We start from the raw sequence: 72089 nt of genomic DNA, 5'->3' as shown, positions 1-72089 counted from the left end.
AAGAAGGATCTCTTTCTCTCTGCTGAAATAATGGACTGCAATATTGTTCTAAAACCATTGAGTGCCTGGCACACCTTCACTATAGTTTCAGAGAAACCCCAGTGCAGAAAAGGGCCATTCGGCCCATCGAGTGTGCACTGACCCTCTGATAGAGCACCCTACCTAGGCCCACACTCCCACTCTATCCCCATAACCCCACCTTGGACACTAAGGTGCAATTTAGCATGGCCAATCCACCGAACATGTACATCTATGGACTGTGGGAGGAGCCCGGAGCACCCGGAGGAACCACATGCAGACACGGGGAGAACGTGCAAACTCCACACCATCACCCAAGGTCAGAATTGAACCTGGGTCCCTGGCACTGTGAGGCAGCAGTGCTAACCACTGTGCCACCTATATAGTTGAAATTACCTTGAATCTGCAAAGAACATAGACAGCCTTGCCAGAGAAAACATTCTCAAGTTTAGAACGAAGAAGCGTCGAAGTGAAAGCTTGAACTCCTGAAAGACTTCACTGAAAACTATCAAAGAGCATCAGACATCTTTAATTATACTTTTTACTTCATCATCATTTTTTATTCCCCTTCCACCATCTCTGGTGGAGGATGGGGTATGTCGGGGGTGCTGGCAGGAGGGGAAGTGGGAGGTTTGGGTAAGGGGTGCTAGGTAGTAAGTTGCAATTTTTGTCAGTTTAATTATATTACTGTTAAATAATAAAAAGATTATTTGTGTGTTAAATTTACAAACCTGGTGACTGTAGTTTATTGAACTCAACCAAATAAAATAAAATCTACTTTCACTTGTGTTGCGACTCTGGGTGAAGTGGGGCTTGAATTGACCATGCACTAGCCCAGGGCGTTGTGACACAATGAGCACCGTTGAAGCCACTAAGGATTTGGTTCATGGCCTTTTGTAAAAGGACGATTGCAAATACTATTTCGAACACTAGGGGCTTGTACCCAAACAGTCCTTTGTGTGTTACAGTCGTTAGAAGATGTTGCGACTCAGTTGCTACCTTCGTCTGGAGATTTGGTTGCGACAAATCTATCTAACTGTACTATTGTCCACCCGACAATCCAGCAGATAGGCCCTCCAGTAAAAGGGATTCTGATTGGCATGCGACATTGAGTTTATCGTCATTTTAAAATCACCACAGATTCTTACTGAGCCACCTGACTTGATAACTGAGACAATTGGGGTTGCCGTCATCGTCACACTCTCGATCACTCTCAGCGGGATTCTCCGACACCCCGCCGGGTCGGAGAATCCTCGGGGAGGCGGCGCGAATCCCGCCCCGCCGCCCTGACGCCGGCTGCCGTTTTCGCCAGTGCAAGTTTTCATGCGGGGGTGGGGTTCACGCCACGCCGGTCGGGGGCCGTTGGCAGCGGCACCCCGGCAATTCTCCGGGCCCTGATGGGCCGAGCGCCCATCCGTTTCTGGCCAGTCCCGCCGGCATGGATTAGGCATGGTCCCACACAGCGGGACCTGGCAGGTAAGTCGGCTGGACGGTCCTCGGGGGAGGGGCAGGGGGATCCGACCCCGGGGTGGGGCCCCCACGGTGGCCTGGCCCGCGATCGGGGCCCACCGATCTGTGGGCGGGCCTGTGCCGTGGGGCACTCCTTCCTTCCGCACCGGCCCGCATGAGCCAGAATACACCGGCCAGTCTGCGCATGCATGGAACTACGCCGGCGGTTCAGCACATGCGCAAGATCACACTGGCCCTTCGGCACATGCGCTAACTTGCGCAGTCCCTTCAGTGCCGGCTGGCACGGCGCCAACCCTTCCGCCATCCACCTAGCCCCTGGAAGTGTGGAGAATTATGCACGTTCAGGGGGCTGTTGGTGCTGGAGTGGTTCATGCCGGTTTTCCAGCCGGCATGGGGACTTAGTCCCCGGAAAGGAGAATCCCACCCATATATCTTTGGTCAATTTGCCATGTTCCACTTCAACTTTTGGTTTGATAGCAGGTGGCACAGTTCTTACCTTTAAACATTTCAGGATGCTATCAAGTTTTATCTTAAGATGTGTTCCCTAACGTATTTTCAAATACCTTCTTATACTTTTCATACTTCTGTAATGTGTTCTTTCCATCAACCAATTGGTTCACAGCTTTCCAATTTAGTTTGACTTTGTTCAGCCCCGCTCTTGAAAAAATTGCAGGAAAATTTCCTTTATCACAAGCAAGGTAATTTTTCAGATTGGCCATACACTTCATAGAATCATAGAATTTGCAGTGCAGAAGGACGCCATTCAGCCCATCAAGTCTACGCCCTTGGAAAGAGCACCCACTTAAGCCCACACCTCCACCTTATCCCCCGAACACAGCAACCCCACCTAACCTTTTTGGACACTAAGGGCAATTTAGCATGGCCAATCCACCTAACCTACGTCACTTTGGATTGTGGGAGGAAATTGGAGCATTTGGAGGAAACCCATGCTGACACGGGGAGAATGTGCAGACTCTATGCAGACAGTGACCCAAGCCTGGAATCAAACCTGGGACCATGCAGCTGTGAAGCAACAGTGCTAACCACTGTGCTAATGTTTCACCTACAACTTGCACCATGATATAACCCTGCACTGGAACAACCTCTTCCATGTAATGTCTCAAGATGATATAAAATGGTTTTAATGGTTCGTTCTTGAGCCTTTATTGATATAATTTTAGAGATAAGGGGCGGGATTCTCCCGCACTTGACGCAATGGCCCAATGCCAGCTCCAAGAGCGGCATGAATCACACCGGCGTCGGGCCGCCCGGAAGTTGCGGAATCCTCCGCACTGCCGGGGGTTAGGATGGCGCTGGAGGGGTTGGTGGCGTGCCAACCAGTGCCGAAGGGCCGCCGCGGGCCGGCGTGAGTTGGCGCATGCGCAGGACTGCTGGCGTGTTTCCTGCGCAGGGGGTTTCCTCTCCGCGCCGGCCATGGCGGAGCCTTACAGAGGCCGGCGCAGAGGGAAAGAGTGCCCCCACGGCACGGGCCCGCCCGCAGATTGGTGGGCCGCGATTGCGGGCCAGGCCACCGTGGGGGCCCCACCCGGGGGCCGGATCCCCCCCACACCTCCCCCCACCGAGGACAGGACGGGATGGACCATGTCTATTTTATGCCAGCAGGACTGGCCGAAAACGGGTGGCCGCTCGGCCCATCGGGGCCTGGAGAATTGTCGGGGGGAGGGCCGCTGCCAACAACCACCGACTGTCATGGCGTGATCCTCTCCCCGCCCAAAAACCGCCGCCGGAGAATTCGTCAGCCAGCGTCGGAGCAGGGGGGAGGGATTCACGCCCCCCCCCCAGTGATTCTCCGACCCGGCAGGGGGTTGGAGAATCATGCCCAAGAGATGCAGCCGCTCTCGTATCTACTTCGATATTAGTTGTTTTAGTTGTAATTGGCGCGATCCAATGGCCACGCTGCGCCCGAAAAGCAGCTCGCAGCTATGAGTGCTGGGAAACACGTAGCTAAATGTGCTCGCTGTGGGACTTTGTTCCCATAGTTGAATTGTGTCCATTTGTCTTCCTGGGAATTTTCCTTGTTTTCAGTGATACTTTGGACCTTTTTTAGTGGATTTAGGTGTCTTCTTGCATTTACTCATCCTTGAGGTTTGAGGATTTTGCCTGGCTCAGTATGCGTTTGTCCTGTGACCTTTCTTGCCACACTTAAGACATTTGTTTTCTTGACACCAACATTTCTGAGATGAATGACCTACCCGGGCACACCTATGGCATGCTTGGATATTGAGAGATCTTCTTTTATCAGAATTCATCTTGTTTATTTTGGTGCCAGCTCCAATTTGGAAAGCTTCTTTTGCTGCCGATTCCATGGATACTTCTATTTCACCAGCAAGTTTGAGTGTTAGAGAACTTTCTGTCAGCAACCATCTCTGGATTGTCTCATTTCTCAATCCGCACACAAGTCTGTCTGGTAGCATGTCCACAAGAACTGATCTAAACTCACAATTCTCGGCTAGTCTATGTAGTGCAGCCACAAATTGTTGAATATTTTCACCCTCTTCTTGACTATGTCGATGAAATCTGAATTTCTCTGCTCTGCTTAAGAATTTGGGTGAGAAGTGTTCTTCAAGGGTCTTTGTTAATTTCCCGTATGTTATTGCACCAGGCTTTGCAGGATGGATAAGACTTTGTAACAGGGTAAAGGTTTTCCATCCTAGTACACTGAAGAAAGTTGATACTTTGATTTCATCTGGTGCCCTGTTTGCAGAAAGTAGTATTGGAATCTCTCCTCATAAGAACTCCTTGATTCCACATTCTATAAAAATAATCTTTATTATTATTATAGAATGCGGAAATGCGAATGATTCATTGAAAGGTTCCACAGTGTCACCTTTTCCCAGCATTGCATTTACCAGTTCTTAAATTATACTTTCTTTAACTTTTCCTCCCCTCTAATGTCTCTAATGCCTCTAATACCATGGGCAGCACAGTAGCATAGTGGTTTGCACTGTGGCTTCACAGCACCAGGGTCCCAGATTCAATTCCCTGCTGGGTCACTGTCTGTGCAGAGTCTGCACATTCTCCCCATGTCTACGTGGGTTTCCTCCGGGTGCTCCAGTTTTCTCCCACAGTCCAAAGACGTGAAGATTAGGTAGATTGGCCATGCTAAATTGCCATTAGTGTCCAGAGGGGTTATTGGGTTAGGAGGACAGGGTGGAAGTGAGGGCTTAAGTGGGTCGGTGCAGACTCAATGGGCTGAATGGCCTCCTTCTGCACTGTATGTTCTATGTTCTATCCCTTCCAACTTAATTTGCATAATTTATTTTGTTGTTTCTTTGAAAGGTTTATTTTCTTGGCTTGACTGTGGTTTTAAAAGTTTGTTTTCCTTTTTTTTGCAAACACCAATCTGTTTTAAAATCAGAAGATTTCTGCTGAAATTCTGCTGAATCTTGGTTAATATAGTATTATTTTTCCTTTCTGAGCCGTTGCTTTTTCAAAAAGCAGGTTTCTCACAGAGTTTGAGGATCCGACACTGCAGCCCATCACAGGCGATGGCACGCAACTGGAAAAGACACCCCAGCTTCGATAAGCAACTTGTTTTTTTACAGCCTACCCTTTATTTCTTTACTTTGTTTTCTGGGAGGTTTTGAGCCCACCGATTGTTTTGATCGACTAATATTACCGTCAATCCGCTGGCTGAAAAAATGCCTTTGTTCTCTGTGAGTCTGTGGCAACCCCACTTGCTTTTATAACGTGCATAGAAACTTTATGGGCCTAGTAAATTCATATTTGTCATTGAGCAACAAGCTTGCTTCTTACTGCATTAATAAGACTTCCCTGCACTGCTTGCTGCGTTCCTGTTTCGTCAACCCATGGATCAGGATGGCATCCATGTGGCAGTGTCGTTGTCAATATTTTTCCCGCTTCTGGACTGTGGTAGAAAGATTCAACAACGCTCGTTAAGAGAACAAAACAAAGCTTTATTTGCGAATTACAACTGCAGGTAGAATTGGCTGAAACTTGGAGTCGGAGAGCAGTCAAATACAAACTGCTGGATCCTTCCCAAGTCTGTGCTGTTACAGAGAAAAAGGACAATATTTATTTATTATATGAATCGAGATTACGTGAATACAGCTTGGTCAGGAATTCGATCAGAAGTAAAAACATAAGCAATATCATAAAACTGGCGTCACCTTGCTGACCATTCAGGACTCGGGGTCTCATATCATTATCTTTTGATTGCATGTTTAAGAAACGGAGCAGACCTGTTTAAGTATCGTAAGAGACTAGTTCTGGCCTATCTTGTCGTATTGAGACTGCTTTGGGTTATGACGAGTTAGTTTAATCAGAGTTTACAGAGTCAGGCAGTTTTTGGAACAACTTGACCTTTCCTGATCTTATTCAGGCTTTAGGTTATGTGAGCTCGGCTTTTCTTACATTGTACCAAAAGTTGACCGGTTTTCCCAGAATGCCATTAGTTACTTCATACAATATCACAGCAGTACAACTTCCAAGCCCTGCGGTTTATCGGACATTGTCCGTTGAAATATTTCAAGCGCTGACATGATGCCAAACAGCAGGTAGTGAAAGCAATACTGCCCAAAGGGCAGAATGAAAGAAATTTGGAGTGTTGACTCCTGATCCAAAAGTAGCTGCCAGAATCCACCTTTGGCATCAGGTTTGGTGAAGATTGTGCTTTTTAAAAGTTTATCCCGGTTCTCATCTACTGTTGCCATTGGATGCATTCTATTTCTGCTACCTTGTTGAGGTAAGTTAGATCAATGTAGATTGGAATGGGACCATCAGGTTTTGAGATTGGTACTATAAGAGGTCACTACCTGGTTGGTTTAGTGATGTGTGAAATAGCCTCTTGTTGCAGTATCACCTAAATGACACTCCTGACTGCTTTCCAAAGTCGGTGTGGTACCTCCCTTGTGTAATGAGATAAATGAGTTCAGTATCTGTCTTGAGTACAACGGGACACAGCTATACCTTTAAAAAGTGTGGGAATCCCCATCAAATTCAAGCCCAGGGTACAGTGACTGAGGAGAGTGTGAAAAGGGAGGTGGTCAATGCAGGATTCAGGGTGTTTACCTAATTGCGCGCACTATACGAAACACGGTAAATGAGCTTGTTGCGCACATTGAAATTGGCCGGAACGATGTTGTGGGCATCACAGAGACGTGGCTGCAAGGGGATCAGGGCTGGGATCTAAATGTCCAAGGATATGTGTTCTATCGAAAGGACAGACAGGTGGACAGAGGGGGTGGTGTTGCATTGTTAGTAAGGAATGAAGTTAAATCAATAGCAAGGAGCGATATAGGATCAGAAGGCATAGAATCTCTGTGGGTAGAGTTGAGGAATCGCAATGATAAAAAGACCCTGATGGGAGTAATGTACAGGCCACCTAGCAGTAGTCAGGATGTGGGACAGAAAATAAATCAGGAGATAGAAAAAGCATGTAAAAAAGGTAATATTATAATAATGATGAGGGACTTCAATATGCAGGTGGACTGGAAAAATCAGGTTGGTTGTGGATCCCAAGGAAAGGAATTTGTGGAATGTCTAAGAGATAATTTTTTTGGAGCATCTTGCGACAGAACCTACTCGGGAACAGGCAATTCTAGATTTGGTGATGTGTAATGAAGCAGACTTGATTAGGGAACTTCAGGTGAAGGAACCCTTAGGGAGCAGTGACCACAATATGATAGAATTTACCCTGCAGTTTGAGAAGGAGAAGTTGCAATCAGATGTAACAGTATTACAATTAAATAAGGGTAGCTACAAAGACATGAGGGAGGAGCTGGCCAGAGTTGATTGGAAAAGGAGCCTAGCAGGGAAGACAGTGGAACAGCAATGGCAGGAGTTTTTGGGGGTTATTAGGGAAGCACAACAGAAATCCAACCCAAGGTGGAGGAAACATGATCAGGGGAGGACAAGGGATCCACGGCTGATGAGGGATGTCAAGGACAACATAAAAGCTAAAGAAAAAGCCCACAAAGTGGCGAGGATTAGTCGGAAGCCAGAGGATTGGGAAACCTTTAAAAGCAATCAGAAGACAACTAAAAAAATCAATAAGGGGGGAGAAGATGAATTATTTTTTTAAAAAGTTTTTAAAAAAATTTAGATTACCCAATTGTTTTTTCCAATTAAGGGGCAATTTAGCGTGGCCAATCCACCTACTCTGCACATTTTTGGGATGTGGGGGCGAAACCCACGCAGACACGGGGGGAATGTGCAAACTCCACACGGACAGTGACCCAGAGCCAGGATCGAACCTGGGACCTCAACGCCGTGAGGCGGTTGTGCTAACCACTAGGCCACCGTGCTGCCCGAGAAGATGAAGTATGAGTACAAGCTACCTTGTAATATAAAAGAAGATAGGAAGAGTTTTTTAAAACATATAAAAGAAATGAGTGAGAGGCAAAAATAGACATTGGACCACTGGAAAATGTGACTGGAGAAGTAATAATAAGAAACAAAGAAATGGCAGACGAACTGAATAGTTACTTTGCATCGGTCTTCACGGTGGAAGACACCAGTGGGATGCCAGAGCTCCAGGAGAACCAGGGGGAAGAGGTGAGTGCAGTGACCATTACTAACGAAAAGGTTCTGGGGAAACTGAAAGGTCTGAAGGTGGATAAGTCACCTGCACCGGATGCACTACACCCCAGGATCCTAAAAAAGATAGCTGAGGAAATGATGGAGGCATTGGTGATGACCTTTCAGGAATCACGGGAGGCAGGAAAGGTCCCAGAGGACTGGAAAGTGGCTAATGTAACACCACTGTTAAGAAGGGAGGGAGACAGAAGAAGGGAAATTATAGGCTGGTTAGCCTGACTTCGGTTATTGATAAGATTTTAGAGTCTGTTATTAAAGATGAGATCGTGAAGTACTTGGAAGTGCAGGGTAAAATAGGACTGAGTCAACACGGCTTTGTCAAAGGGAGGTCATGTCTGAAAAATCTGTTAGAGTTCTCTGAGGAGGTAACAAGGAAGTTAAACAAAGGAAGTTAAATCACTGGATGTGATTGATTTAGATTTCCAGAAGGCCTTTGACAAGGTGCCGCATAGGAGACTGTTAAATAAGTTAAAAGCCCATGGTGTTAAGGGTAAGATCCTGGCATGGATAGAGGATTGGCTGACTGGCAGAAGTCAGAGAGTGGGGATAAAGGGGTCTTTTTCAGGATGGCAGCCGGTAACTAGTGGTGTGCCTCAGGGGTCTGTGCTGGGACCACAACTTTTCACAATATACATTAATGATCTGGAAGAAGGAACTGAAGGCACTGTTGCTAGGTTTGCAGATGATATAAAGATCTGTAGAAGGACAGGTAGTATTGAGGATGCAAGGGGGCTGCAGAAGGATTTGGACAAGCTAGGAGAGTGGGCAATGAAGTGGCAAATGAAATACAATGTGGAAAAGTGTGTGGTTGTGCATTTTGGAAGGAGGAATTTAGGCATTGACTATTTTCTAAATGGGGGAAAGCTTAGGAAATCAGAAGCACAAAGGGACATGGGAGTCCTTGTTCACAAATCTCTTAAGGTTAATGTGCAGGTTCAGTCGCAGTTAAGAAGGCAAATGCAATGTTAGAATTCATGTTTAGGGGGCTAGAATACAAGACCAGGGATGTACTTCTGAGGCTGTATAAGGCTCTGGTCAGACCCCATTTGGAGTATTGTGAGCAGTTTTGGGCCCCGTATCTAAGCAAGGACGTGCTGGCCTTGGAAAGGGTCCGGAGGAGGTTCACAAGAATGATCCCTGGAATGAAGAACTTGTCGCATGAGGAACGGTTGAGGACTCTGGGTCTGTACTTGTTGGAGTTTAGAAGGATGAAGGGGGATCTTATTGAAACTTACAGGATACTGCGATGCCTGGATAGAATGGATGTGGAGTGGAAGTTTCCATTTGTAGGAGAAACTAGTACCAGGTGACACCATCCCAGACTAAAGGGATGGTCCATTAAAACAGAGATGAGGAGGAATTTCTTCAACCAGAGGGTGGTGAATCTGTGGAACTGTGGAGGCCAAATCAATGAGTGTCTTCAAGACAGAGATAGATAGGTTCTTGATTAATAAGGGGATCAGGGGTTATGGGGAGAAGGCAGGATGATAAAATATCAGCCATGATTGAATGGCGGAGCAGACTCACTGGGCCGAGTGGCCTAATTCTGCTCCTATGGTCTTATGGGTGGAATCTTACCATATTTTTTCCACCTGTCAGTCTCAGGCTGATTGGCGTGTAGCTTGCCAGTTGCACACACCAGCTTTCAGTCCAGGTCTTGAGCCTCTTTAAAGAACAAAAATGTGCACCCCGATCAGAACTGAAACTGAATGGCCGCCAACCCCCACCACGGAGATATTTGGGGCTCTCCCCTGTCACTGGACAATCATCAGGACCCCCCTCAGACAATCATTGGGGTATCCCCCTTCCCATCACCTTCGCTGCAGTGTCAGCAGCCACTCCCCACCCTTCAGTGTTGCTCCTCTTGTGCCTACAAGAACCCCCTCACAGCCGGCTCTACTCTTCCACCACACATTAATGGAAGCCCCCCCTGCCATGGGGCTCCCACGAGGGCCCTCCCCGACATTTCCCCCTGGCATGGGTTGGCACTTCCAGCTTGGCACTACCAAGTGACAACCTGTGTCAGTGCATGCCAGTGGGCACTGCCTAGGTATGTGCCTCTCCCCGCCCTTCCCGGGGCTATGCTTACCATCGGACTTTCAGAGGGATCCCCTCGATTGAATCTCAAATTTAAAATGCTGTTGTAAACCTCGGTCACATTGGCAACTAATGAATATTTAGTGAGGGGTAGATGAGTGCTGGATGGTTGCGCACTCTCTGTGCCACATCAACTTTGCCTCTGTACGTTTCTGACTAAATCTTCAGACATGTTCAGTGCCTTCCTGATTAATCTTCGCCATTTTAGTCGGTCCCAAGCCAGGGACTCCTGTGAGTCAACGGGATGTTTCGTCTCTTCAAGGATGCTTTGAGGACATTGCTGAAGTGTCCTCCTGGAAGTCTCCTGCTGTAATCGAGTTCTGAGCAGAACAGTCGCTTTGGGGGGCCTGGTGTCAGGTTCACAAATAGCAGGTCCCGTTCAGCGGAGCTGGTTTTGAGTGGTCAGCAGTGCTTGTACGCAGGGAACTTTCTCTGTTCTGACCACTGATGCCACAGAGTTACAACTGAACCATGATTCAAAAGGAGCATTGTTTGTCCAGCTCAAAGGATCACAAGATTAATAGATTTAAGGCACCCTTAACTTAAATACAAGAGATGGGATTTTCTACCCTCCTGGTACGTTTTCTGGTGGCAAAGGCGACTCGCCATTGGCCGCCAGTTAGATCTTCCAGTCCCTCCGATGTTCACAGTATTTTGCGTGGCTCACTCATCCTCCCCCTGGGGAACCCATTGGAGGGTGGGTGGGGGCGCGGTTGCCTTTGGCATGACTGGAAGCTCCCGCTGGCGAGAAGGGTCAGCCCAGATGGCCGGACTTCGCTAATCATTAAGATTCTCTGTTCCTGCACCCACAGTCATGGATTTTCCAATGGCGTGGGGTCGCTTCAGTAGGAAATCCCACTGACAAACAATGGGAGTCTCTATTCCCGCCACCAGCGAATGGCACGTTGCGGAGAATCATGCAGCTGGGGGACCAAAAACTCCAGCTCAATATTTATCTCCGCAGACTGAAGGAAAGTCAATAATTTGTTGGAATGGACCACAGCAAACGATTCAGTCCTTTGACTGGCAGGCAAGGATACTGTGGAAAGGTCAGTAGCTGTGTTCATGCTTCAGCTCCAAGAGGCGAGGACAGTATATAGATCTTCTGCACCAACTCTTCTGTCGGGAAATAAGCAGGACATTCGCAAAGCAGGATGTCATACTTTGAAACTTTTTAAAATCAGCCTTCCAGACTCACTGGAGTTGGGAGCCTTGCAAAGCCACTTTCTTCCAAACAACTTGCACAGCTGCATTTAAGAGTGGGTGGGGGCAGGCCTGGCGAAGAGTGTTGCCCTATTGCCCTGAACAGAGTCCCTTTCATTTGCCATACTTTCCTGAACAGGATATCCAAGATGCTGTCAGTCTGGGGAATGTTCCTCCATCCAGCCGATAGTTCCTCACTCGCCATTGACAGTCAGACAGTTTCTGTCCTTTCAAGGCTATCACCCTCCCTTTGAATGTAACCAGCCGGTAATGAGAAGCCAAACTGCTTGCAAAACGACCTCTCTGAACATGCTTTCCTTGTGTTAGATGCGTATAGCCCAGTTAGTGGCTAGGACATTTAGCAGAAAACACATCCTTGTGTATTATTCAAATGAACCTTGAAAACCTAAATTAAATTGATGCATTGTACCCATACCCCCTCGCATTAATACAAAAGGTTGGCCAATCTAGAAATGTTATTATTTTTATTATGTTAAAAATCTTGTTTTGAGTTAAGCAGGAAAAGATATCTTATGTATAACTGAACCGAGGTTTGGTACATTTTTGTGAGGCTTCAGAGTTATCTCTCAATCTGTACAGTTGAAAAGCTGTGATTCATTATGTTTATTTCAGTCAATCGAAAAGTGTGATGCCAGAGTGTGACATGAAGTTGTGATGTTAGCAGCTGTTGGAGGAAGTGTGAAGGCAGAGTGTTAGGGAATATGATCTGACATCAAAACACTTTTTGTACAATAGATGGAAGTATATTAGATAGGTCGATAATAACTTGTTTCTATGCACAATGGAATCCATGAATTAGAATTTTTAAAAACTCCACATCCGTTTACTTTCACTAATGCCCCATATATATTCTGCCATTATCATAATCCATGCTGTTTTGCATTATTTTAAAACTGACTGTTATCCCCAACTGTGAATGACATAAAATTAAATGTGAGGCCTCAGTATAACTCCAACATTGGAAAACAGCAAAACGCTGACTTGGAATTTAAAAATCTAAATCTTGACTCATCAGCAAAGCTCTAAGTTGACAACTGTCAGCGATGTTTCAAATACATTTCAGTGTGATCTAAACTTTACAAACCATACAGCTTCATTGACAATTTAGACAGTCTATCAAACCACAGGGATGAGAATTGCTTGATATTGTGCTCACAGGTGTCTCCACAGAAAATGATAACAGTCTTGCTGTGCAGTGAAGATTTTATTTTGGAATAAGATGCTAATCACTTAAGAAATAATACCATCTTAAATAAGTAATCTTGACAGCCGTGAAACAGCCAAAATAAATATTGAGCTCGGAAGAAGTCATACCCACTCAAAACGTTAACTCTTCTGTTTTTCTCTCTTCACAGATGCTGCCAGACCTGCTGCGTTTTCCCAGCATTTTCTGTTTTTATTTAAAATAAATATTTTGTGCTATCATAAACAAAAAAACCCAGAATACTAATCTGCAAAAAGCAGATTCAGTTTATTCTCATTAAAACTGATCATTCCCTTCTTATTAATGCTTATGGTTTGAATGCACCTCCGTGCTGATTCCCACATTTCTCATGGGAAGTGAACCATTAATTTACCTACGTTGTATTTCACATAGCATTCTGGGAGCAACTTAAATTACTGTAAGAATTATGTTTCAGTGTTTTAAGTTGAACGCCTTTGGCAGACTGTGTTATGAAAACTTAATATGATTTTGATTCTATTTATTTCTAAAACTTTTTCCACAGGACAGTATACCTACTCACTGAATATTTAAATAAACCATTAGAAAATTACCTCAATGTTCCTAACACTGAGTCAGAGGATATACGAAAGTCTGAAATGTGGGGTGGAATCTTGTGCCCTCCCCTGTGGTGAGTTTGATGATGGGGCCATTTAATCACATGGAAAAATAGCAGGTGGTGGACCCTACCTTCTGTGCATCTCCATCCCCATTAATACCATGGTGGGAGGACCCATGGTTAGCCTTCTCGCCCTGCCACCAATTGAGTCACTAAGTGTCCAATGAATGCCCATTTGATGGTCTCAACCCACTGCTGCTGGCATTAACCCAATGGGGAGCAGGGCGCTCATCATGTAATACGCAAGACAAGCAAACCTTGACATGTTTTCTAGCTAGCTCAGGGCCGGGATGGTGAGGTTCCTTGTCTAGAGGCCTTCAGTGCTAAAATGGAAAATTATTTTCAGTCAGCGTTCTCACAGCATACCAAAGAGATTTGTTGACAGATAAGTTATTTTGCGTGCAACAATAATAAGCGAAATAATTTTTCTTGTTTCTGGTTCAATAGAAGCAAGGAAAACTTTTTTATTTAGTTGACAGTCAAAATGACGAGGCTGCAAATTAGTGCTAATCATATAAGTCATTATCAAGGAATTGTTTTACTTTTGTGGTGCAGTACTGTTCATTATAAGCCCTTATATTGTTGTTCACTTTATAGTGCAAAGATACAGAGGAAATTTTACAAAATTATTGGTTAAGTGTGAACGATCTGGGTTGAGACATGCCTAACAGCTTCCTTTGGCAGGAATTAATTGACATGAGTAACAAAGGCACCCGCTCAATAAAACAAATTTGCTGACTTTGGCATTCCACTTCAGTTTTAAACCTTGCTGCACAAGCCTCCATTTGAGCAAAGTGCAGTCAAACAACAAATTTTGATGTTTTATGTAAATTTGGGTCACTAATCTTGCTTAGGGAAGGGGACCTGTCACGCTCCCTGGCCTGGTCCGTGTGTGTCCCAGGCAATAAATATTACTATTGCCCACAACCAAAGAAAAATAAAGAAGTCCGCTGTGGAAATTCAGCCATTTGGTGCTTACCTGGCTACGGAAACTCACTCGTGTGGGAGAGTCTTTTCAGCTCAGTCTTCATAAAAAATGTGAGGGGTGCCGGCAGTCAAAAGGTCACGGCTGCTGCGTTTTTGAAACAAACAAGAACGATTATCGGTACTTCATATGCTTCTCAGTACCTCGTGGCTCTGGTGACAAGTTTAGTCAATCTGGTGAATGTAACAGGTGTGCATAATTTGCCTTATTCCTGTTAACCAGCTTCTGAGGGAAGATTATGGGAACAACTTTTTAATGGAGCACCAACATTTAACAATTTCTCTGATAGGTGTTATCAACTTCTCGCCATTTTACATTGTTTAGTGGAAAGGAAGCCCTGTCGCCAGGTGAGGCTACAAAATCTCATTCACCCAATGTTAGCTGAGTTACTCTTCTCAAACCCTTTCATTCACATATTTAGTGTGCCTGCTGTTAGCTGATAAAAAATCAGTATTTAGCAAAGCTATTGACCAGGTTAGGATGCAAAATGCGACCTGGAGAGGGAGTCCATGGTGTTGTAGATTGAGTGTTTTTGGAGAAGCATGTTCAGTATTTCATAGAATTTACAGGGCAGAAGGAGGCCATTCGGCCCATCGAGTCTGTACCGGCTCTTGGAAAGAGCACCCTACCCAAGCCCACACCTCCAATCTATCCCCATAACCCAGTAACCCCACCCAACACTAAGGGCAATTTTGGACACTAAGGGCAATTTAGCATGGCCAATCCACCTAACCTGCACATCTTTGGTGCAATTGACAGTAGTAAAATCAGTATACAATTACGATGATTATTCCTCAGGTTGCATTCATATTAAGGCGCAAGTACAGCCTTTCAGCTTGGAGGAATAATACAAGTCTTTAAAAAATTAACCCATAGGTTAGGACAATACAGACTTGCTGTGAGTTTTCTTGTGGGGCGTAATGTTGAAAATGTAACCCAAGATATTATTAGGACAGAAACATTGCACCAGATCAATTAGAATTCCATCGTATAACAACAAAGTAATGCAGATGCTGGAAATCCTGGAAAAATTCAGCAGGTCTGGCAGCATCTGTGGAGAGAAAAACAGAGTTGGTTTCGAGTCTGTATGATTATGTGCTCTGAAGAAGAGTCCTACGGAATCAAAAGGTTAATTCTTCTTCTCTCCCCGTAGATGCTGCCAGACCTGTTGAGGTTTTGCGGCATTTCCCGTTTTTACTTTGGAGCTCAGTTGCTAATTGATGCCTGAAGAATCCGCGGCTGGAATTTTCCGCTCCCTCCTGCATGACGGATGGGAGCAGGAAATATCATGGGAGCGAGGAAATTAGAATCCTGGAGGAGGAAAAAGAGGTTGAGATAGTCTGCCCCAGTCTAAATGGCGGTGTGCATTTCCCACTGCACCATATCGGCAATGCTTTTAAACAAATTTGAATGTCATGGACACTCATTATAAAGGATATTCGCCAGAATCATGCCCCCAGCCCCACACCCCACCCACATTGCATCAACCAGCATCGAACACCACTGCCATATTTCATATTCACATATAAGTGGCATGCACCTGGCCACCCGCATTTCCGTCTGTGTGCCTAAATTGCATTGCACAGCAAATGCGGAACCTCATGCTCCGCACCAGACTTCACAGGCAGAACCACTACACTTTCAGGGGACTTTCAGAGGTAAGGTTCAAAGTACAGATGGTGCTAAAGCAGTGCTGGGTTGTAATGTGCTGTAGGGCAAGAGCTCAAATTGATATGGGAGGGAGAGACCGGATTGAGGCAAAGGAAGGTGCTGCAGGGCAGGGGCTCAACATGGGGGATTGGAGGGCAGGGGAATTCTGGGAATGGTTGCATTCAGACACATACTAGGTGGGTGTGCGGAGGGGAAATATCCACTGGGCCACAATGGGCAGATAGTCTCCCACAGGAGGGTAGAACTGAATTGTGGTCAGAATGAGAGGATCACTGAATGAAGAAGTGCCTCAGTTTAGATTGCTGAGCTTGCAAAGACTGTACTTGTCCCAGTCCAGGGAGGGAGAGGACATGTCACTCCAATGTTAATCATGCCCTGCATATTGTGTACAGGCTGTGGTCACAGCATCGTGTCTGTCAGTCTTGGGGGGCGGGGGCTCTGGTCTCACATTGGGCCAAAGATGGCGAACTCACAATCAGGGGAGGCATCTGCAGCCTTTCAGTGGGCTGCAGGGGAAGAGATCATAGCACATGCCAGATCAGGCAGGCACGCTCATGAGCTCGGTATAGCCACCAGATTCCATGAGAATGGTTACAATTAGTTCTAATTTTCCTCTTGGACAAGTGTCTTCCATCATGGGTCAACGTTAACACCAACATTGATGGTGAATATGTCACTGTGAAACATGCCTCAAGATGGGAATGGGTAAGGTCCACATGGGACAAAGACACATCCATCAAATGATTCAAAAGGTCATGAAGGAATATCCTCACCATCACAATGGGATCAAGGGTGCTCGGGGAGGACCAAGAGTTATTGGAGGGAGGGAAACATGAACATTATGTTGCTCCAGGGTAGTGGGAGGAATTCCCACAGTCACATAAGGAGGGTCAAAGATGGTTGGGTAATAAAACCACAGAACTACCATCCAGAAAACTGAAGCGATGGCGCAGTAAAGAATAAAACCGGACAATAACTGATGGGGAAGGCTCTGAGGACTTCAAGGAGGAGTGCTGTCCTGCACTGGGGACCAATGAAAGGGGCACCTAATGGAACTGTGTATTAAAAAATGATGAGAAATGCATAGCTGAGAAATGTTAGGAGCCTTCCAATGAGACTTCAGGGAATCAGGAGAATTAAGCAATAAAGCTCATTGATGCTGGACTACTCTTGAATTCTGCCACTGATCAATCTCCTTGTAATGCCCTTTGTTCCAAGTGTGGAAATTCCCGTGGGGCATAATGAGGTCAAGGATTGAAAAGCTACACATCCCTGATAAAAGCAGGAGCTCAGAATCTTGGTGCTGCCACGTTCACATATGGAAACCCTCAGCCGCCCCTTAAATTATCTCACTTCTCCATGTTTTCAAAAGAGTGTAATTTTATCAGCGACACACATACGTGCCTGGCGAAAGCAATTTCATTGCAGTCAGTCATGTGAAGGAGGGAGATGACGGGAAGCAAAGTGAGATTCTTGAAATTTAAAAAAAAATTTAGAGTACTGTGATGAATGGTATTAGTAAGTGCTGTAACGGTACCTTACCTTTAACACATTGGCCCTTTAAGACCGGGCTTGGAACCCTGGGGGACTCCGCCTCTGGCTCCACCCCCAGGAAACGGTATATAAGATGAGGCTCACTCGGCAGCATGTGGTGAGCACACTTCTCGGCTGCTGTTCAGTTCTCTGATGATTAAAGCCTTTGAATTACCAATCTTCTCTCCTGTGTCGTAATTGAGGGTATCTCAAGTACCCAATTCATTTTTTCCAATTAAGGGGAAATTTAGCGTGGCCAATCCACCTACCCTGCACATCTTTGGGTTGTGGGGGCGAAACCCAAGCAAACATGGGGAGAATGTGCAAACTCCTCATGGACAGTGACCCAGAGCCGGGGTCGAACCTGGTACCTCAGTGCCGTCAGGCATCAGGGTTACCCCACTGTGCCACTGTGCTGCCCTTGAGATTCTTGAAATTGACATTGTGCTGGCTAGCGTTTCAGTGGCAAATAGGTGCCAACAATGGTACCAAGTCATTGAACCCACAGTGACTTACTTAGTCATCGATAGAAATAGGGGGTGGGTGTCTCCGTTCTGCCACACCAGATTTCTGGTTCAGCGCGCTGTCGGGATTCTCCATTTCGCTGGCTGGTCAATGGGGTTTACCGTTGTGGGGCAGCACCACGCCGTCGGGAATCCCCCAGGTTGCTGGCAAAATGGAGCATCCGGACGATGGAGAATTCAGCCCAGGACTTTTGGAGGCTGTTGCTCATTCATGTCTTCTTCTCAATGCTCCTGCTGAGAGGAGACTTTCAGGAAGATGGAGGCTGCATTTATTGCAACCTGCATAATCGCATACAGGCAGGAGAGAAGGTGGAGAAGATTACAATGCCCGTACCAGGCTCGCAAAGGGAGGTCTTCACCCTGATGAGCAAGGGACATCAGGGCTCCTTCTGGGCACAGAGGATGAGGCTTACAGAACATTGTGCTTATGTGGCTCCCAAGGTTAAATGTCTACAGAGCACGTCAGTCTTTGGAGATGAGTGATAGACAGTGTCACCGATGTCTGTCCATGTTCAAGGATCTGGTGGCTCACTCCTGCCACATTCTCCAGCAATAACTACAGAGAGCGAGAGGATATCCACTGCCAATGGCTCTGAAAGTAACTGGCACTCTGTTTCAAGGGCTCCACTGGGAATCTCTGTGGAATTTCCCAAGTTTCCATGCACACGTTTTGCCAAGGCCTACAATTCCTTGCACTTTACTAAATATGAAGCCAGCCAGGACACCAGAGCTTTGCGCTTTGCTGCTATTTCTAGATTCCCATAGGTTCAAAGTACTATCAACTGCACTCATTTGGCTAAAAAGCTTCCTGGCAACAGGCACTCCAATATATCAACAGGAACGGTTTCCATTCACTCAATGCAACTGGTGTGCAATTACAGACACAGAAAACAAATCATGCTGGCTTGTGTGAGATACCTGGGAAGCTGCCACAACTCTTACATCTTGAGTGGATCGCAGGTCCCACACATTTTCACAGGCTCAAAGGTGAGCTCATCAGTGACAAAGGATACCCACAAAGGACACCACTGATGATGCCCTTGTGGTGACCATAAAATCCATACAAATGATAGAGCATTGGCATCTTGCGATCTTGATGCCTGGACAGATTTGACGGAGCACTTCAGTACACTCCCCAGAGGGTCTCATGGATCATCGCAGCTTGCTGCACCCTCCACAACCTGGCACTGCAAAGGGAAGAGGAATTTCCTGACGCCGACATGGAGAAGCTGCACGTCCTCTCCAATGAGGAGGACATGAAAAGGCAACGAGGGCAGTGAAGTCGAGGTAGCTGAGGCTGTAGGGGAAGAGGCCATAGCACAGACCAGATCAGGCACGCACGAGGCATTAATAGCCACCAGATTCCATGAGGAGAGTGACAAGTAGTTCTAACTTCCTCTTGGACAAGTACCCTCCATCATGGGCCAACATTAACAACAACATTGTTATCCCTCTCATTTCAACCATCCCCATCAATGTGAGAGTCAGTAATGACACATGAGGCTCACCATTGTCCTGATCCTTTGAAGGATGAAGAACCCTTGGGAGCATGTGTCATTGCTGAGATGAGGTGCTAAATGGAGGAAGCTATCCTGGCATCACACATTCGAAGCAGCTGCCTCTTCAAGCATCTCTCCAGGATCCCAGTCGCATCGGTAGCCTACAAGAGACAGTAGCTGTTCTAAAATCCTCAGTGGATTCATTGCTGCACAACTTCAGTCTGGCAAACTCCTTAATCTCCAGCAATGGAGTAAAGCATTCTGTGTAACCTTGATGGTGATACGGATAGCTTTTGATAAGGTAGCTGAAGATGTTTCACAGGTGTTAATCCATTTTGAGATTACTCAATCCTCTGCATCACCTTCATCTCATCACACTAGGGGCTTTCACAGTAACTTCATTGCAATGTAAGCCTACTTGTGACAATAAGGATTATTATTATTCTAATATCTGGCACTCTCAGTTTGGGATGTGAGATGGATTTGATCCTGGCCACGGGTCACTGTCCATGTGGAGTTTGTACATTCTCCCTGTGTCTGCATGGGTTTCACCCCCTCGACCCAAAGACAGGCAGGGTAGTTGAATTGGCGATATTAAATTGCGCCTTAATTGGACAAAAAAGAATTGGTTACTCTTAAAAAAATGTTTGGGATATGGGCCTTATTTTGGCCGGGCCTTTGAATGGATGTGGGGCACCGCCGGCTAACCACGTTCACACACTTGACTGCCAGATATCAAAATACCTGACACCCACAGCTGAGGATCTGGGTTTGATCCCAACCTGGGTCGCTGTCTGTAGTGTTTGCATTCTCCCTGTGTTTGTGTGGGTCTCACCCCCACAACCCAAAAGATGCGCAGGCCAGGTGGATTGGCCATGCTAAATTGCCCCTTAATTGGAAAAAGAAATTGGATACTCTAAATTTATTTGAAAAAAACATCTACACAGTCTCCACCAATGGCCAGCTCTGACACTTGTGAATTTGAAGATACAAATGCACCAGGGAACTGTCAAGGTGACACTTTGTTGATAATAAAGAGCATGCATCAGTTTCATTATATCCTTGCTGCCTGCCTATTTGCTGCCTCCAATATTATCTTCTCACCAAGATAACATATGCACATTGACAGCATGCTCAAAGGCTCAATTCACAGCAACACATCACCTTTTGGATTTATCATCACTGACATTGGCGCCAATTTGGCGACAAATCACAATTCTCAGTCACCTCGAGAAAGACGTCAATGCGTTTTACTCCGCACGTGCAACAGACATCGTTTGCATATCATTAGCGGGCCCGACTCGCTATTCTCCGGGCCCTCCGCGATGCTCTTCCTCCGATGAGCCGAGTACCCGGCGGTGTGGTTCACTGGTGCTTTTAAAAATAGTGAAACCAGCGTGGCAGCTACTAAGGGAGAGGGGGTATGGAAGGTGTCCAACATCGCCATAGTTTGCTGACAGCTGTGTCGCTGGCCGGGGGATTTCTGCCAGGACCGGGGAGAGTAGTGTGGGTTGGCCAGAAGGTGGGCTGTGGGGTTGGGGTGGACGGACATAGATCACCATTGTAGCAGCCGACAAGGCAGCCATGCGGCTGCACACACTGCTAATAGCCCACTTTGAACCTAGTGCCATGGGCTGTACAGGTGTCCCCCCAGGGCACCCCCGTGGGTTCCCTCTGGCCCCAGCCTACCCATCAGCTGTATAGGCGACTCCAGCACAACCAGTGCCATCATTTTGGCTTGGATAAGGATAAGTGTGTGTGTGGGGAATGCAATGTGTATGTGTGGCTGTAGCTTGTCAGCCTCCGAGTGTCAACCACGGACCCGGCGAATCCTGCACTATTTTCCATTGGAATCGATTGTGTTCCACACGGCACCGGTACTAGCCCCTTAATGGTTGTGGAATCAGTCCTACTACGGTTTTTCTGTCGTAAAAGTCCACAGATTGTACATTGGCGTCAACACTTAGTCTCAGAAATGGAGAATTGCACCCCATGAGTCCCAGCCTGGGAGAATGAAGATACCTAAGAGGAACCTACAGCTGCTGAGGATGCACCATCAAAGGTGACAAATGTTGCCGGAACGACTGAACATATCAGCGCATTCATTGATCCTGTTATTGAGGTTGATGAGTCAACACAGCTGAGCCTGAGCAGAGAATGGCAGCAGGGACAAATGTAGAGCCTGCATTTTGGACGGCACCATCCTTTCCAATCTCTTCTGAGCAGGACGGGAATGCAGAACCTTGAGGCCCAGCAATGAAAATGCCAGAGATATGCTGCAACTGTGTAAGCTGTTGGCCACACTGCCCGCAGTGGAAGAGAAGATGGTGGAGTTGAATTCTCAAATATGTTGGGTGATGTGACAGGGTTTTATAACTCTGCCATCCACAATGTAATATGTGGTGAGCTGCATAGAAATTGTAGCTGGGCTCTCACATGGATAATTGTGACCAGCTTCTGGGACCTGTCTGGAGAATCAGACAGCAGATCGTCTGACTCTGGTGCAAATTTCTCCACTGGATTCAACAATCTGGCAGGGAGTCTATAAAGGGGCTTCCAAATAATCACTGATCTCCTGCACTGTACTCTACTGCAGACAGGTAGAACAGATGTCGCACAGCCTTAACCGAGGTAGCTCAGTGGTTGACACTTTGCTTCACAGCGCCAGCGGCCCAGGTTCGATTCCCGGCTTGGGTCACTGTCTGTACAGAGTCTGCACATTCTCCCCCTGTCTGCGTGGGTTTCCTCCGGGTGCTCCGGTTTCCTCCCAAAAGTCCCAATGATGTTCCTGTTAGATGAATTGGAAATTCTGAATTCTCCCTCTGTGTACCCGAATTGGGGGCCGGAATGTGGCGACGAGGGGGTTTTCACAGTAACTTCATTGCACTGTTAATGTAAACCCACTTGTGACAATAATAAAGATTATTATAAGGGAGGGAGGATGGCAGAATGGGGAGCACAATTGAAGATTTCTCTGAGAACATTTGCACATCTGATCCATTGGCATTCCATCAACCAATACCCAAATGTCCTACCTCCATATGATGCAAAGAAACCTAGGTCCCTTAGCTTCCCTGCCCTACTGTTACCCATTAGTTACATCAGGCACAACCTTGAGCCGGCATTCGCCGTCCACGGGATCAGCAGTGCAGGGGGAAAATATAATGAGGTTCGAGAAATGCAATTCTCGCCAAAAGATTGCGTTCCCCATTTTCCTTGCCCCTTGCAGGCGACGTCACAAGATACTGCACTGTTTAGCTCACTGGGCTTGTTTAGCTCACTGGGCTAAATCGCTGGCTTTTAAAGCAGACCAAGCAGGCCAGCAGCACGGTTCGATTCCCGTACCAGCCTCCCCGGACAGGCGCCCTAATGTGGCGACTAGGGGCTTTTCACAGTAACTTCATTGAAGCCTACTCGTGACAATAAGCGATTTTCATTTCATTTTTTTCACATGCCCACAAATGGCGTGAACCTCACGTTAATAAATATAATCATGAATGCATTTAAATTTCATTAACGGCCTCCTGCCAAATCATCCACCCTCGCTGAATATATATGAATATCGGGTGGGTGCAGTTTGCCAATGAGGATTGTCGGGGCTGGGGGAAAGCTCCTGATACATCCGTGGTTGGGCGCAGTTAGGCTGCAACATTGATTGGGGCGCCCTTTAAAAATTGTGGCCCGATCTGTTTGGAGTCAGTTCCCGGCTCTATGAGGCCCCGCCTCACCAGAGTGATGCCGTAAACCATGGCCATTCATTTTCTTTTGGCAAAGAGCCTCAAGATTTCGCGAGAAAACTGGCCTGGGCAACTGGAGAGTCACACGCCCATTTTCTGCCTGAGCCTGACACTGCCAAATTCTGGTAAGGTTCCACCCATCATGTTACATTCACAGAGCCGCCTACACACTCAATAATCATTGGAATTGAACCATAGAATTTACAGTGCAGAAGGAGCCATTCAGTCCATCAAGTCTGAACCGGGCCTTGGAAAGAGCAACTGACTTAAGCTCATGTCTCCGCCCTATCCCTGTAATCCAGAAACCCCATCAAATCTTTTGGACACTAAAGGGCAATTTATCATGGCCAATCCCCTAACCTACACATCTTTGGACCATGAGAGGAAACCAGAGCACCCAGAGGACACCCATGCACACACGAGGAGAGAGTGCAAACTCCACACAGGAAACGGTGGCTAAGTGCTGACACTAGCAGAAACACCGGAGCGTTTCACGCCGGCATCAATGGGCCACTTCGCCAAGCGATTCACTTACCTGAAGGGGGCCAGCAGGATGCTGGAGTGCTCCCTGCAGCTCTGGCTGCCGATACCGGGTCCTGCACTTCCGGCCGGTGATCCGCGCATGCGGCACCGACCGCCTTCCGCGGCGGCCCATGCAACATGGCAGACCCAGCGGACCGGCCCCCACAAAATAGGTCCCCCTGAGATCACGCGCGCTCGCCGATCGGTGGCCCCCGATCGTGAGCCTGGTTGTCCAGGAGGCCCCCCCCTCCCCCCAGCGAAGGATCCCCCCCCCCACCAGGGCGGCTGCGGACTCAGCCCGCAGCTGCCACTCCGTGTACACGCCGGATAGAACCATGTTAAAACCACGCCGTTGGGAACTCGGGCAGTTGCCGGCAGAGAATCGCTGCGGGGGACTCTTTCAATGGCCCCCAACCGGCGCCGCTTTGACCGCGCATGCGTGATTGGTGGTGATTCTCTGGTGACCAGGGAATTGCGGGAGCGGTGTTGCGCCGGATTTTGGTGTCGATGCCCATTCTCCACCCCGGCGCCAAGGGCGATTTTGGCACGGAGGGTTGGAGAACCCCGCTCATGGTGTCTGCATTTTTGTGAAATGCAAACAGGAAAGCATTGCACAGATTTCCAGCTTCAAATAAAACCTGTGGCTTCGTTAATGGCATTTTCTAAATTTCTATCAGACTATTTAGCAAATTACTATAATTATTTGAAAATATTCCAAACAAAAAGGAAAATCTAAGTGTGTTAGGTAATTACAAGGCCATTTGTTGGCTGCGTAACCTGATCTTACTCCCCTGTCACATCTGTCTCAATATAAGGCTGGCATCATTTCGAATTTTTGTGAGCTGCAATAAATGTGAATCAGTGCCTTGATAGCAGGTAGTTCTTTCAAGAAAATATTATGTTGATAAATTCCCTGTCATGGAAATAGAAGCTAAAAGGCATTGGTTCTGGACCACGAAAACTGTGTGTTTGCAGGTCATCACAAAGATCCAAGGAAATGCTGTGTGAAAGATAGTTTCAGCAGTAAACCATGAGTTCCTTTTGTTACTGATTTATTTTGTACCTTTATCCATTTCCACATGACTGGGTTTTCTTTCTTCATTTACGGGATGTGGGCGTCCCCAGTATTTATTGCTCATCCCTAATTGCTCTTAAGAAGATGGTGGTGAGCTGCCTTCTTGAACCGCTGCAGTCCATATGGTGCAGGCACAGCCACAGTGCTGATAGGGAGGGAGTTCCAGGATTTTGACTCAGCGACAGTGAAGGAACGTTGATATAGGATGAGATGTTTCGGCCCTGACACTGGCAGGCATCATTTCGGATGGGATAAACGGCTCTCCAGATTTTCCCGTGCCACCCACAACAATGCCCGCTGCTGGTGGGACTGGAAAACCCTGACCAGATTTCCAAGTTAGGGTGATGTGTGGCTTGGAGGGGAACTTTCAGGTGGTGGTGTATCTGCTGCCTATGTCCTAGGTGATAGATGTTGTGGGCTTGGAAAGTGCTGTTGAATGAGCCTTGATGGGTTGCTGCAATGCATATTGTTGATGGTACACACTGAAATGACCCATTCTGACTGTATACAGAATCAATTTAGCTTGCTTAGAAATATTAGGATCATCTTCAACATTAAGAGTGAAAATCTTTCATGAACAACAGTGAAAGCATGTGCATGTCTACTGGACATGAGATCACAATAAGACTGCCATGCTAATTTCCTGTGATAAAATTCAGATTCAGACTTCTCTCCATGTGAATTGAAATGCTCTCTATTTCATTACATATGTAAGAACTAAGCAATGGTAGCGAAAGTATAAAAAATGATGCACACATTTTAGAAGAACTTCTAAGTTTCTATGTTGATATTTAATTTTACAGATTAAGGTCCAGAAGAGCTGGGCGGGATTCTTTCAGCCCTGGGCCGGGCAGGAGAATCCCCGCGACCAGGCCACACCACCCCGACGCCGTCACACGATTCTCCGCAGGCGTCGTTGTCATGGCGCTGGTCACGGGCCACTCTACGCGGCTGGCCCGCCGATTCTCAGGCTGGGATGGGCCGAGCGGTCGTCATGAAAATGCTGAGTCCCGCCGGTGCCGTCCACACCTGCTCTCAGCTGGTGGGAACTCAGCATGGAAGGGTCGGGTGGCGACCTGTGGCGGCGGGGGGGGGGTGTTCCAACCCCGGGGGGGGGGGGGGGGGGACCTCCGATGCGGCCTGGGGCCCACTGATCGGCAGGCCGGCCTCTCTAGCCGGGGGACTCAATTCCTATGCTTCGGCCCCTGTAGTTCTGCGTCATGTTGCGTCAGGGCCGGCGCTTTGAAGGAAGCCACTGCGCATGCGTTGATCCCGCGGTGCCCAGTTCATGCCAGGATCAGCAGCTGGAGTGGCATGAACCATTCCAGTGCCGTGCTGGCCCCCTGTAGGGGCCAGAAATAGTCCTGGGAGCTGCCTGTTCACGCCGTCGTAAAACACAATGGCGTTTATGACGACGTGGAAACTCTGCCGCGGGATGAGAGAATCCCGCCCACTATGTTCACAGTGGTGAGCCAAATTGCAGCACCACATAATTTGAAGGTTCCTAGTGGTCCCAGCGTTTGCTAAGATCCAACATTTTCTTATTTCCCCCAAAGTTACTGTTCCGGATCAGAGGTGATTCTTCCTTTCACTGACTACAATTCAAAAATGCTGAATCGGCTGTGAAGCACTCTAGTGGGAGCGTTGGGGTGGTTTCTGTAGACACGCTCTCATTGCTCATCATTCTAATTTAACTGGCAAACCCATAAGCAGAATATTGCTATAACAGAGCTATGCATGCACCAGAGTGGTGATTGAGAGGACAAAGGGGGTTCTGAGGTCAATGTTATAATAGAGGAAAGGTTCTTTACATATTCTTGAGGCTGTCTCATGTTGTGATTGCTGGCTGTACTCTTCACAAGTGGAAAAACACTGAACATCAAATATCAGGAGGAGGTAAACTCTTGGCCAGCACAAAGTTCTTCCTGGCACCTGGCTGCCCGAGTCAAGAGGGGCAAAAATAATTACCCTGCGGGACCAGCAGACCCAGCCTCCCACTCTCTTGGGTTAAGGAAAGATACTTGGAATTTGTTTTGTGCCGCTTCTGGGGCTCTGAATAAAATTTTAAGGCAAATTCCACAGGAAGACCCGACTTCACCCACTGGCTAGCCAAAGAAATATGCCAACTTCAGACATGCTCTTGCCAGGTTTACTCTGCACACTTCAGCCTTCATGTTCCTAGGCGACCAGATGACCTAAATGGCCGACTGCCTCCGTAACATGTGCAGATGTGAAATGCGCGCGCGCCATTGAAAATGGGAAGTGCCATATTGTTGGTGGGATTTAGGATTTTCCGGCAATTCCATTATTTTCACCAAGACAGCGAGGCTCTCTCCCGCCGTGGTGAAAATCTGGGACTAATGTGTTCCTCAGAGTCAAACAAAACTTGAAGACTTTTGGTCATTGTCAGACGGTCTGTAATTGGGTCTGCAAATAAATTTTGTTTTATTCATTGGAGCAATCATTTTCTAAACAGCTGGAATTTTACCAATTGTTTTTCAGATTTCTTTCTTTTCCCGAGCATTCTGGAGTAGGTTTTGAAATTTGTGCAATAGCGTAATGTGGGTAATACTCAACAACCTGTTTGACATCAATCCTGATCTGTCCCACCCCCTCAAAATCTTGTAAATGCTCTTTGATTTATGTTTTTTCTCCTCATGGAGAATGCACTATCTGGAATCACAACTTGCACTTGGATCTTTGAAACAAATTAATCAGGTCGTGAATTTAAAACATGGCTGATTTGTTTTGGATACTTCGGACACTAGAAATTGGACATGAAAGTTGTTTTGTGCAATTATTTTTCAAGTCCTAATTCCACAATTGGGGCTCCATTTCAAAATGTGTAACGTATGGGCGCACGACAGCACATTGGTTAGCACAGTTGCTTCACAATTCCAGGGTCCCAGGTTCAAATCCCGGCTTGGGTCACTTTCTGTGCGGAGTCTGCACGTTCTCCCTGTGACTACGTGGGTTTCTTCCGGATGCTCCGGTTTCCTCCCACAGTCCAAAGATGTGCAGGTTAGGTGGATTGGCTTTGCTAAATTGCCCCTTAGTGTCCAAAAACTGTTTGGTGGGGTTACGGGGATAGGCTGGAGGTGTGGGTTAGGGTGGATGTGTGGGCTTAGGTAAGGTGCTCTTTCCAATGGCCAATGCAGACTCGATGGATCGAATGGCCTCCTTCTGCACTGTAAATTCTATGAAATTGGAACTGTGTACCATAGCGAACGTGTTTAGCCGCATGTTTTTGGTGCTTGCACGCCGAGAAACACAACACTATCTAACGCTACTCCGCTTAGATGCAGGCCTCAGTGGGGAACACGCAGCCAGGTCGCATTCAGTCCCATTTCCTGCACTGAGGAACCCCGCTCACTGAAACTCCTCAGTGCAGGGAGAGATCCCTGGCTGCAAGCCCTCAACCCTCACAAAGTCCCAACTCACCTATAAGGGGGTCTTCAACCCCCCCTTCCCCACACCCCACCTCACTTGCACAGGGCACCCCCAGACATATCATCACCACACAAGAAATGCCAGCTTGGCACCAGCAGTGCCAGGGTGTCACTCTGCCCAGAGGAAAAGCACCTAGGGGCTTTCGATCACAGGGAGACCCCCAGTGAGTGCTGTTCCGTCTTTTCCCCATTTGTGGAGACCAGTACTGAACAGCGCTCGCCCGGAGACTCCAAGACGAAGGAGATAGATCCAAATGGCTTGGTTACTCAGGTGACTGCTTCTTTGAGTAAGACTTGCTGTCTCGTTCTAATATGCAGATTTGCCAAAACGCGATCCCGCCCACAATGGGTGGGCTTCCCATCGCGACATCTTGCGAGATTGCGTTCTTGTGAGGGGTAGCGAGCCAGGTAAATCCCGGGAGGGGAGGTCTCCCAGCATTTACCAGCCACTTTGTACCGTGGCGCGCTGCGTTTTGGGTGCAGTGTGGCCGGTAGATCACACCCATATATATTATCGCCATATGAATGAAATCGATGAGCAGACTATGTATCATTGCCAGTATCTGTGTGATGATGAATTTGAATGCTGGCATTCCAACTTTAAACTGAAATGTGCAGATGAATAAGTATTTGATGACAGCCGTCCGATTGTCTATGCTCCTGCCTCGGCCCTCATTACGTGCGTGCACATGTCTCTCACCAGGATCACAACTAGATGCGGGTGTGATTCAATTTCCAGGCAATTACTTCCAATGATTTAACACAAGAAGCTGGAGACCAGAAGCAGAAGATTGATTTATTTTATTGAAAATATAAAGTTGTACAAAACATTGAAGGAAAGAATTAAGTTGAAAGACTCAGTGCTGAAAACAAAGGGGCTGATTTAAAAATGAAAGCTTTGTGAACATGGCCCTTGGCCTCAGCAACTGTTAATAACACGAGATCGACCCTCCCAAGTTGCTGGATTCCAAACTTAGCCGTTGCTATTTTTCTCTGAACACAATGCAGCAGTTTTTTTCACGGCATGTTTATTTGTTTCACCTCAGACATATCCATTTTGGATTGTTTTAGGTTTTGAAATCAAACATGACCACTCAATATAGCATTGGGCATTGATCATGGGCGGACACAATGGACCTTAGTTAACATGAATGATGGGACTGAATTTCCAGCTGCTGGGGCAGGCTCACAAACTGAAATGGAAAAGCAACAAAAAGAGCAGAAAAAGCAGGAACGGAAAATAATCGCACAGCATATACTTCAAAGTACTGGGAATCAAACCAAGAAACAATATCAAACATTCCCGGGGAGGGGCATAGTTCCCAAAGAAATTGTGTTTTTGTTTTACTGAAAAATGATATTTTATCAAAGGTTTTCGTCTTGCACTCATCCTGACAATCGCAAGAATATCAGTGTCGGGGTAACAACTATATACTGTACCCCCACTTCTTACCATATGGAAATAGGTCACTGTCATATTCCTTCGCAATATGGTTACAGATCATTGACACTTACGCTCATCAGATGGCATAAATCATGGATACATTCCCTCATCATATGGTGAGAAATCACTGAGTTCTGCAGTATTACTATAGACATTAATGCATCATTTACTCATGTGCTAATTGATCATCAAGTTATCTCTGTTGGCTGGCTGGCTACTTTGTGGTGTGGAGTGACACCAACTGTATGGGTTCAATTTCCTCCACTAGCTGAGGTCATTCATGACGGCCCAACCTTTTCTCCCCCCTCAAGTGTAATGATCCTTTGGTTAAATCACCACCAGGAAGCTCTCAAAGAAGGGGGCAGCCTCTGGGTTCATGGCTACATTTATTTAACAGCTTTTTGCAGTGAAATTATAAAATCATTGACACACTCCCTAGATTTTTAATTGGAAATCATTATGCATCCTGTGCGACATGATTCTAGATCCTTTATTGCATTTGTCTGCTATATATGTCAAAAATCATTGATAACTTCCTCCAATTATTGGAAAATTCCTGATGCATCATTATGTGATGGTAATGCACCTATGTTATGTCTGCTGTATATTTATAGATCTTTGAAGCAACTGCCATGATAACAATTCAAGGTCTCCAATGCATTTTCCTATATTGCGATTAAAGATTAGTAGTGATGCAAAGGCTATAGAATGTTAAAATACCCTCAATATATTCATACATAATTGAAGGACCTTCCCACTATATGGTTATATAATGAATAAATATGTTCCCAATATATGATTACAGCTTCTTGTTGTATTTCCCACAGCTAACATACTTCTGAATAATTAATGTAAGTCATGCTGTATGGCTGTAGAAAATGGAAATTTCACTCTGCTATATGATTATGGACCAATGGTTCTATTCATTACATAATTACAAATTACTGAATTGTCCCCACACTCTATAATTATTGATCCTTGATGGACCTTTCACTGGATAATTAGAGATCACTGATACCCCACCGCAATATAGTTATACATCATTGATATATATTCCAAAAGTACAATTTATTTTTATTAGATTGCCTGTTGTATGATAGTCATTTTACAATATATGTAGAGGTTAACTTGTAAAATAAATGTAATAATAATAATCTTTATTTGTGTCAATAGGCTTGCATTAACACTACAATGAAGTTACTGTGAAAATCCCCTAGTCGCCAAACTATGTTTTCTCCATGAGATATGCATTTTGGAATGTATTGAGTGGTGTACGTATATTATGTATATAACAATTCCATGATATACTGCCTGTTGCTCAGTATGCAGTAAATTTTGTAAAACCATGTATGCACTGGAGATGAAGAGGACTGATGGCAATGGCTGTGGCCAAGGTCAACAGCACGGGAGATGGGCTGGAAGGGAGGAGTGACAGCGGTCATGGTCAGCAATAGAGGGAAGGTGCTAGATTGGTGGCAATGGCCAGGGTAGGCAGTACAAAAATAAAATGGAGGGAAAGGGACAGGCAGACCTTTAACAACAGAAATATATTTGGACTGGGTCAGAAGACACAAAATGTTGAGGGAAGAGTGACAAAATAAGTAGAGAGGAAGATGGGAAGGTCAGATCTGGCAAAGATTAGATAGTACTTCCCTGCTTTATGATTGTAAATCATTGGTACATCTCTCACTGTACGCAGACTATAAATGTAATCCCTGCCATATGGTTTTGATGCATTCTCTACTGTATGACTGAATACTATTTGTGTAATCCCTGCTGTATGGTTCCTGATTTTTTATTCATGCCCCCATTATGTTATTTCAGATTAATGCTGTAACTTATAACAACTCAGAAGGAAGCTGTCGTGAACAAAGATGCATTTATTTACATATTCACACTAGTCTGTGTAGTGCAGTATCTCACTCCCAGAGCAATCCTAACTGGGAGGATTTGTTACCCCAGGCCCTAGTTGGGTCTGTTTTTATACCTTGCTCATAACGAGCCGCAGGTGGTTATCCTCCGCCCCTTACCGAGGGAACCCGAACTCCACGAGTCCCACAGGGAGATCAATGATTGTTTCCCCTTGGCCCTCATGCAGGGTCTGACATCACCCCTTCATTATGAACTGTAGAATGCTCAATCCTCCTCAGTAATTCATTACAGAACATTCCTATGGTCAGCAATCAGAATCATTCATTCCCCACTGTATGATTACAGTTAATCTATATAATCCTAGCAGTAAAATTGCAGGAGATGCAAATTCATTTCAGGGAATGACCGGCGACAATGAACCTAAGATAATATCTTATACAAGTAAAATCGCACCATTAACACAGTAAAGGGAGTAGATAGTGAGCAATTTAAATCTAGATGTACAAGGGACTCAGAATTGGAGGAACCCAAATGCTTGGAGGGTTGTAGGGCTAAGGAGACTACAGAAAGCTAGGGCCATGGAAGAATTGAACCGAAGGATAATTTTTTAAATATAAGGCATTGCTGGAACAGACATTTCAAAGCTGACGTTTGTGATAATAATTATGTCCCTGATGTATGAATATAGATCATTGGTACATGCCCTGAAATATAACTAAAGAGCATTGATTCATTCCTGCTATATGATTATAGAACATTGATGCAACTCTGTTATAAGATGATGGATTATTAATGCACACGTGATTTCATTATTACAAATTAATAATGCACCATTTGCTATTAGCCACAGATCACGAATAAATTCCCTTGCTATATAATTATACATCACTGATATAAAGTCAGCTGGATGACAATTTTCCAGATTTTGTGAATGGAATGTTGGGAATGTGTTCATTGCATTTGCATTTTCCCATAGACTTGGTTTTTACACGGGAAGGTCCTGTCAGGCAAAGATTGAATATTGAAGAATTGCTGGATCCTGTGTGAACAGGACAAGCAGCTGTGTCTCCTTCGCAATTCCTCAATCCAACTTGCTAATGAGCTGCACGGAGTCAGAACCAAAAAGTGTCAGTTCAAACAGTGATTTCAATGTCACATCAGATACAAAGAACAAAATGAAGAGAGGGCAAGAAAGATGAGACCGAAAGAAAAGGTAAAGAAAGTCATCTTGTTTATTTTTTTTAAATTTACATAATTTACATTAAAATATTCACGTTTTTAAAAAAAATCTGAATGTATAAAACTCCACTTCAGATGATGGGTGGAATTTTTTGATATTTTTCTAAGTGTCCGTCTCAAAGCAAAAACCTGAGAAAATCCGGCTGGCGCCAAGGGTGAGAGAAATTGTCGTATGTTCAGTCACCTTTAGAAAAATACATTTTCTCAGGTTTCACGTTGCTTCCGTGGCAGCCTGCCTCTGATTTGCTCGCCAGGGGTAATCTGCATCTTGGAAATCAGTGGGACACTCCTTTTATATGCTTCCCTCCACTTGCTCCATATCCAGTTGGGGGGTTGGCTGCCAGGAAGGGGGTGCCACGTTTCACAACTCTCCCCAAACTTCTGGATGGTGCCAAGCAGAGTCTGACATCCTCTACCCATGATCGGGCAGACATCCAGCCAGCAAGGTCACTAACCCCGCCTGGGAGACTGTTGCCCTGAAAGTGAGTGCCAGCTCGCTCCATAAGAGGGCAGGGCGACAGTGGGAAAAGAAGATGAATGAGCTTCTTTGTGCAGCCAGGGTGAGTCTACCTCCTCATGCCTCCCACTGCACCCCTTAACACACCCTTCACAACTCCACAGTGATCTCACTCCCAGCCACCTTATTGGATTCTCCTTGTCATGGCACCCTCCACCTCGCCACAATATCCCTCCAGAGGTTCCTCTGCTCCTCACATCCCCAGTCCCACTCACCTCCCACTCGTACCAGACTTCATCATCATCTGGCCTGGCACATTGCCCAGCACCGACCCCTGAGACTCACCACTAGTCACTGGCTGCCATCCTAAAAAAGACCCCTTCTCTGCCTTCTGCCAGTCAGCCAATCCTCTATCCATGCCAGGATCTTACACTTAACGTATTTAACAGTCTACTATGCGGCACCTTGTCCAAGGCCTGGGGCATTCTGTGCAGGTGCTGGCTGAAGCCCAGGACAGGGCTGCTGCCTCACTGGCGGCCATGTGCGAGAGCCTCCTGGAAATTGCGGCAGTGCTTCTGAGTGTGGCCCAGTCGCAGCGGGCCATGGCTGACAATGTCGGCAGAATTGCCCAGGTGCTGGCTGATGTGACGCAGACACAGAGGGAGGTGGTCCAGTCTCAGAAGGAGGTAGCACAGTAACTGCCTGATGCGACACAAACCCGGAAGGGGGCACAGTCAAAGGGTGATGCGGTGCTGTCCCAGACGGTGATGGTCTACCCACTGTCCTCCAAACTAAAGAGCTGGTCATTGACTTCAGGAAGCAAAGTATCGTACACACCCCTGTCTGCATCAATGGTGCCCGAGGTGGAGATGGTTGACAGCTTCAAATTCCTAGGTGTGAACATCACTAACAATCTGTCCTGGTCCACCCACATCGACGCTATGACTAAGAAAGCACAACAGCACCTCTACTTCCCCAGGAAATTAAGGAAATTAGGCATGTCCACATTGACTCTCACCAACTTTTCCCACATAATTATCAGGATAAAAGTTGGCCAATTTTCACAGACATTGTAACTGATTTTTCTTAAGTATAACCAAAATTTCCCCTTCATTGTAAGTGAAGAGAAACTGATATATATACGCACTCATATTTTTGATACTTGTACCTGGAAGGAAACCACCACCAACAACAACTTACACTTATATAGCACCTTTAATGTAATGAAACGTCCCGAGGCAAGTTGACCAAAAGCTTGGTCAAGGAGGCAGGTTTTTATAAGTGTCTTAATGGAGAAAAGTGAGGCAGAGAGGGTAATAAATATGCATGCTATTTAACATTGAATGGGCTCTCTTTTCCAGATACAGTGGATTGTGCCAATAGAAGTATAATTGTCATATCCTCATATAAACTAATCTTATTTAATAACAACCAGAGAATCGGTGCAACATCTGGTTCATAAACTGGTGCCCTGTTAATCTCAGCTGGTGCTTGTTTGTCTGATACTCAACGCTTTTAGTCCTTAACTATGATGGAGTACCAGTGTTCCCTGTATATCATCAGTACATTTCAGAGGGAGGATAGAGGGAGGAATTTAGGCAATGCATAAATGGTACTCTACATATAATTTGAATTACTTCTCCAATTATAGGTGGCACGCAGTGCTTCAGCCAAAATGAAACACACTTTACACAGTGAAGGATGAATTTATTCCATCTAAAATAAATGTAGTGAGGTTTATGGTTGGAACACAGTCATGTTTACTGCCAACATTGGCCATTTGTGTTCTTTAATCCCATTCAGAACATTGAAAACAGATCGGCACAGATGTTATTTAAAAAACTTTCAAGCACAAGTAGAATAACAGTGATTCATTGTACCGCAAAGTAGAACCTGTTGTATGAACTGACTCAATTAATTCTACCCAGTTGATATACAAGTGTGCTATAAAGAGGCAATGACATGTTGATCTTCTTACAGTGGAATTAACAATTCCAGTCGCATTAAACGATTTGCATCAAGGTGAAATAGTTTTGCTTTTGTTCATAATACAAGTGTATACGGTAACTCTGGTGTGAACTCTACATCCAGACCAAATCTGAGCAAAAGATATGAGATTACCTGATACTGCAGCCGCTTTACATTATTTACATTATAACCCAGTGATGCAAATCTGCCCAGTCACCTTCATCATTTTTAACCTTAGTAAAGAACAAACTGGCCCTTCATCCAGAGAAGGTTGACTTGGTTGATCCTGGGTATGGATGGATTTTCTTACGAGGAGAGGTTGTGTAGACTGGGCCTGTACCCATTGGAGTTTAAAAGAATGAGAGGTGATCTTCGTGAAACATGGTGGGCGGGATTCTCGATCCCAGCAGCCACGTTTTCCAGCACGGCACCCCCCCCCACCGCCAGTGAGATCCTGTGGTCCAGTAGCCGGCCAATAAGGTTTCCCATTGTGCCCATCGCACGCCATCAGGAAACCTGTGAGCGTGGGTGCGGTGCCGGTGAAGCAGGGGATCCCGCTGATGGAGAATCCCACAGGTTGGATTCTCAGCGGGCTTGACAGGATAAATGCTGAGAGGGTATTTCCTCTTGTGGGAGAGCCAAGGACCAAAGGACATAGTCTCAGAGTAAGTGGTCGCCCATTTAAGGCAGAGATGAGGAGAAATTTCTCCTCTCAGAGGGTAGTGCATCTGTGGAATTTTTTACCGCAGAGGGCTATAGAGGCTGAGTCGTTAAGCATGTTCGAGTCTGAGATAGACAGATTTTTAACCAGTAAAGGAATCAATAGTTATAGGCATAAGGCAGGAAAGTGGAGTTGAGGATTTTCATATCTGATCAGCCATGAATGGTGGAGCAACCTTGATAGTCCGAATGGTCTACTTCAGCTCTGACGTCTTATGGTCTGCTATTTGCATTCAAGTGCGTGCTCGATGTTCCTTGGTCGTAAAATGGGAGGTGGAGCCATCAAAATGATTTGGGCGTTCTGGCCCTGTCTCTGGAAGCAGTTTAGTATAACAGTGTCCAAAGCAATAGCACCACTTTTCTAATAACAATACTAGTATAACTAAGTAACACAGGTAAAAGATGATGGGAACATTTTTAGATCATGGGGTTGATTAAATGCAACCTAAATGGTGAGACCCATTGTGGCAGGGCTCACTGAATTGTGGGAGAGATATCTCAGTGGTAAGAAAACCTCCCCTAAGATCAAGGCTCCTCTGCCCTCGTTGTACAGAAAATATTCAATGATACTTTCTGAAGAACCGTTCTGGGCAATATCTTTCCTTCACTCAACATCATTAGAAATGAGATATTCCTGCAAATTCTATGCCAAAATCCAAGTCATTAATGAATAATGTGAATAATTGAGGCCCCAACACAAATCTCTGTGGTACACCATTAATCATGTCCTGCCAATTAGAATAATTACCCATTATCCCCACTCTCTGTTGCCTGCCACTCAACCAATTTAGTAATCATGTCAATAATTTTCCCTCAACTCGGTGGGCTTCCACCTTAGTGAGACTCTTATGTGAGACTTTATCAAATACCTTTTGGAAGTCGACATGAATAACATCCTGTGGTAGTCGGTATTAGGGGTATTACGGTACCCAGGTTGGAGGTACCTGATACTGTAAGACCACTGGTGTTGGAGATACCTGATACCGTAAGGGGCTGGTTTAGCATATTGGCCTAAATAGCTGGCTTTTAAAGCAGACCAAGGCAGGCCAGCAGCACGGTTCAATTCCCGTACCAGCCTCCCCGAACAGGCGCCGGAATGTGGCGACTAGGGGCTTTTCACAGTAACTTAATTGAAGCCTACTCATGAAAATAAGCGATTTTCATTTCATTTCTGTAAGATCATTGGTGAAGCCTACCTGCTGCTTTTGCCCAGTAAGGCGGAGTATAAGAGTCTGTGTTTCCCTAGCTGCTGCATTCTGTACCTGCGCTGCTCGGGGAAACATCTAGTTCAATAAAGCCTTCAATTGTCCTACAATTTCGCTTTGGGAGTTATTGATCCTGCATCAATTTATTGAACTAGATTTGAAGAATGGAGCTCCGCATCAAGCCGGAGTGTCTGCAACTGAGCCCCCACGCGGCAAACTCAGCGGTGACCTTTAAACACTGGCTGGCGTGCTTCAACGGGTACCTCAGGACGGCCACAACTACACCTACGGAGGACCAGAAACTGCACGTTCTCCAATCAAGGGTGAGCCCAGAAATCTACATGCTCATCGAAGATGCGGAGGGTTTCGAGGCCGTGATGACTCTGTTGAAAGGACACTACATCCGCCCAGTAAATCAGGTTTACGCCCGGCATCTTCTCGCGACCAGACAACAAATTCCAGAGGAATCGCGAGATGAATTCTGCCGCACACTGCTGGTACTAGGTAGGGACTGTGACTGTCCGCAAGTTTCAGCCAACGACCACACCGAACTTTTAATCCGGGACACCTTCATTGCAGGTATGCTGTCCTTTCAGATCTGCCGGTGGCTGCTGGAAAAAGAGACGCTAAGTCTCAAGGAGGCACGGATCCTCGCCAGCTCATTAGACATAGCCTCCGCAATGCCCGAGCGTATGTCCCCGACCGCGCGGAAGCCCCATGGGCAGCGTGGACCCCACCTGCAGCTGATTCCGACACATCCCGCAACCCCCCACAAGTGTGTGCCGCGCGGCTGCCAGGCAGGCCCTGCACCCCTGCGCGGCCCCAATGTTATTTTTGCAGGCAAGCCCAGCACCCCTGGCAACGCTGCCTGGCCCGCTCCACAACTTGAAAGGGCTGTGGAAAAAGGGGGCATTACGTGGCGGTCTGGCAGGCCCGGCCGGTCGCCGCGGTCGCAGGCGAACTGGGGCCGCCGCCATTCCCCCAGCTCGCAGACCACGTGCGGCACGTGAGTGCTGCCATCGTCGATCCCGGGGGCCACATGCGGACCCCGGACGCCGGCATCTTGTCCTCCAGAGACCACGTGCGATTCATGGGCACCGCCATATTGCCCAACCCCGGCCATGTGCGATCCGTGGCCGCCGCCAGCTTGGCTGGAGTCTCAAGACCCCGATTCGGCTGACCGCACACCACCCGAGGAATCCCACCAGCTGCTGCCACGACTCGCCTCAGTGACTCTGAACCAGTCTCGGCCCCGAACTCTTTCGACCGCTACGACGATGGTACTCATCAACGGACACAAGACATCCTGCCTGATCGACTCCGGGAGCACAGAGAGCTTTATACACCCCAAAGCGGTAAGGCGCTGTTCCCTTCCTATACACCCAGTTAACCAGAGGTTCTCCCTGGCCTCTGGGTCTCACTGTGTAGAGATCGAGGGGTACTGCATAACTAACCTCAGTCCAAGGAAGAGAGTTTATGAATTTCCGACTCTACGTCCTCCCTCACCTCTGCACTGCCACGCTCCTGGGATTGGACTTCCAATGTAACCTCCAGAGCTTAACCTTTAAATACGGCGGCCCTATAACCCTACCCCCCCCTCCCCACCTCACTGCCTGCAGTCTCGCGACCCTCAAGATCGACCCGCTTTCCCTTTTTGCAAACCTCACCCCTGATTGCATACCCATCGCCACGAGGAGCAGACGGTACAGTGCCCAGGACCGGACCTTCATTAGGTCGGACGTCCAGTGGTGAATGAAGCAAGGTATTATCGAGGCTAGCAACAGCCCCTGGAGAGCTCAAGTAGTGGTTGTAATGACCGGGGAGAAGCACAGGATGGTCATCGATCATAGTCAGACCATCATTAGGTATAAGCAGCTCGAGGCATACCTTCTCCCCCGCATATCTGATTTGGTCAATCAGATTGCACAATACAAGGTCTTTTCCACTGTGGACCTCAAATCCGCCTACCACCAGCTCCCCATTCGCCCGGACGACCGCAAATACACTGCATTCGAAGCAGATGGGTGGCTCTACCACTTCCTAATGGTTCCCTTCGGTGTCATAAATGGAGTCTCAGTCTTCCAACGGGAGATGGACCGAATGATTGACCGGTACGGTTTGCGGGCCACGTTTCCGTACCTCAACAACGTTACCATCTGTGGTCACGACCAGCAGGACCACGACACCAAACTCCGCAAATTTCTCCATACTGCCAGTTTCCTTAACCTGACCTATAACAAGGAGAAATGCGTATTCAGCACCGATCGTCTAGCCATCCTCGGCTACGTAGTGCACGATGGAGTCATAGGCCCTGACCTCGAATGCATGCGCCCCCTCATGGAGTTCCCCCTCCCACATGCTCCAAGGCCCTGAAAAGTTGCCTGGGTTTTTTTTCATGTTACGCGCAGCGGGTCCCCAATTACGCGGACAAGGCCCGCCCACTAATCGGCAGAGGCCCGCCTGGCCTTCAGTCGCATAAAGGCAGACATCGCAAAGGCCACGATGCACACAATCAATGAATCCCTTCCCTTCCAACGCATTCCGACGCATCCAACGTAGTCCTGGCGGCCATACCGAACCATGGCCTTCTTCTCACGCACCCTCCATGCCTCCGAAATCCACCATTCCTCTGTTGAAAAGGAGGCTCAAGCCATAGTAGAAACTGTGCGGTATTGGAGACATTACCTGGCCGGCAGGAGATTCACGCTCCTCACTGCCCAACGGTCGGTATCTTTCATGTTCGATAATGCACAGCGGGGCAAGATAAAGAACGATAAGATTTTACGGTGGAGGATCGAGCTCTCCACCTACAACTACGAGATCCTGTATCGTCCCGCGAAGCTAAACTAGCCTCCTGATGCCCTATCCCGCGGCACATGTGCCAACGCACAAATGGAGCATCTCCGGACCCTCCACGATGACCTCTGCCCACCCGGGGGTCACTCGTTTCTTCCATTTTATCAAAATCCGCAACCTGCCCTACTCCATCAAGGAGGTCAGGACCGTCACCAGGAACTGCCAAATCTGCGCGAAGTGCAAGCCGCACTTCTACCGGCCAGAGAATACACACCTGGTGAAGGCTTCCCGTCCCTTTGAACACCTCAGTATGGACTTCAAAGGGCCCCTTCCCTCCACCGACTGCAACACGTACTTTCTGAACATGAGTGACGAGTACTCCCGGTTCCCATTCGCAATCCCCTGTCCTGACATGACCGCTGCCACTATCATTAAAAGCCCTCCACAGCATCTTTACCCTGTTTGGTTTCCCCGCCTACATACACAGCGATAGGGGGTCCTCCTTCATGAGCGACGAACTGCGTCAATTCCTGCTCAGCAAGGGCATTGCCTCCAGCAGGACGACCAGTTATAACCCCCGGGGAAATGGGCAGGTAGAGAGGGAGAACGGAATGGTCTGGAAGACCATCCTACTGGCCCTACGGTCCAGGGATCTCCCAGTCTCCTGCTGGCAGGAGGTCCTCCCCGATGCACTCCACTCCATTCGATCATTACTGTGTACCATTACTGTGTACCAACGAAACACCTCATGAACGTCTCCTTGTCTTCCCTAGAAAGTCCTCCTCCGGCACCTCGCTCCCAACCTGGCTGGCAGCTCCTGGACCCATCCTGCTCCACAAACACGCGCGGGCGCACAAGTCGGACCTGCTGGTCGAGAGGGTACACCTCCTTCATGCTAACCCTCAGTACGCCTATGGGGCGTACCCCGACGGCTGACAGGATACGGTCTCCCTCCGGGACCTGGCGCCTGCTAGATCCCCACCCACACACCCCTCACCAACTCCTACCTGCACACCCCATGGCAGCCCCCTTCCCAGGGGGATCGGTACTTCCATTGGTCCCAGCAAGGGATGATGAAGCTGAAGAAGCCACGCTCCCAGAGTCACGGATGCCCGAGCCGGGGTCTGCATCACCGCTGAAACTGCGACGATCACAGAGGACAACCAGGGCCCCCGCTCGACTAATAGCTTCATTATGAAATGTACCTGTAAATAAATACCTGTAAATAATTTGTGTGACATGTAAAAGACAAAACACTGTACCACCGACGGGTACCGCCATAACCTCCACCACTGTATAACACAAGACCACCACCCCCGCCGGACTCGTTTTTTTTACAGGGGTGAATGTGGTAGTCGGTATTAGGGGTATTACGGTACCCAGGTTGGAGGTACCTGATGCTGTAAGGTCATTGGTGTTAGAGCCCGCCTGCTGGTTCCGCCCAGTAAGGCGGAGTATAAGAGTCTGTGTTTCCCTAGCTGCTGCGTTCTGTACCTGCGCTGTTGGGGGAAACTTCTAGTTCAATAAAGCCTTCAATTGTCCTACAATCTCGCTTCGGGAGTTATTGATCGTGCATCACATCCGTAGACATTACCCTGTCCACTACCCTAGTCACCGCTTCAAAAAATTCCGTAAGATTAGTCTGGCTTGACCTTCCATTCACAAGTCCATGCTGCTCTCCCTGATCGACCAAAATTCTTCAAGGTGACATGTGCACGGTAGCATGGTGGGGGGAGCACGGTAGCATGGTGGGGGGAGCACGGTAGCATGGTGGTTAGCATCAATGCTTCACAGCTCCAGGGTCCCAGGTTCAGTTCCCGGCTTGGTCACTGTCTGTGCGAAGTCTGCACGTCCTCCCCGTCTGTGCGTGGGTTTCCTCCGGGTGCTCCGGTTTCCTCCCACAGTCCAAAGATGTGCGGGTTAGGTGGATTGGCCATGCTAAATTGCCCTTAGTGTCCTAAAAAAAATAATGATAATGGGGGTTGTTGGGTTACTGGTATAAGGTGGATACGTGGGCTTGAGTAGGGTGATCATGGCTCGGCACAACATCGAGGGCCGAAGGGCCTGTTCTGTGCTGTACTGTTCTAATTCTAATTCTAATTCTAATGTGCAATTTTCCAATCCAGAGGGACTACTAAACCTAGAGAACTCTGGAAGATTATCGTTAGGGCATCTACAACGTGCTCCCTACATCCTTTAACACCCTCGGATGGAAACCATCAGGTCCTCGGGATTTGTCATTCTTTAGTTCCATTCATTTGTTAGTTAGTGATGCAGTACTTAACGGTAATTGTATTAATCCCTGCCCTCTATAAATTTTTGGGGACTTCCAGCAATTTATCCTCCTTTTCAACTGTAAAGACTGAGGAAAAGTAATTGTTCAACATATCTGCCATTTACCCATTGTCACCGGCAGTATCTCCATATTCAGCTTTTAGATAGAGCATAGAACATAGAACATACAGCGCAGAAGGAGGCTATTTGGCCCATCGAGTCTGCACCGACCCATTTAAGACTCTATCCCCGTAACCCAATAACCCCTCCTAACCTTTTTTTTTTGGACACTAAGGGCAATTTAGCATGGCCAATCCACCTAACCTGCACGTCTTTGGACTGTGGAAGGAAACAGGAGGACCCGGAGGAAACCCATGCAGACAAGGTGAGAACGTGCAGACTCCGCACAGACAGTGACCCAGTGGGGAATCAAACCTGGGACCCTGGTGCTGTGAAGCCACAGTGCTAGCCACTTGTGCTACCCTGCTGCCCCAAGCCTTTTAATGGGCCTATATTGGTCTTGACCACCTGCTTTCCCTTTATATAACTCTAAAATTTCTTCTTATTGATTTTGATTTCCCATGCAAGTTTCCTTTTTCTTTTAGTCGCTCTTTAAGCTGCTTTGCGACCCTTTGCTAGTCTTTTTATTTATCCCATTTATCTGGCTCTGTGCTGTATTTTGCATTTTTGTGAACCCTTTCTTTTTGTTTTATGCTGTTCCTAACTTTTTAGTTGTCCATGTATGTTTTTTTTTGTGAAGTGGAGTCTTTTCCTCTCAGTGGTATATACTCGCTCTGCATCTCATTAAATATTCTCCACTGATCTTCAATCATTTCATCCAGTTTATCCTGGGCAGTCTCTGTCTCATCCTGTTAAAGTCAGCCATACTGAAATATATATCTAAATCGTGCCTTTCACTTTCAAACGCTATATTGAATGCAACCATGTTGTGAACACTATTTAATAAATTTTCGCGTGACTAATTAAATTTGTCTCATTACTCATAACTAAATTTAATATTGCCTGTTCTCTTGTTGCATCTAGAACATATTGCTGCAGGACAGTATCCCGGACACATTCCAGAGCCACCTCAGGACTGGGCTTTGCAAATCTATCAGCGGAATAAAAACGATGAAGCAAAATTGCATCATCATCATAAGGTTTCCCCGATAAAGATAACACACTTGGTCAATGACCATTCCCCAGAAATGCAGTGGTTATGGAAGTTGCCATCTCCATCGTCAGGGAACAGACCTTCCGGCGTCGCTAGATGAAAATCTTGCCCCTTGACCTGCAAGACACCGGGGCCATGTTGGCCACATATAAAGGGGAATCTTTGAAGATAATGGGACCACTATTATCCTGGTTACCTATTGGCAGCTGACGGCCTGACTCCCACTGTTGTATGAGAGCCAGGACCCAGCCTGCTGGGAAGAGACTGACTCCAGAGGATCCGCCTGGACTGGCTACAAAATTTTAAACTAGGAACTGATGTACTATACAAGGTCATTGGCAAATACCCCAAGATATTCCAATAAGACCTTGGTAGGATAAAGGGACCAAGGGCAAAGATTTATTTGGACCCCCATGTCCTACCCAAATATTTCATGGCACAGCTAGTCCCATGCATTTTACTTTCCAAAGTAGAGACCGACTCGAGAAGTTTGAGAGCCTCGAGATAATATGACCAGCGCAGTTTGCAGAGTGGGCTACATCAGTAGTCCCCGTCTTCAAGCCCCACAAGTCAGACCAGCGGGGACTAGAAACTAATGGTTAATAAAGCTTCACATTTAGATTGGTACTCCATGCCATGCATAGAAAATCTACATGCCAAACCGGCAGGGAGTCAAACTTCCACTAAACTAAAGATCAGCCATGCCTACCTCCAACTAGAACTAGAGGAGTCATGACGCTTACCACCAAAAGGGACTATACCAATATACACGCCTGCCCTTTGGAGTCTCGTTAGCATATGCCATCTTTCAATGCATAATGGAGAATATTCTCCAAGGGCCTGTACTTAACTCCCATCAGGGTCTTTTTACCATTGCAATTCCTCAACTCTACCCACAGAGATTCTATGCCTTCTGATCCTATATTGCTCCTTGCTATCGATTTAACTTAATTTCTTACTTACAATGCAACCCCGCCCCCTTTGCCCATCTGCCTGACCTTTCGATAGGACACATATCCTTGGATATTTAGATCCCATCCCTGATCTCCTTGCAGCCTTGTCTCAGTGATGTACACACATTGCGCCTGTTTCAGCTAAACAAAGTGATAGCTATTTACTGGTTCATTCTTCAGGGCTATGCCATGACCAATCAGAGTCAAGCTACCTGGTTTAACAATGCTTGGCAGTTAACTGTCAGTCATCAGTAACTGGTACATTCTCCAAGGCAACATCTGTACCAATCAGGATCCACTTGCCAACCAATCAGCACTCTCTTCTCATACAGTATATAGTACGTGGTACAGAGATTGCCACGGCAGGGTTGTGTGGTGTCGTGGTTGCTGTTCTGAAGGTTGAGTAGTTTGCTGCAAACAATGGTTTGTTTGAGGTTGCGTGGTTGTTTGAAGGCAAGTAGTGGGGGTGTGGGGATGACCTTGGCTGGATGTTCATCCTCATTGATGATGTGTTGAAGGCTGCAAAGAAGATGTCGTAGTTTCTCCGCTCCGGGAAAGTACTGGACGGTGAAGGGTACTATGTCGGTTGGGTCCTGTGTTTGTCTTCATAGATCATAGAATTTACAGTGCAGAAGGAGGCCATTCGGCCCATTGAGTCTGCACCAGCTCCTGGAAAGAGCACCCTACCCAAGGTCAACACCTGCACCCTACTCCCATAACCCAGTAACCCCACCCAACACTAAGGGCAATTTTGGACACTAAGGGCAATTTATCATGGCCAATCCACCTAACCTGCACATCTTTGGACTGTGGGAGGAAACCGGAGCACAGACAGTGACCCAAGCCGGAATCGAACCTGGGACCCTGGAGCTGTGAAGCAATTGTGCTATCCACAATGCCACCGTGCTGCCCACCTCTTCTGAGAAGGTCGGTGCGGTTTTTTGCTGTGGCGCGTTGGAACTGTCGATCGATGAGTTGAGCGCCATATCCCATTCATACGAGGGCATCTTTCAGCATATGTAGATGTCTGTTACTCTCCTCCTCGCCTGAGCATGTCCTGTGTATATGGAGGGCTTGTCCATAGGGATGGCTTCTTTAATGTGTTTAGGGTGGAAGCGGAGAAGTGGAGCATCGTGAGGTTATCCGTGGGCTTGCGGTAAAGCGAAGTGCTGAGGTGACCGTCCTTGATGGAGATGAGTGTGTCCAAGAATGCAACTGATTTTGGAGAGTAGTCCATGCTGAGTCTGATGATGGGATGGAACTTATTGATGTCATCGTGTAGTCGTTTCAGTGATTCTTCACCGTGGGTCCAAAGGAAAAAAATGTCATCGATGTATCTGATGTATAACGCGGATGAAAGTCCTGTGCGGTGAGGTGGTCTTGTTCAGATTTGTGCATGAAGATGTTGACATATTGAGGTGCAAATATTGAGGTCAGAACAGCAACCACAACACCACACAACCCTGCCATGGCAATCTCTGCAAGACGTGCCAGATCATCGACATGGATACCACCATTACACGTGAGAACACCACCCACCAGGTACGCAGTACATACTCGTGCGACTCAGCCAACGTTGTCTACCTCATACGTTGCAGGAAAGGATGTCCCGAAGCGTGGTACATTGGCGAGACCATGCAGACGCTGCGACAATGAATGAACGGACATCGCACGACAATCACCAGGCAGGAATGTTCCCTTCCAGTCGGGGAACACTTCAGCAGTCAAGGGCATTAAGCCTCTGATCTCCGGGTAAGCGTTCTCCAAGGCGGTCTTCAGGATGCGCGACAACGCAGAATCGGCAAGCAGAAACTTATAGCCAAGTTCCGCACACATGAGTGCGGCCTCAACCGGGACCTGGGATTCATGTCGCATTACATTCATCCCCCACCATCTGGCCTGGGCTTGCGTAATCCTACCAACTGTCCTGGCTTGAGACAATTCACACCTCTTTAACCTGGGGTTACCCCTATCTCTGGATCTGTAAAGACTTGATTACCTGCAAATGCTCACATTCTAAGCATTGCCTGGCATCTTTGAATTTGTCTAATTTATGTTTCTGTAACATACCTCTTCATTCGCCTGAGGAAGGAGCAGTGCTCCGAAAGCTAGTGTTTGTGAAAAACCTGTTGGACTTTAACCTGGTGTTGTAAGACTTCTTACTGTGCTCACCCCAGTCCATCGGCGGCATCGCCACATCATATTTCCATATGGTGAGAGAATATCAATGGTTTGCACACATACAGTGAATGCAACAATAATTTATCACCATACAGCAGGGTTCCACTGTCATACTCTGTGGTTGCAAAGTGTGGTTTGTATCTGTGATTTAGTGATTCATAATTTTTCTTACGGCATAAAATCCACCTCAGTGTCCATAAGACCAAAGATATAGGAGCTGAATTAGGCCATTTTGCCCATCGAGTTTGCTCCGCCATTCGATCATGACTCATATGTTCCTCATCCCCATTTTCCTGCCTTTTTAGCCTCTCAAACCTGCCCCACTGTTCAATACGACCACGGCTGATCTAATCATGGCCTCAACTTCACCGTCCTTCCCGTTCTCCATAACCTTTCAACCCATTACCAATTAAAAATCTGTCTAACACCTCCTTAAATTTACTCACTGTCCCAGCATCCACTGCACTCTGGGCTAGTGAATTCCACAGATTCACAATTCTTTGGGAGAAGTAGTTTGTCCTCAACTCTGTTTTAAATTTGCTAGCCCTTATCCTGACCTCTCATTCTAGAATGCCCCACAAGAGGAAGCATCGGCTCCACATTGACTTTATCTATACTTTTAATCATCTTATATACCTCAATTTGATTTCCTCTCATTCTTCTAAACTCTCAAGAGTATAGGTCTGAACGGTTCAATCTCTCTTCATAAGACAAGCCCCTCATCTCTGGAATCAATCTAGTGAACCTCCTCTGACCTGCCTCCAATGCCACTACATCTTTCCTTAAATAAGGGGTCCAAAACTGTGCACAATATTCCAGGTGCAGTCTCACCAATGCCTTGTACAGTTGCAACAACACATCCTCACCTTTTTACTCAATTCCTTCAGCTATAAATGCCAACATTCCATTTGCTTTCTTTATTACCTGCTGTACCTGAATGCTAGTTTTCTGCGACTCATGCACGAGGATACCCAGAACCCTCTGCACAAGAGCACCCCAAAGTCTCCCCCCATTTAGATAAGAAGTTACCTTCACATTTTTCCGACCAAAATGAATGACCTCACACTTAGCCACTCTAAACTCCATCTGTCACATTTTGGCCCACACCTATCTATACCCATTTCTAAGGTTCTTATTTCCTCATTGCAACTTATTTTCCCACCTATTTTTGTGTCATCTGAAAATATGGCTGTAGAACCTTCTATCCCTGTAACCAAGTCAATAATAAAAATTGTAAATAGTTGGGGCGCAATAACCGAACCCTTGGCACTCCACTAGTTACAACTTGCCATTCAGAAAAGTACTCATTTATCCTGACTCTCTGTCTTCTGTCCGTCAGCCAGTCTTCTATCTAAGCTTATAAATTACCCCAAACCCCATGTATTACCCTTCTGTGCGGCACCTTATCAAATGGAAGTCCAGATATACTACATCTACAGGATCCCCATTATCCACATAGCTTGTTACATCTTTGAAGAATTCTAGCAAATTAGTCAAACGTGATTTACCCTTCATAAACCATGCTGACTCTGATGGATTTTGACTTTCCAAATGTCCTGATATTACTTCCCCAATAATTGATTCTAACAATTGCCCCAAAACATGTTAAACTAACTGGTTGGTAATTTCCCACATTCTGCCTCCCTCCTTTTTTAAATAAGTTACATTAGAATTTTTCCAATCCACTGAAACCTTCCCAGTATCCAGGGAATTTTAGAATACTATAACCAATGGATAGAACATAGAACAGTACAGCACAGAACAGGCCCTTCGGCCCTCAATGTTGTGCCGAGCCATGATCACCCTACTCAAACCCACGTATCCACCCTATACCCGTAACCCAACAACCCCCCCCCCCCCCCCCCTTAACCTTACTTTTTTTTATTAGGACACTACGGGCAATTTAGTATGGCCAATCCACCTAATGGCCAATCCACTACCTCTGCTGCCACTTCCTTTCACACCCTAGGATGGAAGCCATCAGACCCGGGGGACTTGTCTGCCCTCAATCCCAATAGTTTGAGTACTGTTTCCCTATTGATGCTGATTGGTACAGGGTCAATAAGATTAGGGAGGTAAGTTCCACCCTTTCTATTACCTCTAAATTACCCGTTCCTGGGTAATTTACTAGCAATGTTACTAGTGTCCTCCACCGTGGTAACTGCGGCCAAGGATTGATTTAGCATCTCTGCCATTTCTCTGTTCCACTATTAACTCTCCGGTTTCCGAATTTGTTTGTTCCGAATGCTTCGTGCATTTAGATACAAAGCTTTTAAATGTGTTCTATTATCACATTCCTTTGCTTTTATTATTCCTTGGTGCATAAAGGCACTCACCGTTCTGCTCCTCATCATTATTTTCTGGAAACATCGATAACCTACACTCCTACCTCCTTCCTTAATTTGGGTGTTCTGATTTCCGCTACAACTGAAACCTCCCCCCACCCCCCACCACATTCTGTTTACTGCCCTAGTTATGCGATTCACCAGGACTCTGGTCCCAGCATGATTCAGGTGAAGACTGTACCATCGGAACAGGTTTCCTGTTCCCCAGTACTGGCGCCATTGTCTCATGAATTCAAACCCATTTCTCCCAGACCAATCCTTAAGCCACACATTTACCTCCCTAATCTTATTGACCCTGTACCAATTAGCTTGTGGTTCAGGTAGTAATCCAGAGATTACTACCTTTTTGGTTCTGCTATTTAATTTATCCCCTACCCATTCATAGTCCCTTACCAGAACCTCTATCCTTGATCAACTATGTTGTTGGCGTCTACATGGACTATGGCAACTGCATCTTTACCTGCCTACTCCAAGTTCCTCTGCAGCCCAGATTCTCAATCCTGGTCACAGAGAACAGTGTCAATACCCCTAACTATACTATCCCCGATTACGACAATACTTATTTTCTCTCCCCTACTAGAATGTTTCCCTGCACCATGGTGCTGTGGTCAGATTGCTCATCCTCCCTGCTGTTCCCATTTCAGTCCACCACAGGGAACAAGAATCTCTAAAATGTTGGACAAGGACAAGGGCTGAGACTCCTGTAGCCCTCTAGCTACCTGCCTCATTCGCAGCCACACACCACGTCCCTGACCACTGGCCGAATTCAAGGAAGTTGGTCAAAGGGGTGTGACTGACTCTTGAAACATAGTGTCCAGGTACCTCTTCCTCTCCCTAATGTGGTGAAGGGTCTGAAGCTCAGAATCAACTCTGAGATGGAGTTTTTCGAGCAACCAACACATAATACAGGTCTTGTCACTGGGAACCACAATGGAGTCTACCAGCTCCCACATCACGCAGGAACAACACATCACCTGTTCTCCATCCTTATTCTATTTAATTAGTTTTTAATTTGTTTTTTCAAAAAAATGTAATTGTTTTTTATATCGCTCCTGAAAAACCTCAATCTGAAAGCAATTTATAATTAGTAATATTAAATGGATTTTCAAATTTATCACAGATTTCCTATTAGCCAATAAAGTCACAGCCTTCCTATGACATTACTTTTCAGATTTTCTTTCCCCAATTGGAACAATCAGAATATCACTTTCCTTCCCAGGCCCCTTTCCAGTTTTTTCTCGCTCTGCTCCATTCCCGAAGTGAAGGCCGCAGATCCCTGAGGTAAGGTTTTTATATCACTCACCTTCCCAGGCTGCTCTCCAGTTTTTTCTCGCTCTGCTCCATTCCCGAAGTGAAGGCCGCAGATCCCTGAGGTAAGGTTTTTATATCACTCACCTTCCCAGGCTGCTCTCTGGTTTTCTCCCACTCTGCTGCATTCCCGAAATGAAGGCCACAGATCCCTGTGGTGAGATTTTTAAATTACTCATCTTCCCAGGCTGCTCTCCGGTTTTTCCCCGCTCTGCTCCATTCCCGAAGTGAAGGCCGCAGATCCCTGAGGTGAGGTTATTATATCATTCATCTTCCCAGGCTGCTGTCCGGTTTTCTCCTGCTCCGCTCCCAAAGTGAAGGCCTCAGATCCCCGAGGTGAGGTTTTTATATCACTCACCTTCCCAGGCTCTCTGGTTTTCACCCGCTCTGCTCCGCTCCCGATCTGAAGGCTGTAGATTCCGGGGGTAAGTGTTGTGTTATGCTGCTTCGGATAACACAGGCTACTACTTGATGCAGTCTTAACTAAAGGATGCTCCAGACTCTGAAATGAGTTCAACGTGTTTATTGAACTATTAACACAGTTCTCAAATGAGTTTGACTCTCTGCTAATCTAACTGTGGTAACTCAGTCTAACTGTGCCAGCTTGCTCTAAGCCATGTGTTGGGGTGTGATGCTGCTGATCAACCCTGTCTAACTCTCTAGATGTCTGTCTGTGGAAAGAGGCAGGATGTGAGTGCCTCATCCCTTTTATAGTGTTTATGTCATGCCCCCTTGTGATGATGCCACCTCTGAGTGTCCTGACTGCCCATTGGTTGTGTCCTATTGTGAGTGTTCATTGGTTGCATGTTTGCATATCATGACAGTAAGGTTTTTATATCGCTCACCTTACAAAGCTGCTCTCCAGTTTTCTCCTGGCCATCTCCTGATGTAAAGGCTGCAGTCCCAGAAGTGAGGTTTTTATATCACTTACCTTCCCAGGCTGCTCTCCAGTTTTCTCCTGCTCCACTCCCGATTTGAAGGCTGAAGATCCCTGAGCTGAGGTTTTTATATCATTTACCTAACTAGGCTTCCCTCCAGTTTTCTCCTGCTCCGCTCCCAATGGGAAGATCACAGATCACCGAAGTAGGTGTTTATATCACTCACCTTCCCAGGCTGCTCTCCAGTTTTCTCCTTCCCATCTCCCGATGTAAAGGCTGCAGTCCCTGAGATTAGGTTTTTATATCACTTACCTTACAGCCCCAGAAGTATATCTTAGGTCCTGTATTCTCGCTCTCTTGACATGAATTCTAACATTGCATTTGCCTTCTTAACTGCCGACTGAACCTGCACATTAACCTTAAGAGAATCATGAACAACGACTCCCAAGTCCCTTTGTGCTTCTGATTTCCTAAGCTTTCCCCCATTTAGAAAATAATCAATGCCTAAATTCCTCCTTCCAAAATGCATAACCTCACACTTTTCCACATTGTATTTCATTTGCCACTTCATTGCCCACTCTCCTAGCTTGTCCAAATCCTTCTGCAGCCTCCTTGCTTCCTCAATACTACCTGTCCCTCTACAGATCTTTGTATTATCTGCTAACTTAGCAGCAGTGCCTTCAATTCCTTCTTCCAGATCATTTATGTATATTGTGAAAAGTTGTGGTCCCAGCACAGACCCCTGAGGCACGCCACTAGTCACTGGCTGCCATCTTTAAAAAGACCTCTTTATCCCCACTCTCTGCCTTCTGCCAGTCAGCCAATCCTCTATCCATGCCAGGATCTTACCCTGAACACCATGGGCTTTTAACAGTTTCCTATGCGGCACCTTGTCAAAGGCCTTCTGGAAATCTAAATATATAACATCCGCTGGTTCTCCTTTGTCTAACTTCCTTATTACCTCCTCAAAGAACTCTAACAGATTTGTCAGACACGACGTCCCTTTGACAAAGCCGTGCTGACTTAATCCTATTTTACCATGCACTTCCAAGTACTTTGCGGTCTCATCTTTAACAACAGACTCTAAAATCTTACTAATGACCGAAGTCAGGCTAACCGGCCTATAATTTCCCGTCTTCTGCCTCCCTCCCATCTTTTAAAAAATAAATTTAGAGTGCCCAATTCATTTTTTTCCAATAAAGGGGCAATTTAGTGTGTTCAATCCACCTATCTTGCACATCTTTGGGTTGGGGGGCAAAACCCATGCAAACACGGGGAGAATGTGCAAACTCCACACGGACAGTGAACCAGAGCCGGGATTGAACCTGGGATCTCGGTGCCGTGAGACTGCAGTGCTACCATTGCGCCACTATGCTGCCCTCTCCCTCCCTTCGTAAAAAGGGGTGTTACATTAGCCACTTTCCAGTCCTTTGGGACCCTTCCTGCCTCCACTGATTCCTGAAAAATCATCACCAATGCCTCCACAATTTCCTCAGCTATATATTTTAGGACCCTGGGGTGTAGTGCATCCGGTCAGGTGATTTATCCACCTTCGGACCTATCAGTTACCCCAGAACCTTGTCCTTAGTAATGGTCACTGCACTCACCTCTGCCCCCTGGTTCTCCTGGAGCTCTGGCATCCTACTGGTGTCTTCCACCGTGAAGACTGATGCAAAGTAATTATCATAGAATTTACAGTGCAGAAGGAGGCCATTCGGCCCATCGAGTCTGCATCGGCTCCTGGAAAGAACACCCTACCCAAGGTCAACACCTCCACCCTATCCCCATAACCCAGTTACCCCACCCAACACCAAGGGCAATTTTGGACACTAACGGCAATTTATCATGGCCAATCCACCTAACCTGCACATCTTTGGACTGTGGGAGGAAACCGGAGCACCCGGAGAAAACCCAGGCACACACGGGGAGGATGTGCAGACTCCGCACAGACAGTGACCCAAGCCGGAATCGAACCTGGGACCCTGGAGCTGTGAAGCAATTGTGCTATCCACAATGCTACTATGCTGTATTCAGTTCATCTGCCATTTCTTTGTTTTCTATTATTACTTCTCCAGCCACATTTTCCAGTGATCCAATGTCTGTTTTTGCCTCCCTCTTACCTTTTATATATCTTCTTTTATATTACTAGCTAACTTGTACTCATACTTCATCTTCTCCCCCCCCTTATTGATCTTTTAGTTGTCCTGTACTCACTTTTAAAGGCTTTCTAAGCCTCTGTCTTCCCACTAATCTTCGCCACTTTGTATGCTTTTTCTTTAGCTCATATGCTGTCCTTGACATCCCTCGTCAGCCAAGGATGCCTTGTCCTCCCCTTAGCATGTTTCCTCCTCCTTGGGGTGAATTTCTGTTATGCCTCCCTAATAACCCCGAAAAACTTCTGCCATTGCTGTTCCACTGTCTTTCCTGCTAGGCTCCTTTTCCAATCAACTGTGGCCAGCTTCTCCCTCGTGTCTTTGTAGTTACCATTATTTAATTGTAATACCGTTACATCTGATTGCAGCTTCTCCCTCTCAAACTGCAGGGTAAATTCTATCCTATTGTGGTCACTGCTCCCTCAGGATTCCTTCACCTTAAGTTCCCTAATCAAGTCTGCCTCATTACACATCACCAAATCCAGAATTGCCTGTTCCCGAGTAGGTTCTATCACAAGCTGCTCGAGAAAACCATCTCTTAGACATTCCACAAATTCCTTTTCTTGGGATCCACGACCAACCTGATTTTCCCAGTCCACCTGCATATCGAAGTCCCCCATGATTATTACAATGTTGCCTTTTTTACATGCCTTTTCTATCTCCTGATTTATTTTCTGCCCCACATCCTGACTACTGCTAGGGGGCCTGTAAATAATTCCCATTGGGGTCTTTTTACCTTTGCGATTCCTCAACTCTACTCACAGAGATTCTATGCCTTCTGATCCTATATCGCTCCTTAACTTCATTCCTTACTAACAGTGCAACCTCGCCCCCTTGGCCCATCTGCCTGTCCTTTCGATAGGACATATATCCTTGGATATTTAGATCCCAGCCCTGATCCCCTTGCAGCCACGTCTCTGCGATTCCCACAACGCCTTACCGGCCAATTTCAATGTGCGCAACAAGCTCATTTACCTTGTATATCACTCACCTTCCCAGGCTGCTCTCTGGTTTTCTCCCGTTCTGCTCCCGATGTGAAGGCTGAAGGTCCCTCAGGTGAGGTTTTTATATCACTTACCTTCTTGCCAGGCTGCTCTCTAGTTTTTTCCTCTCCGCTCCAGATATGAAGGCTGAAGGTCCCCAAGGTAAGGTTTTTATATCACTCACCTTCCCTGGCTGCCCTCCCCACTCAGCTCAGCACCTGATATGTCATTGATTAATAAATTGAAACTGGAAATGGTGCAAAATTACAAACATGATGTTGAGAAAAATCACAAAAATGACAAAATGCGCTATTCGACCATGCGAGTTTGCTCCCATGACAGCATTTGTGTCATTTCGAGATTGTGATAGGTCTGTTTCATTTTACCAACTGTCAATTTTAATACCCACCATACAATGCAATTACTTAATACTACAGTGTGGGTGGCCTAATTTGAAGGCCCTTTTTTATGAAGAAATGTCTCCTCTGCAAAGTGAAAAATATAAACAATATTTAATCTTATGTATGTTGAAAGTATATACAGTACTTTGGTAATGTGCTTAAAGTAACTGGCTGGGATGTGCGAAACAGAGTCTAGCATTAAACTAGATCACTAGAAAATGCCATCTTCTGGATTTGTGCATGAAGCACACCCACAGGATACATAACCCACCACGCACTGAAACACATTTTGACTATTGAATAAACTTACAAGAATGCAAAAACTGATCGGTCCAAATATGTTGTGTATGAACTGAGAGAAGACCACATTCATGATGCAAAATTGAAATATTTACATTGTCCCAATAATGGCAAGATCATATTTATATTGCAGAATTTAGGTTTGGCCTGGTAGCTAACAAGGAGTTAAAGGTTTCTATATGCATTCATGCAGTCAGTGTAAATATTGCACTTTTAGTTCTCACTGTCTGGATTAGGAAGTAGATAAGGAACAAAGTGAATTTTTGAACCAGTTGCATTTAGAATTTCCATGGGGCTGTCTGCTGTATTTTCAATGAAAAATCAATGGCTGTTTGGAAAAACTGCATATGGGCTAAAACAGCCACTTTCATTATTTATTCAGAGCTAATGCTGATTTTCCACAAATGTTACAGCCATAGAGGAGGAGAACTCCATGAAAATGGTCAGCTTGTTTTTCTAATATGTTTACCAGTGGGGGTGCAGAGTATCTGAGCAATGGTGCACATCCACCCATTGACTCAGAGTTCAGTGCCTGTGTCCAGTCTCATGGTCAGCTGGGATTCAGTCCTGAGTTCCCTATCTTGGTCATATGGCCTGAAGAATGTGGTAGATGGAAAACAGGTGCTTCCTCAGAGGGAGAACTAATTTCGGAAGAATTACGTTGCAATATTCTGGCACACCACCTAGTGGCATTGGCAGTGTTCTGCAAGCATGTCCCATTTCCACCTTGTAGGCACGGGCAATAGTGGCACTGAGATCCGTAAGAAAGAAGAAAGATTTTTTAAAAACCCAATGAAGTTGGGTTTATGTCTGTGTTTTCTAATGTTTACTGATGGTGGCAGTGGTATGTGTACCCATGTATTATAACTATACAACAGAACATGCTATATTGTCATATCATGAGCTGGGTATATTCTCTGATGATCTGGGAAGCTTCATGGGTTTTGCGTGTGATCAGACCTTTGGCCTGCCTCAGAGAATAACTCACTCAATTTCCTCAGAAGCCAGAATTAATGGCACCCTGAAGACAAATATGTCACAGAATAGTTACAGCACAGAAAGAGGCCATTCAGCCATGAGTGTCTGCACAGGCTCTCCAAATGAGCATTATGACTGAGTGCCATTCTCCTGCCTTTTCATCTTCGGTTCTCAGTTGTAGCTCAGTTGATAATACTGTTGCTTTTGGGTCAAGTTCCCATCCAGGGTGTGAGCATATAAATTAGGGCTGGCCTCCATTGCTGCACTGGAGGTGCTGCCTTTGGGATAAAACATTAAAAGGTACCCCATCTGCCCTGGCATAATGCACAAAAATAGCAGAGGGGGTGTGCCAGCTGTACTGGCCAATAGTAACTCTCAATCAGCATGTGAAAAACAGATTATCTGCTTGTGGGAGTTTGCTGTGTTCAAATCTGTTGCCATGTATCCTACATTGCCACACGACCACACTTCAACATTTGCTTCATTGGCTGCAAAGCACATTGAGACATCTGGGGCGGGATTCTCTCAGCCCAGGGCCGGGCCAACGAATCCCCGCGACAGGCGCGAATCGCACCACGCCGCCCCAACGCCGGCATGCAATTCTCCACAGAATGGAGAATTGGCGTCGGCTTGGTTGGCGCGGCGCCGGTTGGGGGCTGCTCTACGCAGCCTCCCGCTGATTCTCGGCCCAAGATGGGCCGAGTGGACGTCGTAAAAAAGCCGAGTCCCGTCGGCGCTGTCCACATCTGCTCTCGGCCGCCGGGAACTCGGCATGGAAGGGTTCGGGGGGTGGCCTGTGGGGTGGGGAGGGGGTCCGGCCCGGGGGGGTGCTGGCCTGCGATCGGGATCCACCGATCGGCGGGCTGGCCTCTCTGGCTGGAGGATTCCTTTCTTCCGTGCCGGCCCCTGTAGCCCCGCGCCATGTTGTGTCAGGGCCGGCGCATTGAAGGAAGCCACTGCGTATGCGCGCGTTGGCACCAGACGCCGGCGTTTCTGACGGCGTCAACACTTAGCCTCAGGATCACAGAATCCCGCCCCTGATGATTGGCGTTTCCGATGCAGAAGAGAATCTCATGTTGGGCAAAAATAGGATTGGCGCTCTATTCCGATGCTCCAGTCCCCCTCCAGCAGCAGCAGCAGGCTCCATGCCCAGCAGCAGCAGGAGACTGCATATGGGTCATTAGAACCCATTTGCATCCTATTCATGGTCTGGACACCGGATTCTCCATGCTTCCATGATACTTCGGCCCTTTGGGCCGGGATTCACATGGACATGGATTAGTGCACGTTTTTGCCAGCATGGCCTTGACATGGTGGGCCTCGCGGTGGGCCAAGAGGTTAGGTATTTAACATAGGTGCCCTCAAAGTCCATCGGAGGGCCCCCCCTCCCCCACAATGCATATCCTGCCCACTCCATCCCCAGCCCCCCCATCAGACCTTCCCATCAGATCCACCCCCATCAGAGACCCCAACCAGAGACCCTCATCAGAGAGCCCCAAAGACCCCCATATCAGAGACCACCCATCAGAGACCTACAACAAGACCCAGATCAGGGACACCTCATCAGAGACTCCTCCACCAGAAATTCCCATCAGAAATTCCCAACAGACCCCCATATCAGAATACCCCATCAGAGACACCCACCGGAGACCCCCACCAGCCGCCCCATCACTTCCACCCACCAGACCCCCATATCAGAGACCCCCCCCCATATCAGAGACCCCCTGCATATAATATAAAGTATAAATAGGGTGGTCAGAAGGACTTTAAATTAGCAAATGGGGGGGCTCAGGTGAAGTCAATACAGTTTCAAAAACAAGAAGCAGGGCGGAGAGTAAAGAAATAGTCAGGAACCCAACTTCAGGAATTGCAGGTAATGGCTAAACTGCAAGAAGTATACTGGTTAAACCAGAAGAGAAAAATAATAAACAAGCGAATAAAGTATGAGTGCTGAGGGATAGGTTAGGGGTATAGCCCAATTAAGAGTTCTATGTACTAATGCATAGAGTGTAAGGAATAAACTAGATAAGCTGCAGGCCAAAATTCAAATTGAAGATTATGATGTAATAGCTTTTACAGAGACATGGCTGCAGGGTCTGGACTGGGAACTAAATATACCTGGTTAGAAAGTTTGCAGGAGGGACAGGGAAGATGGCAGAGGGAGTGGAGTAACCATCCTGGTTAGAAATACTATCACTTCAATGGTGAGGGAGGATATAATGAGGGGAAAGCATCCAGTGGACACCATGTGGGTGGAATTCAGGCACAGAAAAGGGTCTAAAACTGCATCGACCTGCTGGTCGCAGTTCTGGGGTGCTAGATTGTATAAAGGCAGAAATTAGGCAAGTGTGTAAGAAAAGACAGAGTAGTATTAATGGGAAATTTTAACTTACACATAGATTGGGAGAGGCAGAGAAGCACCTGTCACAAAGGTAATGAATTTCTGGAATGTGTCCGGGATTAGTTTCCTGCAGCAATACGTTCTAGATGTAACAAGGGGACAGATGATATTAGATTTTCTTATAAGTAATCAGCCCAATTTAATTGGTAGCCTAACTGTGTGCAATCATTTATCAAATAGTGATCACAACGTGATTGAATTCAGTATAGTGTTGGAAAGTACGATGCAGATACTAGAATTGGACATGGGTTAGGTTGACTTTAACGGAATGAGACAGAGACTGTCCACGGTAAACTGGGAAGATCTGTTAATGGGTCAAATGACTGAAGTTCAGTGGAGAATATTTAAAGAAACATTTAACGAGATACAGAGCAAATATATAATCCTGAGTCGAAGGGTCTCCACTTCACAAAAAATCAACCATGGACATCTAAAGAGATTAGGGACAGCATAAAACTAAAAGAAAGGGCTGACAAAAATGCAAAACATAGCACAGATCTGGATGAATGGGTTAGATACAAGGACCAGCAAAGGGCCAGAAAGCAGCTGAGAAGAGCTACTAAAAGGGATTATGAAAGGAAACTTGCAAAGGACATTGAAAGGAATAAAAAAACATTTCTAGGTATAATAAAGGGAAAGACGGTGGCCAAGAGCAATGTAGGCCCACTGAAAGCTGAAAATTGATCATGGGCAGGCATGTTGAACAATTACTCTTCCTCAGTATTTAGAGTTGAAAAGGAGGATATCGTGCTGGAAGCCCCGATAAAAATCATTAGTTGATAGAGGACAGGGACTTAATACAATTACCGTAAGTACAGCATCAGTAACTAGAAGATTAATGGAACTAAAGAATGACAAATCGCGAGGACCTGATGGTTTCCATCCGAAGGTGTTAAAGGAAGTAGGGGAGCACATTGTAGATGCCCTAACTATAATCTTCCAGAGTTCTCTAGATTCAGTAGTCCCTCTGGATTGGAAAATTGCCCATGTCACTCCACGTTTTAAGAAGGGTGAAAGGGGACGACCAGGGAATTACAGACTAATTAGCCTAACATCTGTGGTGGGGAAATTGCTGGAGTCTATAATCAGGGATGGGGTAATTGAACACCTTGAAAAATTTTGGTCAATCAGAGAGTCAGCATGGACTCGTGAAGGGAAGGGCATTCCTAACTGCGGGAGGTGGAGTGAGCGGCGGGTTAATTCGGATCCCAGTTTCTGGTTAATGTGTATTTGTCTCTTTGTGTGATTACACTGTTATGGTTTTGCTTTTGTACTGCTGTTTTGTTATGCATGGGTGCCTATGTGTACAGCACGGTGCCACTTCCTTGTAGTTTTATGGTTATTGTGATATGTGGACTGTTATTAAACTAAAATATACCCAAGTGGATCCCCATGGGTGTGACATTATACACATGTACAGCATGTGAAGGGTTAATGCTATGTTAACCCTAGCCACCATAGGGAGCTAAGGAACAGTATTATAAATTGCGTTGGCTCTTCAGCCAAGGGGAGGAGATTAGACTGGAGCTGACGAAGATAAGATTCATAGTGTATTGCAGAGTTAGTTAAGATATAATAGTTATAATTAGTCAATGGAGATAGTGTTAGTGAGTGTAGTTTAATTTTTACATGTATGTTTGCTATTCAGAATAAGTGTCAAACTCAAATTTAGTTGTGTTAATAAAATTAGTTTAGTTCTTCAAAAGAGCTTTGTGTATCTTTGTGATCACTACACCTTCCATCTGGAAACCCCTCACAAAGATCACCACAGTGGGTAAGCATGCCATGTGGCATATGGGAGTTATTGACTAGCCTCCCAATCAGACCATGAACACTGCAGGAAGCAACACCACGGATACAGCAGCCAACAGCCGAAGGGGTTGGGCCACGCACCTGGAACATTTTTGTGGCCAGAGGCGGAAGAGTGGCTGCTCCAGGTAACATTATATGCGGATGTCTGGGGTACAGGGTCTGGGGTCCAGTGATCATGGGCCCCTGTTGTGGCCGGTCGTGTGTGGGCAGGGCATGTCAGATGGCAGGGAGGAGGGAGGGGGAGGAGGGAGGGGAACAATTGGGGGAATGGGAATGGTTGTTAGTCTCTCCCCCATCCAATTCCTTACATGATATCAGACAGGATGGATGATACCTTGAACCCCATGGTGGTTGCTCCTGCGTTGCTGTTGGCAGGCCAGGCAGCCAGACACCGGAGAAGATGGAGGCAGCAGCATTGATGGAGGCAAGAGGTGGTAGCCCATGTGCAGGGCCCACCCCACATCCTGAGGGCCTTGCCGCCCATCAGGTCAGGGAGGGACCCAGAGGAGGAGCCCGGCGACGGCCGAACATGTACAGGTGTCACTGCTCTTTCAAACAGATGATGGACAGCACATCCACATGGACTTGGCACCATGTGGAGGAGGATACCTGCTCCCAGTGGCACCACAACCCTGAACATTTAGTCTCAGGATCATTCCAGGGCTCGAGCGGGGAATTGTGTGGAATTTCACAAGCCACAGCCCACAAGTGCATCCGTGAGGTCACCTGTTTTCCCCGGCAGAAAAAAATATAAACTTTGATAGAAAATATTGGACAATCTCAGCAGGCCTGCCAACATCAGTGGAGTGTGAAGGGAGCTAACGTTTTGATTGGGCAACATGGTAGCACAGTGGTTAGCACAGTTGTTTCACAGCTCCAGGGTCCCAGGTTTGATTCGCGGCTTGGGCCACTGTCTGTGCGGAGTCTGCATGTTCTCCCAGTGTCTGCGTGGGTTTCCTCCGGGTGCTTCGGTTTCTTCCCACAGTCCAAAGATGTGCAGGTTAGGTGGATTGGCCACGCTAAATTGCCCTTAGTGTCCAAAATTGCCCTTAGTGTCCAGAAAAGGTTAGCTGGGGTTATGGGGATAGGGTGGAAGTGTGGGGATAGGGTGGATGGACGGGTTTAGGTAGGGTGTTCTTTCCAAGGGCCGGTGCAGATTCGATGGGCTGAATGGCCTCCTGCTGTACTTTAAATTCAATGATCTATGATTTGAAGAGTCTGGATGACTCTTTGTAAAAGCAGCTTTGTCAAGGAGTCATCCAGATTCAAAATGTTAGCTCCCTCCTCTCCCCACAGATGCTTTCAGACTTGCTGAGATTGTCCAGAATTTTCTGTTTTTGTTTCAGATTCCAGCATTTGAAGTAATGTGCGGGTCCAGAGGAGGTTCACAAGAATGATCCTTGGAATGAAGAACTTGTCGTATGAGGAACGGTTGAGGACTCTGGGTCTGCACCCGGAGTTTAGAAGGATGAGGGGGAATCTTATTGAAACTTACAGGATACTGTGAGGCCTGGATAGAGTGGACGTGGAGAGGATGCTTTCACTTGTAGGAAAATCGAGAACCAGAGGACACCATCTCAGACTAAAGGGACGATCCTTTAAAATAGAGATGAGGAGGAATTTCTTCAGCCAGAGGGTGGTGAATCTGTGGAAAACTTTACCGCAGAAGGCTGTGGAGGCCAAATCACTGAGTGTCTTTTAGACAGAGATAGATAGGTTCTTGATTAATAAGGGGATCAGAGGTTATGGGGAAAAGGCAGGAGAATGAGGATCAGAAAATTACCAGCCATGATTGAATGGCGGAGCAGACTCGATGGGCCGAGTGGCCTAATTCTGCTCCTACGTCTTATGGCCTTGTGGTAATTTGCATATATAAACTTTGACATGGACTCCAAAGCCCAACAAGATGTTTGGGCAGCAGGATTCTCTGCCATCAACAGAATGCCCAAGGTCCAAGCCGACATAGATGACATTATCATGCAGTACCACAGCGTATTCAATGGGATGGGCATGCTCCTGTACTGATATAAAATCCTGCTCAAGCCGACACCGCCCCTGTAATTCATGAACCACGCCGGGTGCCAGTGCCCCTCAAGGATCGTCTGAAGAAGCAATTACAGGACCTCCAAGACCATGGCATCATATCGAAGGTCACAGAGCCCACAGACTGGGTCAGCTCCATGGCCCACGTAAAGAAGCCATCAGGGGAGCTTCGCATTTGCATTGACCCGAAGGATTTAAACCGCAACATCGTGCAAGAGCATTACCCGATACCAAAACGTGAAGAGTTGACCAGTGAGATGGCTCATGCCAAATTCTTTGCTAAGCTGGAAGCCTCCAAGGGATTTTGGCAAATACAGCTGGATGCGTCCAGTCGAAAGCTGTGCACATTCAACACCCCGTTCGGTCGCTACTGCTACAACCGCATGCCTTTCGCCATCATCTCTGCCTCCGAAGTATTTCACCGCATCATGGAGCAGATGATGGAGGGCATCGAGGGGGTGCGAGTATACGTTGACGATGTAATTATCTGGTCCACAACGCCCCAGGAACACTTCGCTCGCCTCAAGAAGGTATTCCAGAGAATTCATGAACATGGTCTCCAGCTCAACAGGGCCAAGTGCTCATTTGGTCAATCGGATATCAAATTCCTAGGTGATCACATTTCGCAGTAGGGATGGCGGCCAGATGCCGACAAGGTTGCGGCGATCGACGCCATGAAGACCCCGGAGGACAAAAATACGGTCCTCCGCTTTCTCGGGATGGTCAACCTCCTCGGGAAATTCATTCCCAATATGGCATCCCAGACCACGGCCCGCCACCATCTCGTCAAGAAGTTGACGGAATTCCAGTGGCTGCCCACGCACGAAGAAGAATGGTGTGAGCTGAAAGCAAAGCTCACCACAGCCCCAGTTCTAGCGTTCTTCGACCCAGCCAAGGAAACCAAGATATCAACTGATGCAAGCCAGGACGGCATTGGGACGGTGCTCCTTCAGCGGGTTGACTCCTCGTCCTGGGCTCCAGTGCTGTATGCCTCCAGGGCCATGACGCCCACTGAGCAACGGTATGCTCAGATTGAGAAGGAATGTCTGGGCCTCCTGACAGGGATAGTCAAGTTTCACAACTGGGTTTACGGCCTCCAGTCCACATAGTCCAGAAGGATTAAATGACATGACACCTCGGTTACAGCAAATTCGTCTTAAGCTACGCCGCTACGACTTCGAACTTGTCTACATGCCAGGCAAACAGCTGATTGTTGCAGATGTCCTATCCAGGTCCATTACCACACCGGGTGAACAAAGTGACTTCATCTGCCACATAGAAGCGCAAGTGCAGTTGTGTGCCACCAACCTTCCGGCGTCTGATGAACGGGTGGTCCAAATTCGTGAGGAAACGGCCAAGGATCCTCTGCTGCAGCGTGTGATGCAGCACCTTACCAATGGCTGGCAGAAGCGACAATGTCCCCAGTAAAAGACGACCTGAAGGTGGTGGAGGGAATCCGTCTGAAACGCGACAGGATCGTAATTCCTCAAAGCATGCGGGCTATGGTGCTGGGCCAACTCCATGAGGGTCACCTTGGGGTCGAGAAATGCCGTGCAGAGCTCGGGAGGTGGTCTATTGGCCGGGCATCAGCCGGGACATTGCCCACACAGTCCTCAATTGCCCTACCTGTCAGAAGTTTCAGCCAGCTCAACCCAAAGAAACGTTGCAGCAACACGAGATCGTGACCTCTCCGTGGTCCAAAGTAGGTATAGACCTTTTCCACGCCAAGGGGCGTGACTACGTATTCCCGGTCGACTACTTCTCCAGTTACCCAGAGGTGGTGAAACTGTCTGACCTCACGTCGAAGGAGGTAATCAAAGCCTGCAAAGAAATGTTCGCCAGGCATGGGATACCGCTCACGGTGATGAGTGACAACGGGTCTTGCTTTTACAGCCAGAAATGGTCTGATTTTGCCCAGTCCTACAACTTCCGTCACGTAACTTCCAGTCCCCACTACCCGCAATCAAACGGGAAGGCTGAGAAAGGGGTCCATATTGTAAAGCGATTGCTGTGCAAAGCTGCAGACTCAGGCTCCGACTTCAACCTGGCGCTGCTGGTATACAGGGCAACCCCGCTGTCCACTGGGTTGTCTCCAGCGCAGATGCTCATGAATCGCACTCTGAGCACCACAGTTCCAGCTATCCATGTTCCAGACCTTGACCACCTCACGGTCTTACAGAAAATGCAGCAGTCACGGGCCCAACAGAAAGCCACATACGATGCTCATGCCACGGATCTACCCGAGTTAGCCCCTACTGATCATGTTCGTGTCCAGTTGCCTGAGGGCGGCTGGTCAGCCACAGCTGTGGTGATCAAACAAGTGGCCCCAAGATCGTTCCTTGTCCGCATGGCTGATGGCTCCCTGCTACGGCGCAACAGACGGGCGCTGTGAAGAGTTCCACGCCCGCTACCTGACCGAAGTGCCCCGCTGCCTACACTGCTTCCTCCGGACGTACCCTACCACGAGGCCACCAACCTACCAGCAATCCTGCCGGCCCATGCGACCACCGCGATGGCGCCGATCCCGCCTGTCCAAGTGCAGGTGGCTCCTGATCCACCTCTGCGGTGATCGACAAGAATTCGTCGCCCACCACAAAGACTAAATCTATGGACTGAACTCATGTACATTTTGTGACTGAATTCATCGATTTAATCTCTGTAAATATTGTTTCGTTTGCCATGTATCTGCACTATCGACACCTTCCTATGTATACACGTTCATCTAGACACCTTTTGTATATAGTCGGGCATATATACGCTCATACACCCGAGTATTTATTTATCGAATAAAAAAGCGGGGAGATGTCATAATATCCACTCATGTATATAATGAGGTGCAGACAAGCAGTGATTGACATACATGACGACCAGTAAGCACACAACACAGTGCAGCCAATCACCAGACAGGACACTACCACTATAAAGCTGTCAGTGTCGACCCACAGCTGAACATGTATATCAGTTCTATCGTTGAATAAAACAGTGTTGGATTTTCCCCAGTGTTGACGTCTGCTTCTAGCTTCCCTGCATCAAGTGCAGTCCACATCGAACCAGCCTGCCTAACACATCAATGGTAACGTCTCGTCGACTGCATACATCGCGGCCTTGGCAATGTCAGCCTCAATACGGTTAAAGGCCTGGTGAGCCTCGGCCATCAGGGGAAACAGAGTGGATTGAATGAGTGGACGGACCTTGTCCGCATAGTTTGGGACCCACTGGGTGTAATAAGAGAACCCCAGGCATCGTTTGAGGGCCTTAGGGCAGTGGGGAAGGGGGAGTTCCATGAGGGGACGCATGCGGTCGGGATCGGGCCCCAGAACTCCGTTCTGGACCACATAGCTGAGGATGGATAAGCGGTTCATGCTGAACACGCACTTCTCCTTGTTATAAGTTAGGTTGAGGAGAGTGGCGGTGTGGAGAAATTTGGCAAGGTTGGTGTCATGGTCCTGCTGGTTGTGGCCGCAGATGGTGACATTGTCCAGGTACGGGAAGGTGGCCTGCAGTCCGTACCGGTCAACCATTCGGTCCATTTCCCGTTAGAAAACCGAGACCCTGTTGGTGACGCCAAAGGGAACCCTGAGAAAGTGGTAAAGGCTGCCATCTGCTTCAAAGGCAATGTATGGGCGGTCCGCCTTACGGATGGGGAGCTGGTGGTAGGCGGATTTCAGGTCCACAGTTGAGAAGACCCGGTACTGTGCAATCTGATTGGCCATATAAGATATGCGTGGGAGGGGGTAAGCGTCGAGCTGCGTATACCTGTTGATGGTCTGGCCGTAGTCCACGACTATCCTGTGTTTCTCCCCAGTTTTCACCACTACCACTTGGGCTTTCCAGGGGCTGTTGCTGGCCTCGATAATACCTTCCCGAAGCAGTCGCTGGACTTCGGACCTGATGAAGGTCCTGTCCTGGGCGCTGTACCGTCTGCTCCTGGTGGCGACGGGTTTGCAATCCGGAGTTAAGTTTGCAAATAGGGAAGGTGGGTCGACCTTTAGGGTCGCAAGGCCGCACACAGTAAGGGGTGGTAGGGGCCCGCCGAATTTCAGTGTTAGGCTCTGGAGGTTGCACTGGAACTCCAGGCCGAGTAGCAGGGCAGCGCAGAGGTTGGGGAGGATGTAGAGGTGGAAGCCGCTGAATTCCAAACCCTGGACAGTGAGAGTGGCGGGTGGTGATGCAGTACCCCCGGATCGCCACGGAGTGGGACCCGGAGGCCAGGGAGATTCTCTGGTTGGCGGGGTGTACTGCGAGGGAGCAGCGCCTTACCGTATCGGGATGAATGAAGCTCTCGGTGCTCCCGGAGTTCAGCAGACAGGAGGTCTCGTGCCCATCGATTTTCACGTTGGTGGAAGCAGTTGACAGATTATGTGGGTAAGACTGGTCAATCGTGACCGAGGTGAGATGCGGCTGGTCGTCAATGGTGGCAGGCGATGAGGTGCCCGGAGGCATGGGTCCTGGTAAGATGGCGGCGCCCACGGGCCGCACATGTCGTGGGGAAGTCAGGATGGCGGCGCCTGATGATCCTGGGGAGAACAAGATGGCGGTGCCCACGGGACGCACGTGGTGGGGGTCGAACAAGATTGCGGCGCCCACGGGCCGCACATGGTCCGAGGAGGCGAAGATGGTGGCGCGCACTGGTCGTATGTGGGGGGAGTCGGGACAATAGTGGCGACTGCGTGGGCCTGGCACACCGCAGCAAAGTGGCCCTTTTTGCCACAGGCCTTGCAAAGGTGCTCCGGACTGGCAGCGCTGTCGGGGTTGTTTAGGCTGACATCAGAAGTAACATTTGGGACCGCCGGGGTTGGTTGGCTGCCACGCGGCACAGGCGTGGGGTTGGCTGAGGGGGGGTTGCTGATGGGGTCCACGATGGGGCGGGCGTCTGCGGAGTCCACGATGCACAGGGGGGGTGGGCCGCGCGGTCGGGGGCGTAGGCCTGGATGTTGCGTGAACTGACCGTAAGTGAGAGCGCTAGCTTTTTTGTCTCCACGAGGTCAAGCGTGGCCCCTTCTAAGCGGCGCTGTTGGATGTAATCGGACCCTGTCCCTGTGACAAAAGCGTCTCACATGAGCAAGTTTGAGTGTTCCGTGGCCGTGACGGCCTGACAGTCACAGTCTCTAACTAGGGGAATCAGGGCACTCCAGAAATCTTCCACTGACTCACCAGGAAGCTGACGGCGAGTGGAGAGGAGGTGCCTGGCGTAGAGTGTGTTCGGCCGCTGAGTGTAGTTTTCCTTCAGTAGCGCCATGGCGTCTGCGTAGGTCTGCGCATCCTGGATAAGTGGGACGACGTTGGAACTCAGTCGCGTGCAGAGGATCTGAATCTTCTGAGCTTCAGGAATTGGGTCTGGCGCAGACCCGATGTATGCTTCGAAACAGGCTGGCCAATATTGAAAGTCCTTTTTGGCATTGTCTGATTGCGGATCCAGCTGCAGGCGATCCGGCTTGATCCGGAGGTCCATCTTCTGAAAACTTAGTGTAATAAAGTGATGCACGATCAATTACACAAAGACGAGAGTTGGATGCAATCGAGGCTTTATTACACTAAGATGTGTGGCCTCCTACAGCAGCTGGCGAAGTGGCTGCTGTACTGGGAGCACACATAGTTATACTCCGCCAGCAGGCAGGGAACTACCCCCGTACCTGCAGTACAGGGCCTTACCACATAACACCTACACCGACATCCTCTATATACAATATATACATCAGTGGTGACTACCACAACCCCATTCCCCATTACATTTGAATACACCCCTCCTGAGTATTCCCTATCCCTTTCCAGTCAACCTTTTGCCCTCCAGTTTATTTAAACCATCACCCAACCACTCCAACCTTACTGCTGGTACAGTATGTAGAACCTCGGCTCTGACACCACCCTGATATCATTGTTCTGTTTCCTGTGCAGTATGGCATGGAGTTGGACAAGCTGCAAGCGAATCATGATGTAAGATAGGCAAACATACCCCAAACTCATGAGTTGCAATGTAGCTCGTCAGGTGCACGTCCCTTATATCCGGCTATGAATGGTGCCAGTCAAATTAGACACCGGCATGGTCTTTTCAGTAAGTATAGGGGAGCGAACCGGTGATCTGCTTCATAGTGAGCATTCATGATATTCAAATGTATTCAAATACCGTTCCCAACATGGCACAGCCGGAAACGTGCTCCGCCATTGTGGTGTGGAGCAGAGGATCACGTTTTGTTTTCACGCCAATATAAAACTAACTTTTGTGCTCCCGCAATATTCTCCCCTCCCTTGCCAATATGCCTGCCACTGATGGGAGAGGAAAATCCTGATGAATATTCTCCATCCATAAAATGAGCACACCAAGATTTAATATTGGGGACAACATCCTGTGGCCCAAGGATGCCTGAAAAATATCCATCCACAAAATTTGGCTCGGTTATTTTTCATGGCATGAGTCCCTTGCAGAAAATGAAAATTAAAATCGCTTATTGTCACGTGTAGGCTTCAATGAAGTTACTGTGAAAAGCCCCTAGTCGCCACATTCCGGTGCCTGTCCGGGGAGGCTGGTACGGGAATCGAACCGTGCTGCTGGCCTGCTTGGTCTGCTTTAAAAGCCAGCGATTTAGCCCAGTGTGCTAAACCTGCCCCTATCTAGAAATTAGATAGCGTGGAGCAATCATGAGAATGACTTGTTTGGCAGCTGTGCCAGGTTGCTGTTGAGGAAGACATATGCCAAACACATGCTTGACACATGTCAAATATGTGCTTGGTACATGTCAAATACATGTTTATTTTCTTTCAAGTTAACGGGCTGGATTCTCCGATTTGAAGATTAAGTGCTGATGCCGGCGTGGGAACAGTGGCGTTTTCTGCCTGGAAAACAGGGCAAAACCTGCACCGATGCTCCATCTGGCGGGGGGGGGGGGGGGGGGGGGGGGGGGGGTTGCTAGCAGTCACGCAGCGTAAAGCCCCGGCTTTACCTACGGATACGGCCGGAGAATTGCCGGGTTCGTGACTGTGCATGCGCTGGGCGGCAGCCTGCAGTGGCCGCACCGTGCAATATGGCGTCGGCTGTGCTCAGACCCGGCCTGCCAAAAACTCCACCTGTGACCATCCTCGCCACCTCCAGAATACCCCCTACCAGTGCCCACCAGCCCCCGCCAAAGCTCTCTCTGCCCGCAGAACGCCCCCCCCCCCCCCCTCCGATGTGGCGGCGCTAGACTCAGTCTGCAGCCGCCACGCCGTGTTCACAAAATAAAAAGGATAAGTGTTTCACACCATCGGGAAGTCGGCCCATCGGGCGCGGAGCATCGGGAGAGGGCCTAATGTGAAGTCCTGTGTACTCTGCGAGTATGCTCTTTTCAAGGGGGTGGAGCATTGCAAAAGCGGCGCCGCCCCCGATTCCAGCGCAAACGGGATTCTCCGGCCGATGGCCGAATGCGATTTCGGCGGCGGCGACTGGGGAATCCCGCCCAACACATTTTATGTGTCAAACATATCAAAGAGAAATCAATGGAGCATATCACATTGCTTCAGTCAATTTATATAATGGTGTTAAATAACACTTCAGAGGTTGATCTATAATCATAAAGACTTGAATGGGAGTCATCAAAAAGCAGTCACCAATATGAGCATGCCTCAAAAGTACTAAACTAGACTATTTTATAAGAAAATTATGAAGTATTTGATTTTTAATCGAACACTTAAAATATCAAAACAGTTCACGTTGCAAATAATATTGAAATGTGCAAAGGCTGACCTAAAGGAGAACAGTAATGTGATCAGGGTTATGCCCTGCTGGAAGGAAGTTAATCAGAGGTGATCAGATAACTAAATAATCCTTTGGCTGCAAATGCCCTCTTGACCTTCATCATGTTCCTTTATACTAAGTTGTGTCAACTGGCAGCCCCTTTTCGGGATCGAACATAAACAGCACATCTGCACAGATTTTGATGCTGAACAGTGGTCCTGATCTCTATTTATCTGTGGCAGAGTAAATGGTAAATGAAGACAAGTTTAGTTTGACCATTTTGTGAAAAGTCTGAAGTTTAGGGAATGGAATGTAACTCGTACATTCTCTAAATTGTATTCAGAACAGAGACAGTTTTAACAGAATATGTGACCTTAATGTGACTTTTAAATAACTGAAATTGAAAGTGTTAACACTGATTCTTATTTGAGTGCAATACATTTTGGTTCCAAACTGCCTATGGAAAAATAAAACAAAGTCAATTTTATTGAAAAGATCTTCCCAAATGTGAAGGAAAGACATGTTTGTAACTTTGGTTGCAATTCTTGTGAAACAGCTTACTGCAAAGTATAAATGTATTAGAACTTTCCTTTGAATTATCTTGCTTATGAAATGGATCAAAATTTATCACTGAATTGATTTTCAGCTGAATCTAAAATGGGTTGTTTAATTTACAGAACTGGGGTGGTATTCTCCGCCCCGCCGCGCCTAATTTCTGTCGCGACCCGCTGACGGGATTCTCTGTTACACCGGCCGGTCAATGGGTTTTCTCATTGTGGAGCAGCCCCACGCCATCGGGAAACCCACAGATGCCGGCAAAACGGAGAATCCCTCCGGCGGAGAATCCCGCCTCTGATATATGTTTTTAACAATCATAATAATGGGGGGTCTCTCTTGTCCCCCCCGCCGCCTGCTTCACAACAGCGCGCCATTCACTGGCGGCAGGATTCTCTCTTCCTGCTGTTTGGGATTTGCTAATGGGGTCACCCATCACCACCGGGAACCCCGCGGGCGGGCAAAAGAGGATCCCAAAAGCCGGAGAATTCGGCCAATGTGTTACGATACAGAAACGTGCCATTCAGCCTGATGCGCGATCAATAACCACTGAAACGAAGGAGTAGTACGAATTGAAGGCTTTAATCTACAAGTTTTAAAGGATGGAGTTCCGCATCAACCCGGAGTGTCTACGACTCAGCCCCCAGCAGCTCGAGTACAGAAAGAACAATGGCTGCTGGGAAACACGGGTTCTTATACCCCACCTCATTGGGCGGAGCTACCTTATGTCTTGACCAATGAGAAAGCAACACTTAGGCCAATGAGCAGCGAGCTATCTCCACCAATGGTAGCTCACACTCCCAGGTACCGTAGTACCTCTAGTCATACTACCACACAGCCCAACAAGTCTACTTCAGTGTTTACCCTCGGTTAAGGGCACGGCTGATGGTAAATTTTGCGTTGTTCAATTCCCAGAAGGGGAACTTGAAATAATTACCCTCAGCTCATGGCTGGGATTTTTAGGTGCCGCTGAGAGTGAATAGAGTTTGGTTGTTCTTGCTCGTAATGGGCAAGACCCGAGAATCCCGCCCACCCTTATTATATTGGGCAAATTCTCCGGTCCGCTAGACACGTGTTTCTCCGCCGCGCACCATTCGCTGGTCACGGGATTCTATCTTTCCGCCGCTTGTCAATGGTATTTCCCATTAAAACCACCCCACACCACCAGGAAACCCACGGGCGGGAGTGCACTGCTGGCGGGAAAAGTGAATCGCGACGACCAGAGAATTCCGGCCATTGTCTTCAGTAAATATCTGTTTACAGCGTTGCTCGGCTCATTTACATATCAGATGCACAGTCAGATTCACACAGCCACTCTGTCCCTGCCTTATTTGTCTTACTGACATATTCCCACGTTTAAAGTATATGACTTGAACATAACCAACTGAAAATATTCCAATTGCTCGAATCTCCCTGATATATTTTCATGGCACCTCCAAATGACCAAATACTTCGAATGATATTCATCCACCTGTTCACATATTCCTTCAGCACATTTTCCTTCATCCTGCCTGAACCAGTAACACTGGCAGTAAATCTCGCAGTTTCACAACTCCGTGTGAAGATTTTTTTTAGCAGCCCTCTGTTTTAAATCCTTTGGGTGGGATTCTCTGGTCTCCCAGCTGTGTGTTTCCCAGTGGGAGGCAGTGTACTGTTCGCTGGTGACGGGGTTTTCTGCTCCAGTCGCTGCCAATGGGAATTCCCATTGCAGTCACCC

Source organism: Scyliorhinus canicula, chromosome 14 (assembly GCF_902713615.1).
Source record: "Scyliorhinus canicula chromosome 14, sScyCan1.1, whole genome shotgun sequence".
Lineage (NCBI taxonomy): Eukaryota > Metazoa > Chordata > Chondrichthyes > Carcharhiniformes > Scyliorhinidae > Scyliorhinus > Scyliorhinus canicula.
The sequence above is the reverse complement of the archived record's forward strand: the minus strand, read 5'-3'. Positions refer to the sequence as shown.